At 34.9% G+C, this 72089-nt stretch overlaps 4 protein-coding genes across 5 annotated transcripts; 2 read left to right on the top strand and 2 right to left on the bottom strand.

The window, feature by feature from the left end:
- The first annotated feature begins 27991 nt into the window (after nucleotides 1-27991).
- LOC145004891 (DUF21 domain-containing protein At4g33700-like) lies at nucleotides 27992-30825 on the top strand. 2 transcript variants are annotated; one of them, XM_078963912.1, is made up of 11 exons: nucleotides 27992-28421; nucleotides 28628-28794; nucleotides 28890-28973; nucleotides 29065-29178; nucleotides 29249-29335; nucleotides 29403-29542; nucleotides 29622-29709; nucleotides 29818-29891; nucleotides 29989-30116; nucleotides 30311-30564; nucleotides 30645-30825. In XM_078963912.1, exons 1-11 carry the CDS (start codon nucleotides 28244-28246, stop codon nucleotides 30687-30689), a joined length of 1359 nt encoding a protein of 452 aa, XP_078820038.1. In that variant the 5' UTR covers nucleotides 27992-28243; the 3' UTR covers nucleotides 30690-30825. The 2 variants fall into 2 exon arrangements, with proteins under 2 accessions (XP_078820038.1, XP_078820039.1); XM_078963913.1 differs by having other exon boundaries at nucleotides 27996-28421; nucleotides 28718-28794.
- Nucleotides 30826-44919: 14094 nt separating this feature from the next.
- LOC145005250 (DUF21 domain-containing protein At2g14520-like) lies at nucleotides 44920-47620 on the top strand. The gene is made up of 11 exons (XM_078964314.1): nucleotides 44920-45250; nucleotides 45541-45617; nucleotides 45707-45790; nucleotides 45891-46004; nucleotides 46075-46161; nucleotides 46234-46373; nucleotides 46453-46540; nucleotides 46636-46709; nucleotides 46803-46930; nucleotides 47125-47378; nucleotides 47459-47620. The coding sequence occupies exons 1-11, from the start codon at nucleotides 45073-45075 to the stop codon at nucleotides 47501-47503; spliced, it is 1269 nt and encodes a 422-aa protein (XP_078820440.1). The 5' UTR covers nucleotides 44920-45072; the 3' UTR covers nucleotides 47504-47620.
- Nucleotides 47621-48607: 987 nt separating this feature from the next.
- Nucleotides 48608-50224, bottom strand: LOC145003904 (G patch domain protein). Its single transcript, XM_078962809.1, has 4 exons — nucleotides 50097-50224; nucleotides 49551-49719; nucleotides 49210-49450; nucleotides 48608-49012 (listed from the first exon to the last, which is right to left on the bottom strand). Exons 2-4 carry the CDS (start codon nucleotides 49717-49719, stop codon nucleotides 48709-48711), a joined length of 714 nt encoding a protein of 237 aa, XP_078818935.1. The 5' UTR covers nucleotides 50097-50224; the 3' UTR covers nucleotides 48608-48708.
- Nucleotides 50225-54365: 4141 nt separating this feature from the next.
- On the bottom strand, nucleotides 54366-55238 carry LOC145007278 (uncharacterized). Its single transcript, XM_078966245.1, has 3 exons — nucleotides 55198-55238; nucleotides 54633-55080; nucleotides 54366-54539 (listed from the first exon to the last, which is right to left on the bottom strand). The coding sequence occupies exons 1-3, from the start codon at nucleotides 55236-55238 to the stop codon at nucleotides 54366-54368; spliced, it is 663 nt and encodes a 220-aa protein (XP_078822371.1).
- Between the last annotated feature and the right edge of the window lie 16851 nt (nucleotides 55239-72089).

Raw genomic sequence — 72089 nt, 5'->3', positions numbered from 1 at the left:
ATATAAGCGTTTAAACAATACTTATCAACCACTATGTACATACAGGGGACAAACATAAAACACCAGAGGGCAGGACCATTTTGGCGTATAACATTTCTGAAATCCAACAACCCTATGCAGCCCTTTAAACCAGATTCCCCGTACCGCAAGTAGTTAAAAAGATATTATAACGACACTTATATAAGTCATAATAATAGCTCAAATATTTATTATAAGTTCATAATGACAATATTAATTGTAAATATAAGTTATATTATAATAGGGTAAACATAACTTACTTACAACGGGATTTTAGCTAGGATTCGGGCTCTGCAGGGGGAGAACTTCATCGCTGAATCCTTCTAAGAAAGATTCGTGCAGCGCTTCAGCGCTCACCTTACTATACTAAAAACTACAGAAAGAGAAGTCGAATAACGAGGGACCGAAATGCTCGGGGGATAAGGAGAGAAAGACTCTTGAATCAAGAGAATGGTGCAAGAAATATGAGAGCCCAAGGCTCTTATTTATACTAATTGGATATTCAAAAACTACCCTCCATAATTATTTAATGAGCTTTTAGTTATATAAACAACTAAACACTTCTCTATAATACTATTTTAAATGGATTTAATGATATTTGTACTAAACTAATGTCGAAAGAACTCAACATTAGTCTTATAATGACCGCATTGTCGTTACCTTTCTAATGATATATACATATGTATATATATATATATATGTGTGTGTGTGTGTGTGTGTATATATGATTTATATTTTATTTTAATACGTAAATATGCTATTATAATTTGTAACTTGTTCATACGAACTCCGTTTTTGACGTTATTTATATCCACGCATAGGTGGAGACGTACTCTACGACTTTCGTTTAGACTCTGTCGGTTAATTTTGACTTTATTTTTAAAGTTATATTTTTAACAGACCGGGACAGGATTGGTGCGTTAAAATTTCATAACTTCTTCATCTGATGTCCATTTTCGTCTGTCTTTTTTATCATTACGCTACTAATAATGAGATCTTCGACTCTCATTTAGGTTGTGTCGGCTAAAAACCACTTCATCTAATACTCGAACTTCGGTCTGTACATCGCTAAGCCGAAACTTCTAAAAACCATAACTTCCTCATACGAAGTCAGATTTGGGTGTTCTTTTTATGGACGCTCTCAGGTTAACATATTCTACGACTAATATTTAGATTACTAAGGCTAACAGTCGCTCTGTCAGAAATTCATTTTTTTACGTCTCCCGGTGTCGTGGCGGTTTTGTCGTAACACTTCGACGAGCCATAACTTCTTGTTATAACTCGGATTTCGGTGTTCTTTATATTTACGGAACCCTTGAGACATATTCTACAACTTGTTTAAGATTATTTATTCTAATTAATCTTTTGTCGAAAAGTCGTTTTCGACCCCTATTATCTCTAAATTGACTAGCCTGGATCTACGGGCGTTATAATTATCTCCCCCTTAGGATGATTACGTCCCGGAATCATCAATGAAACAGGGCTCGTATAATGTCTCCATTCGTCATATCTTCATCCTAGGTAATAATTATAACTTCTATGTTCCTTCGAGTCTATCTCCTAGACTTATTGACTGCAAGCAGTACTCGATCGTGCACCTGCTCTCTATCTCAGATTAGACTCCAAATTATGACCTATCATCATGTGATGCACGTTTAGACTCAGGTCTCTTAGAGTCAAATTCCATAATGGAATATACTTTCCTTCATGTTCTATTGTGATAGAATCACATTTTAACATGTAGCATTTCTAGCTACTAACTTCTTTAACAATGAGTGCGATACTTATATTAATCACTTTGATTATCTCTCACTTCAATCTTCTGGCTTAAGTCAGATGCTACATCAAACTTGGTTCTCTGAACGACGTAACATACTCATCGTAGCCGGACTCAATTCGACATGACCACTAGGGTCGGAATAACAACAATCTTCTTAGTCATTAATGAAACGATAGTAACGACGTATTTGAATAAAACAGTATCAATTACTAGCTTCTTGGTAACCTTGTGACTTTCCCTGATCGAAGCATGAATTATGTGCTTTTGGTAGTATATGCATCTACTACCTTTTACACCGACTCATACTCGTCCCAAGTATTGTCTCGTAGTCCCCAAGTCCTAAAACCATGAAACAATTTAGCACATACGAGTGTGTCCAAATAATCATAAAAATTTCCCTAGTCTCTACTAGGACTTATTCTATGCATGTCTTCAATCATCAATTATGCTTCAACTCGATTGGTGATGGACATACCAGATGATAGGAAAACTTTAGGAATTACATCAATCATTCTATCATCCCACCAATCCAATGTGTACATTCAGATGTACCCTACTTCTATAGACTACTGCAATTTTATTAGACGTATTCTAAAGGCAAGATACCTCTCTTATTATATCTTCTGATAGGTATTATTCAGTATCATAAGCCGTCTCTTTTCCTCTATTTTCTCAGTTTATCATGGTTCGCATCACTTCCTGAACTTCTGCCATTGTGATAGGTTTGGGTGCAGACCCAACGACCGATGCATGACCCATCACATTCTTAGGCTTAGGTTGTCATCTTCCTCTTGTTTTGTACACCCAAGCAGACGTTCGGTGTACCGAGACAAGAATTTAAGATAGGAAAGATCTTATTTACGATAAACGTATAAATCTCCTTATTACTCTGAAACGTTACATGCTAGTTCTAATATCGTAATCATGTGCTTAGAATCCTGAACACATAAGGTTTCCAGATCCGGTTGGCAACAGACCATAGATCCGAACAAATAACAACATATAATGCATTTTTATAGCTATAACTTAAATCATTTAGCTAATAAAACACTTTAGGCATTTTCCTAAAATAAACTAGTGCTCGTGTCTGAATTATAGCAGACACTCATCTCACAATCGTCGCTTAGCATTCTAAGTTTAAGTCTAGAAATAAATCCTTATTCCTAGTTCACTTAAACTAATGCTCTGATACCAACTGTGACATCCCCATTTTCACGGCCAGAAAAGACCAATTTTGTTTATGCTTTATAAAAATCAGAGTACCTCTTTTAATAAAAATGTTGCGGAATTTGTCCCGGTAAAACATGATAAATACGTTATCAAAGCATTCCGAAGAAAAGTATTTTTAATTCGTTTTAAAACATTTGGGATGTCATCGGCAATACATAAACATAATTTACATTTATTTACACTAGTGATCTACATCTCTTTAATCTCTCAGTGTAATGTGACTTCATCTTGACACCTGTAATATATAAATAAACTAAGTGGGTTAGGTTGGGAAACCTGGTGAGTACATATGGTTTTCAACCCACAATAATATAATTATTATGTTTAAACAATCAAACAATCGATCTAATTACCCATCCCCATTATCTTCTTTACTCTTAAGGATCTATCATAAAAGTCATCTATCCCGCATTCGTTCATTCTGAAGTCCTTTGCTTACAGAGTTATATGACTGACACTAAATCCATACCTGCCAATGCTCGTTAGTAAAGCACCAATTCCATAGCTGCTAGGTACTAAATTCATATCTACTAGTGTTTATCTAATAGGTACTAAGTCCATAGCTACCAATTCCTAACAGGTACTAAGTCCATAGCTACCAGTGTTTGTCCAATAGGCACTAAGTCCGTAGTTGCCGATGTTATTTGTTAGGCACTAAGTCTATAGCTGTCAGTGTTTACTCACATCATCTTTTATCTCTCATCATTCATCTACCCATCTCATACCCAACATACTTGTATATTTAAAATACGTATACAATTCAAATCATTTAAAACGTGTATAAAAAAATGTTCATCCAGCATAAACAACAAGTATTCAGATAATATGCACACATAGCACGTAGTTTATATAAAATACTTCATATATATGTGTAAGATGAAAGTAACTATGCACTCACCTGAGAAGGTGGTGACTCGGTACTCGGACAACGCTTCGTTTACTTTAAAATAATTTCCTTCGACGAAACCTAGTATTATTACCACTAGATTTTAGTCTAATATTTACCGTGACTAATTATTAGTCTTATTATTATTATTATATAAGCGTTTAAACAATACTTTCCAACCACTATGTACATACAGGGGGCAGACATAGAACACCGGAGGGCAAGACCATTTTGGCGTATAGCACTTATGAAATCCAACAACCCTATGCGGCCCTTTAAACCAGATTCTCCGTACCGCGAGTAGTTAAAAAGATATTATAACGACACATATATAGGTCATAATAATAGCTAAAATATTTATTATAACTTCATAATAACAATATTAATTGTAAATATAAGTTATATTAAAATAGGGTAAACATAACTTACTTACAAGGGGATTTTAGTTAGGAGTCGGGCTCTGCAGGGGCAGAACTTCGTCGCTGAATCTTTCTAAGAAAGATTCGTGCAGCGCTTCAGCGCTCACCTTACTATACTAAAAACTACAGAAAGAGAAGTCTAATAACGATGGACCGAAATGCTCAGGGGATAAGGAGAGAAATACTCTTGAATCAAGAGAATGGTGCAAGAAATATAAGAGCCCAAGGCTCTTATTTATACTAATTGAATTTTCAAAAACTACCCTCCATAATTACTTAATGACCTTTTAGTTATATAAACAACTAAACACCCCTCTATAATACTATTTTAAATGGATTTAATGATATTTGTACTAAACTAATGTCGAAAGAGCTCAACATTAGTCTTATAATGACCGCATCGTCGTTACCTTTCTAATGATATATACATATGTATATATATGTGTACGTATATATGATTTATATTTTACTTTAATACGTAAATATGTTATTATAATTTGTAACTTGTTCATACGAACTCCGTTTTTTATGTTATTTATATCCACGCGTAGGTGGGGACGTACTCTACAACTTTCGTTTAGACTCTGTCGGCTAATTTTAACTTTATTTTTAAAGTTATATTTTTAACAGACCGGGACATGATTGGTTCGTTAAAATCTCATAACTTCTTTATCCGATGTCCATTTTTGATTCTCGTTTAGGTTGTGTCGGCTAAAAACCGCTTGATGTAATACTCGAACTTCGGGCAGTACACCGCTAAGCCGAAACTTCGAAAAATCATATCTTCCTCATACGAAGTCAGATTTGGGTGTTCTTTTTATGGACGCTCTCAAGTTAACATATTCTACGACTTTCATTTAGGTTACTAAGGCTAACAATCGCTCTGTCATAAATTCATTTTTTTACGTCTCCCGGTATCGTGCCGGTTTTGTCGTAACACTTCGACGGGCCATAACTTCTTGTTATAACTCGGATTTCGGTGTTCTTTATATGTACGGAACCCTTGAGACATATTCTACAACTTGTTTAATATTATTTATTCTAAATAACTTTTGTCGAAAAGTCGTTTTCGACCCCTATTATCTCTAAATTGACTAGCTCGGATCTACGGGTGTTACAGTGGACTTGACCCGTTTAGTTGTTCGTTGATAGTGTCATGTAGTTGTTTTCTCCTCCATTTACTTAATCTCATACTTAATCTTCCTCCTCATGGCGCTTGACTGCATCTCGGTTAAGGTCTATTACTATTGAGTAGATACAAACTCTCGAATCTCTGTCTTGAGTATACTGCATCTATGCCTTCTTTAAAGTGGCATAATCAAGGCAGAAAAAAGCTCTTTCTGTAAACATCTTAGCGATCTCTGTTACCGATTCCGATGTCTGCTTAAGCGTTAGGTACTCTAGTGCCACGCACTCCTACTCCACAAGAGGAACATACTTCACTCGAAACATATCCAGAAACTACTCCCAAGTCATTGCGGGTCACTCTCCATGCGAAAATTCCCGGGTCAAGAACTCCCACCAATTGTTTGTACCCCAAAAAGAAGATTTCATGCAAATTTCACCTTCTAGCCCTCAGGACATGAACATGTGAAGAAACATCCCTCCACGTCAGAAATCCATTTCGAAGCGATGATCGAGTCACTGTTGCCTCTAAACTCCAGAGGCTTCGTATAACTGAACTCACGGTAATGCATCACTCTGCCTTCGTAAGATCGTACAATGGTGACATTTGTTGTAGCTGCGACAGTAGCTACCTGCGTGACGGAGGCATAGCATCAGTCAAACTCCTCGATCAATGCGGTCTTGTCCAAACCAGAAAACTTCAAAATCGCCTCAGCCACTCTAGCAGAAATGATCCCACAAATTTCCTCCCCACTTAGGCATGTTCTCCCAGTGTTGTCATCTCCTAATCTTGAACCATCAATAGCCGTCATACTGAAAATATACCAAGAAAATATCAAATATTAAAACATAGTGCTCAACACATCAGACTACAATCCTATTAGTTCCTTATTAGCCTCTAGGTTCAACCTGAATCTCATATGAATCATGTGCTTTTAGTAGTGTTAGCCTATACTACCTTCCATACCAATTTGTAGTCGATTCATAATTCATTCCAAGGTCTTAAGGCACTAAGCTAGACCACTCATAGACGCGCTAACACCGAATTCTCCTATGAGCTATACCTAACTCCGTAGGCACTCTTTATAGGATTATCCTCGCTCCCGCACCACTGCTTGCTTTTGTGCATGCTTTTTGTACACAATACGGGGTCATATAGGTTGGTAAATGAGTAACTATGCCTTAAGTCCACTACCAAACAAGGAATAGGATGTAAGGATAATTTGATCATTCGGAGGCTATTTAATACTAAATATATACAACTAATCTACATACACATAGCAATCACACAATCAAGTAACATATAGCAAGCAATTCCTTATATCATAACGCATCACCGCAATCAGGCATTTTTATCCAACGATTCCTATAAGAACCCTAAATTTTCCACTAGCATGCTTTCTAATAGTTCATATATCAACAAAATCAAAAACTCAATGTATATAAAAAGTATGGGTATTTTAGGAACCATTTTCTTGTTTGGGCTCTGGTTGATTGTACACACTACATCTTCCAGTAAAACCAAAGTTAAGTCTAGGTATATGTTCATGATCCCAATCCAACAATCAAACAAGAACATGATAAGAGACCAAGCCCATGTCCCCAACTCAACCCTTTTATTATAAAATTTTTTTCAAAAATATTTTTGTGAAAATTCTAGGATCCTAGTTTGAGTCTGGATTCACACTAGTGTTCCTACAATTCTCTCAAAACCAAGCTCTGATAGCAACTTGTAACGCCACATTTTCACAACCAAATTTTATTTATTTATATTAAGGTAAAACTTCCCAATTATAAATCCATTATTAAGAAAAATGTTTATTACAAAATACATTTATTGAAAATCCGAGTAATATATGAAACTCAAAATCCTCAATGTTGTTACTGAGTGTATATAGTCCCACCTTCGCCTTCTCACGATCACCGATAAAACCTGAAAAACATAAATGACTTGCTAAGAACAAAGCTTAGTTAGTTTCCCAAAAATATCATATACAATAAACACACAAGCATGCATAATGGCCCACAATCATTGGATTGGAATGCCCATGCCCAATCAGTCATTAGACTGGAATGCCAACATCTAATGGGTCCAATAAGTCATCAGACTGGAATACCCAGGGTTTGTTGGACTATCGCCTCTACCCAACCACTCTTCCCGAGCATATGTGCCTACGGCTTACAGCCGGCCCACACTAGGTATCTTGGCCTACAATACAAAGTAGGACCGTCACAACCCACTACCACCGTATGTCGACATATAAACACATAACGATCAAGTAGGCACATAATTTATGTAAACATCAATCAGACAACTCACTACCACCTACTAGTCCTATCACAGTACACTATCTCACTACCAACTAACCTCCATGAAATGCGTAACCATAAGTAACCAGAGCTGAAATAGCCACCCGAACAGATGATCCTACTCTAGAGCCACAACCAAACAAGGAACAGGAAAGAAAGCCTAGACCAAGAGTTCTCAGGCTATCCTACAAGACTACATACAGCTCCTAATGCACTCCACTAGATGATAACCAATCTACTAATACTCTAATTAGCATATTAATACAACAACATTTTATCATATAAGGATATATATATATATATATATATATATATAAAGAGAGAGATCTAGAAGATTACTATAGCACAACAACATACTATACATAAGGATATACATCCCACAATCCAAGGAATACATAATAATATATACTCTGAGGTGAGATAGACACCAGAGCAGATGATCATACTCTAGAGCCACAACCAAACAACGTACATGCAAGAAAGTCTAGATCAAGAGTCCTCAGTATATCCTACGTGACTACATATGATCCCTATATCATTCCTCTACTAATAGATAACCAAAACTAGTGGGTCTGCATTAGTGCCTTCCACCCATGGTACAATGAGGCAAAACTCACCTGAATCAAAGAACTCTGAAACACTACGATACGATCCCTTTGTCTGCACTTCTTGCACCCGCGAATCCACTAACACCAGAACCAGATAGAATCGTAACCAACAACCCAAAAATCCTCAAGTTTGACCCAAACTCAAACTTGGTAAAAAAGTCAACGGTCAACGGAAGTCAATGAAAGTCAAAGTCCAAGGTTTCTGAGTATTCCCAGTGTATGCGACCTAATCCCACTCCTTCATTAAGCAATTTTTACCTTAAGGTCTTTTTGTAGAGCTTAGATCTAGACTCAAAACATCGACTTAAGTCATAAAGTTTCCACCTTTATGACTTTCCATGGCTAGAAAAGGCCCAAAAGCTAAAACCCTAACCTATTAATACATAATAACTCTTACATAGAAGGGATGGAAGGACCAAGATCACATTTTTATGGTTCCTAATAGCTCCATAATGGATCAAGTTTCCAAATTTATCCATTAGGATGGTCCAAACAACCAAAATCTAGTCTTTAGGTCTCAAAAGGACCAAAAGTGCATCTTCCTCAACTTAATCCATTAAGTCTAAGTCTCCAACATTCAGATCTGAATCAATATGATGTTTAGATGGATATAGTTTCCAACTTTATCTATAACAAGGTCTCAAACTTTCAAAATCTAAACTTTATACACTAAAGTCACCAAAAGCTCATAACACACAAAACTAGCTAGATCTAATAAATGCGTCATCAAGATTCAAGATTTATACCTCCATAAGAAAGATCAAGGTGAACAAGGTTTGGATCTACAAGCTCCAATGCAACCAATGCTTCTCCAATGAGCTCAATCTTCTCCAAGATGCACCAAGAACACTTCAAAGCACTCAAAAACTCAAGGATATATGAAAAAGAGTTAGGGTTTCGAAATTAGGGTTAAAGAGGATGGAGGCTGAAGGTAATAAGGTTTGGAATGAGTTAATGTCTTTAAATAGGGTTCAAGACCCAAATATTAGGGTATGCATTAGGCTTGTGTATGCCCAACGTACTCCTAGTACACCCAACATACTAGGTTGATCCACCATGATCATCCTTGCCTAGTATGCCCGGCGTACACCATTCTGCCAAACCGAAATTTATTCTGTTATTTTAACCCGCCTTTGTTAATAAAATTTAATTTTTATTAAATTTTCTGTCAACTTCTTGGGTTAAGTAAATAAAAATCGGAATTTATTTATGCTCTTATCAACATTATTTATGCTCTTATCAACATTATCTCGGGGCTAATTAAATATTCTAAACTCAAAACAGTCAAAGTTTGGGTCCAAGAACGAGTTTTTCCAAGTCGAAGCATAACATCCGGGCCAAACACCCCTTCGAGAGGAGTGTACAGCCGCAAACTCGAGTTTACGACTGAACACCCCCACCCCACCCCTTGCTTGTAAACTCACCCTTATATAAAGGATGAGTAGCCTTCATTCCACCCTTTACACACTCTAAGGACCTTCTCTTTACTCTCTATCTCTCTCTCTTTCTACAATTTTCGAAATTACTCAAGAATCCATCAAGAATGTAAGTGATTCTTCACTTTGATTGTGTTTTAATCCCTTTTCTAGTGATGAATCCATGTTTCATCTCATGAATTTCATCTTGTTCTAGATTTTCTCTCTCACCAAGAACACACACTTGTGTTTGGTGGCTAAAAACCTCATTCCAAGCCTCTTACAGTAAGTAACTACCATCTATGCTTGATATCTACTAGCAACCATTGGTTTTTCATCTAAAAATCGACCCAAATCATGAACACGAAATGAGTTTACGGCCGTAAACCCATGTGTACATCCGTACACCCTTCAATGGCCGTAAACTCCATTTTTGGTCGATTATTGGCCTTTAAACCCTACTTTAAGCTATGCACAAGGCTTAGAACATTTCCAAGAGGCTAGAAAGGACCTTGAAACACCGAAAATCACACCTCTCACCAAGTGTTTACGACCGTAAACCCATGAGTCGTAAACCCATGGACAGCAAACACATGGGCCGTAAACTCATGGGCCGTAAACCTTGTTGGACCGCAAACCCATGACCGTACACCCCTGATTACGACTGCAAACTCCCCATCTTCAATCACATGTGATTCTAACACTTAGTTTCAAGTGTTTCCTAGTCCCTAAGGTGATTTCCTTCCATAACAAATAGTGTTATGTCCTCATCTAATACATATATGTGCAATTATATGTTAAATATGATCTGTTTGTGTCCAAAGCATTGTCTGACACCCAACAACTCCTATTGATTAACACTCGAATCCCACGTCAAACAGTGAGTTCATACCCCTATGCTTTTATAGTTTTTAAAATGTTTTCAGGGGGGATACAAGCCTCACATAAAGGTTTTCACAAATTAAAAACTGATGCAATTACAACAGTCTTACATCAAACTTTTAGATAATTTATCCCTTTTGTATTATGCGGAGCCTAAGGGATGCTTTCTAAACATAATTGCATAGTTTTTAGAACAATTCATGAACATAACATACCAGTCAAACTATAATAGGTATAGTTTGGAAAATTCATTACCGGTTTTACAGATTTGAACACATAAACCATGACAGATTTAGTTTATCCATTATTATCTATAGATAACAAGAGTATCTTACTAAATAATTATTTTGTGTATAATTATTTATACTCTACACTGTGTACCAACGATTTTGAACTCGAGAATAACTGAACCACACGTAAACTAGTTAATACAGGATTGTGAGACCTGTCTTCGTTATGCCCTTAGGGGTACCAGTAAATCCTCACCATTAGTATAACGAGAGTCTCCTGGAGGGGGAGCGTGAAGTTTGTAAATAGATCTATTCAAGACCGAAAATCCCACACCTGAACTGTTAGCTACAGTTAGGCGGGCACGCCTGGGGTGACAAATTTTGTAACCGTACGACACCTGAAGAAACCTCAAGGAGGTCATCAGTCATATTAGCATGGTTATACGAACTCATAATAGTATCAACTACCCTTTTTTTTACGAAATTCTTTCTTCAATAGTTTTATTTTAATTAATAAAGCTACCTATCTACTTACTGGAGGGTATTCTAGGGACACAACCTTTGGTTTTATTTAAGTAATAAAACTACTATACATACTGGTGGTAGCCAGGGTTTTCGAACAGAACATACAATACATACTTCAACAAACATGTTAGAAAATATTGGATTTTCTTGGAACACATGCATACATATTTCAGAACTTGATAACAATGGTTTTCGATACAAACTACATTTTACTTATAATGAAAAGAAACCATTTATACAAATTCAGTGACTAGTTTTTAATACAAAAACATGCTAATGAACTCACCAGCTTTATGCTGATACATTTTCAAAACCGCTTGTATTCTCAAAACAACGATAGACAGGTACATTCGCCAGCTTTTGGAGAAGACGTAGCATTTTGGAGTCTCGTATTTATCTTTTGTTACTTTTGATGTATACAAACTATGTTTTCAAACAGATGTAGGTATTCTTATTGTAATGTAATGGTGTGTTTACTTTGATTGCTATGATATGATTGTTGTGATACTATGCATGACGTCGCCCACCCCTGGATGTTTCCGCCGTTGATTCTGACGGTTTGGGGGTGTGACAACCATGTACGCCCAACGTACTCTCCTTAACCCAAAACCTTCCTAACTTCTAATGGTTATAACGTATTCGTTCCAACGCCGTTTGTGATGATATTTACATCTATGGAAAGGTATTGAAGTGCCCCACAATATTATCTAGATATCTTAGACTAAGAACTTCTCGAACAAAAATCCATATTTCATGCAAGAACCTGGCCTATGACTTTTCCCTTTCTACCCTTCAGCCTAAAACACAGTTCAAAGGTTTAGATCTCACAACCATCATTGACTCCTTCCAAAAGGTCTAAACATTACCTCAAGAGGTATAAACAAGCCAAGCCAAACCTGAGTTTGGACAGGCTTGGCTCGAGCTCGTTTAAGTTATGAGGGACTCAAGCTCAAGCTAACTCGATTCGAGCTTTATTGCACCGAGCTCGACTCGAGCTTGTAAAAAATTTTATTGGATCAACTCAGGCTTGAGATTGGATCATTTTTAGTATGATAATCCTAAATAAGCTTAGGCTTGGTTAAAGCTCGTTTACTAATAGCCTACATCCCTAATTACTCAAAGTTTTTTTTTTTTTTTTTTTTTTTTAAATTTTAATATATAAAAGTAATAATAATGTATATTATATATAGGCTCTTTTAGTCTCGTTTAAGCTCGCGAGCTAACTGATTGAAGCTCAAATCGAGCTTGTTTAAACGATCCTCATATTTAGGCTTGAGCTTTCCTTAGGCTCTTTTAATTTAATCTTGAGTCGAGCTTTTAATGAGCCAATCCCGAGAAGCTCGACACACTTACACCTCTAATTACCTCCTTAAGGCCCAAAGCCTTTACAAAATCGACTTCTGGGCCACAAACCTGAAATAAGAAATGACAAGAACAGGATGTTACAATGCTCCCACACTTAAATTAGATTTCATCCTCGAAATCAGCTCTTGCTTCCACTTCATGATGCAACCCCTCACATCAACCAAGCTGTCCGAAAATATGCATATTTGATCGAATTAAAACCTTCTCGACCAAACATCGTCATGCTAATCCCATATATATGTGCACCATCACAATGAATACCAACTGGTCGCATACTAAACTGGGCCATGCTCCTACTCGGCTCCGACAACCCTGTTTAGCTATCTACTGCCAACACTTGGGATCACCCCGATCCACTAACCAAAAACAACACTCGGGATTACCCCAATCTATTAACCAACAAGAAATCGGACTTATCCATGATCCATTAATCAACAACAACACTTAGATTTACCCCTAATCCACTAATCAACAACAACACTCGGTCTTACCCCATATCCACTAACCAATAAAAACATTCACATCCTAACAAGATGACATCGATCCTAATAAGACTTAGCTGGCCCTATCAGGCCTTTGGGCCATAACTCAAACTTCCAAGCCCCAATCATACAAGAACAGACAAGGAATCCCTTATCACATTCGTCAACTTGGGCTCCTAACACCCTAAAGTCTAAAGCACAAGCACGACCTACATATGCTAGCATAACTAAAATTAATACGACTCGAAGGGAAATCCAACAACTAACAAAGGTCTTGATGCAAAATCAGAAGATTCAACAGTTGCGCGGAAGTCTTGAACTTGGTGAAATCCGACCCAGAACCGAACCTTGGCACAAGGTCTTCTTGCTGCGAGGTTCCACTCTTACCCACTTGAAATTGCTATAATCCGACAACTTTACAATCCTTCGATACTCGGACTAACCTGAACTCTACCACTTGATATCAACAACTGATATCCAAATACACAGGAGAATTTGAATTCACACAACATTTGCAAATTCCAATACACATAAGACTGAGGACAAATAAAATTAATCCATTCATAACAGGAAATCAATTAAACAGAGATAATAAATAAGATTATTCCCTTCAACTAATCATCCAAGATTACAACTGAATTTCAAAACATAAACATAAAATACAGATGAATACCAACACTGTAGCAATCGACTAAATGGAGGAACTAATAACACAAACCTCGGTCTCCGGGACTTCGGCTGCCCCACGACGACCATTGTGTAACTACCAAGCTAAGGGTGTAGGGTCCAGTACCTCACCAAAAAATGAGAAATAGATAATGAGCTCTTATGTGGCCTTCCTGGCTGCAATGCAAACAAGCCCGCAAATTCTGCCTTCAATCCCTACCAAAATGACCCTCCTAGCCACACCTGCGACATATAAACGATCGAATCCTTCCATCATGAAACTTCTTGCACCTACCACACTCGGAACTCCTGCCCTCAGATGAACCTGAACCCGGGTCGGCGGACTTGAACTTTTTAGTTGTTGGTTGATACTGTCATGTAATTGTTCCCTCATCTATTTGTTGAATCTATAATTTAATCTCCCTTCTCCTGGAACTTAACTGCATCTCAGTTAAGGTATGGTACTGCTAAATAGATACAAACCCTTGAATCTCTGTCATGGGCATACTCAAGTATCACAACATCTACGCCTGCTATGAAGTAGCATACTCAGGGTAGAAAAGAGGTCTCTTTGTAAACATCTTTGTGATCTCCATCACTGACTCCAACGTCTGCGTGTGCGACAGGTACACTTATGTCAATCACTCCCGCTCCACAAGAGGAACATACTTTGCTTGGAACATATCCAGAAACTGTTGCCAAGTCAATGCAGCTCTCCTTGCGTGCGAAAATACCTGGGTCACAAACTCCCAACAGTCGTTCGCACCTCAACTAAGAAGATTCAGTGTAAATTTCACTTTCTATCCCTCAGGACATGAACATGTGAAGAAACATCCCTCCCCTTCAGGAGTTCAACTTGAATCGATGATTGGGTCTTATCGCCTCTTAACTTCGGAGGCTTCATATAACTGGACTCTCGGTACTGTGTCGCCCCGCCTCGCTGAGATCCTGTAATGGTGACGGCTGTTGTGGCTGCGGTAGCAGCTACCTGCATGTCGCGCGACATAATGCCAGTCAAACTCCTCGATCAACACGGTCTTGACCAACCCAAACAACTCCATAATCTCCTCCATGATCGCCTCAGCCACCCTAGTAGCAATGATCTCGCGGATCTCCACCTCACTAGGACCTGCACTCCCGGTGTTGTCAGCTCTTGATCCTAAACCTTCAATAGCCGCCATACTGAAAATGTACCAAGGAATGATCAAACATCAAAACATAGTACTCAACAAACTAGTCCACAGTCCTATTAGTTCCTTAGTAGCCTCAATGTTACTCCGGAATCTCATACATATCCTGTGCTTTCAGTAGTATAGCCCCATACTACCTTCTACACCTATCCGTAGTCGATTCATAATTCATCCTAAGGTCCTAAGGCACTAAACTAGACCACTCCTAGGAGCACTCACACTGAATTATCCTACGAGCTACAACTAACTTCTTAGGCACTCTTTTTAGGATTATCCTCGCTCCCGTACTAATGGTTTCTTTTCTGTATGCTTGTTGTACACAATACAGGGTCAGACAGGCTGTCAAATAATTGACTTTTCCCTAAGTCCACAACCAAACAATGAATAGGAAGTAAGGCAAAAGTTGATCAATATGAGTGTATTTAATCCCGACTATATACAACTAAGTAACATACACGTAGAAATCACACAATCAAGTAACATATAACAAGCAACTCCCTAGATCATAACGTGTCACCGAAATCAGGCACTTTTATCCAACGGTTCCTATATGAACCCTAGAGTTTCGACTAGCATGCTTTCTACCAGTTCACATATCAACAAAATCAAAAACTTAGCTCATATAAAAAGTATGGGTATTTTGGGAACCATTGTCCTGTTTGGGATTTAGCTGACTGTACAAACCGCATCTTCCAGTAAAACCAAAGTTAAGTCAAGGTCGACGTTCCATTATCTCTTGGTTCCTTAGTCAAGGAAACCGCTCCTTCATTATCGTAGAAAAGTTTCATTGGCTCCTGAGTGGTTGGGACAACTACAAGGTCACCGATAAAGTTCCTCAGCCAAGCCGCTTGTTTGATGCTTCGCTTGCAACTATGTACTCTGATTCACATGTTGAATCAGCCACCGTGTCTTGATTGGAACTCTTCCAAGTTACCCTTACACCATTTAGAGTGAACACCCAGCCTGACGGAGAACGGAAGTTAACTCTATCCATCTGAAAGTTGGTGTCACTGTATCCACTTACTCTCAATGTATCACTACCACCAAGGACTAGAAACATGTGCTTCGTCCTCCGCAAATACTTGAGAATATTTTAAACCGATGTCCAATGAGCTTTACCTGTATTTCCCTGATAACGATTGACCATGCTCAAGGAAAAAGACACATCAAGGAGAGTACATGTCATAATGTACATGATCGACCCTACAGCTAAAGCGTAAGGTACCCGACTCATATCAGCTATATGTACATCTGAACTAGGGCTTTGAATCTTACTCAATTTGGAATTGCTCTGTATATGTAGCTCTCCTTTCATGGAATTTTCCTTACTAAACCTCTTTAGTACTTTATCAAAGTATGTAATTTGACTAAGTCCGATTAGTCTCTTCTTTCTATCTCTCTAGATTCTTATCCAGAGAATATAGGCAACTTCTCTAAGGTCTTTCATGGCAAAAACTTTCCAAGCCAAGACTTATCTTCTTACAAAGTTGGAATGTCATTTCCCATGAGCAGTAGGTCGTCGACATACAAAACCAGAAAATTCACTGCACTCCCACTAGCCTTGATATACACACAGGACTTATCTTCACTCCTATAGATACCAAACTCTTTGAATTTACAATGGAATCAAATATTCTAGCTACGAGATGATTGTTTCAATCCATATATGTATTTCTCAATCTTACATACTCTATTTAGATACTTTGCATCTAAAAAACCCTATGACTGACTCATGTAAACATATTTAGCCAACTTCTCGTTAAGGAAAGTGGTTTTGACATCCATTTTCCAAATTTCATAGTCATGAAATGCAGTTATGGCGAGCATTATCCGAATAGATTTTATCTTGGCCACTGGTGAGAAGGTTTCATCATAGTCAACCCCTAGGGTTTGAGTAAAGCCCTTTGCAAACAATCGAGCCTTGAAAGTGTGTACCTTTCCATCTATATCGGTCTTCTTCTTGAAGACCACTTGAACCCAACTGTCTTTCGACCTAGTACATTATTAACCAAATTCCAAACTTGGTTGTCATACATGGGCTTGATCTCACTGTCCATTGCCTCTTCCCATTTAGCAGCCTCATGGCTTGCCATTGCTTCCTTGTAGCTAGTTGGCTCCTCCAAATCTATCAATATCCTATCACTAACAAACATATCACCGTCTGTAGTAATATGGAAGCCATAGAACCCAGGTGACATGCTAACTCTACTGGAACGCCTAAGAGGTAATGACTTGTCTATCGGCTCAACATGAACTTCTCCCTCTAGTTGAGTGTAAGTATCATCTAAGGTTCCTTCACTGGTTGACTCCTGAATTTCTTCAAGGTCAATGGTACTCCCATTATCCTCTTTGAATATGAGCTCTCTTTTTTTTTTCTCTCTCTCTCTCTCCCTCTCTCTTTCTCTCTCTCTCTCTCTCTCTCTCTCTCTCTCTCTCTTTTTCTCTCTCTCTCTATCTCTCTCTCTCTCTCTCTCTCTCTCTCTCTCTCTCTCTCCCCTTCTCTCTCTCTATCAACTCCCTTCGTGCTAGAAAGACCATATTCTCACTAGGTGTGCAGAACAAATACCAAAATACTGCTTTGAATAACTAATGAAAATACAATTCTCACTTCTAGGTGCTAGCTTGTCATGAGTCTCTCATCTAACAAAAGCTTTATAACCCTAAAGTTTGATATGTGCTAACAAGGGAACTTTCCCAGTCCACATCTTGTGAGGAGTTTTGGCAACCTTCTTTGTAGGGACAAGACTGAGGATGTGGGAGACTGTCTCCAAGGCATACCCCCTTGAAGTTAATAGGAAGAGAAGCTAGAAAGACCATATTCTCACTAGGTCTGTAGAACAAATATCCAAAAGACTGCTTTGGGTAACCAATGAAAATACACTTCTCACTTCTAGGTGCTAGCTTGTCATGAGTCTTTCATCTAACGAAAGCTTTATAACCCCGGAGTTTGATATGTGCTAATAAGGGAACTTTCCCTGTCCACATCTTGTGAGGAGTTTTGGCAACCTTCTTTGTATGGACAAGATTGAGGATGTGGGAGGCTGTCTCCAATGCATACCCCCTTGAAGTTAATAGGAAGAGAAGCATGACTCATCATGGAACGAACCATGTCTAACAAGGTTCGATTATGCCTCTCAAACACAACATTCTATTGTAGTGTCCTAGGAGGAGTCAATTATGAAACTATTCCGAATTCCTTTAGATAGTCGTTAAACTCGATACTAAGATACTCTCCGCCTCTATCGGATCTAAGCATCTTTATATTCCTACCCAATTGATTCTCAACTTCTTATTTAAACTTTTGAACTTTTCAAAGGTTTATGACTTATTATTGGTTAAGTAGAGATAACCATGTCTGCTATAATAATCAGTGAAAGTCACATAGAATCGATTAGCATCCCTTGTGGATGATCTGAATGGTCCACACACATCTGTATGTATGAGATCCAACAAACCTTCACCTCTCTCACTAGATCCAGTGACAGGTGATTTTTTCATCTTTCCCAAAAGACAAGATTCGCATGTATCATCTAACCTTAGGTCAAATGATTCCAACACTCCATCCTTTTGGAGTTGGGCGATGCGTTTCTTGTTAATGTGTCCAAGGCAACAATGACACAAACATGCTTTATCTACACCATTAGACAAATCAATATGAAACACAATATTGCCTAAATTATCAACACACATCACAGTTTCATACACACCATCATAAGGTAAAGCTTCAAAAACACAAACACCATTTTTATAAGTAGAAATAGAACCATTCAAATCATTAAATGAACATCTAAACCCTTGTCTGAACAATGCATGAAAAAAAGATAATGTTTCATGTCATTTATGACGATTAGAAACAATTTATTAAATCTAAACTAACACCATTACTAAGCACTAGACCATAAACTCCAATCTTGGTAATACGAGAAGATCGTGTATTCCCCATGATCAAGTTCATTCTACCGTTCTCCACCTACTCACTTCTTCTTAGCCCCTGCAAATCAGAACAACTGTGAATTCCACATCCTGTATCAAGGATCCAAGAACGAGAACATGATGAGTTATTAGATGAAATAGTGTATACACTTGCAGAAGTTGGCTTCACTTTTCCATCTTTGATATCTTGTAGATACTTCCTACAACTTCTTTTCCAATTGTCATTGCAGTAAAAGCAAATACCCTCTTTGGGATCAGAAGAGGGTGGATGATCAGAACTGGACTTTCCTTTAGGGCCACTACTAGACGAACCTGCATGATACTTTCCCTTCCAATTTTGCTCGGGAGGACCTTTCCTCTTCTTACCCTTTGCTTATCCAATGGCTAGGATAGGAGCACTAACATGAGTGGAGGCTAAATCTTTTCCCTTCATACCTACTTCAACTGTCTGGAGAAGGTTGCACAATTGAGCCAAGGTGGTCCAAGAGTTGTTCAACTGATAGGTTAGAATGAACTGATCATAACAACTAGGTAAGGATTTTAGGACTATATTAATAGGCAACTCCTCATCAAAATGCACATTCAGCCTAACAATACGCTTCACATAACGTTGCATTATTTGCACATGACCACAAACAAATTCTCCCTCATTCGTCTTGCACGTCATAAGGGACTTGACCACTTCGTACTTTTCTTGACGAGCTCGCTTATGCTAATTTTCCATAAGGTCTTTGTTCATCTCGTATGGCCAGTAATCCTTATAAAAACTTTGTAGCTTAGGGATCATGGTGGCTACCATTATGCAAACAATTTTTGTTGGATCATCGTGGTGCTTTTGGTAGGAGGTGTATTCTTCAGGAGTAGCTTTGCCTTCTTTGACTTTAATGAGTTACTGTTTGAGAACATACTCTTTGTTCTCAAATCGAAGGGTCATCTTAATGTTTCACATCCAGTGATTATAATTGGAACCATCCAATATGACTTTGGAGCAGATAGAGAGCAAGGAGATTTATGGTGGTTGGAGGATAAGGAAGCAGAAGCATCGGTTGGAGTAGACATCTGTAAAAGAAAGGTAGTTTTAGTTAGATAAGAATAATCATTAATATAGAAACCCAAAACAAAATATTAAGGCTAGGATCCAACTATATAATTCACAACTTAGAAAAGAGATGGCATAATATAACTGTAAATTTTATAAAGTTAGGTAAATGACGATTTACCAATTCCACCAATAGTAAACAAAATTAAGGTAAGTGAAATTCCTAAGTCTTTTGAGATTCATAAAACTATTCAATGGCATGTTTAAGCTCATATTATGCTCTTCTATTTATGACTGTGATACCGAGGATCATAAACAAGATGTGAATAACCAGACAAATATGCTCGATAACCTAGTGTTATTTATCATCCCAATTGATGTGTTGGTAAACCACACACACTCCATTAACAATGATAATTTATGAGATACTCATTACAACTCTTTGTTAGTCTCTATTAGTGTGTTGATTAACCACACATGCACTACTAATAACTTATAAAGTGTAATGTGCAATTTCATGGGTTAACATACCAATTCACATTTTTCCTAAAGTAACTAGATTGAGATTTTAATAAAAGAATGTTCTAGTATTTTTAATATCATTATACTCTTAATGAGAATTAATGTCATATCAAGTCCGTTCTGATAACGACCCTCCATAAATCAAGTAAGTGGTGGGTGAGAGTGGACACTCATTCAACTACTATTTTATAGGCAGTTTCCTTATATCCCTTTATAGATTGACTTCGTGAATGAGACATACTAGCGACTTGATTGACTTAATCTTATACATATAATATATTGATAATTAATATATATATATATATATATATATATATATATATATATATATACACACACACGCACACACACACACATACAATGTGTATTTTAAACTTTTCAAAATACTAGGTTTAGTTTAAATTTCGAAAATTAATAAACAATTAATTTAAGTTTTTTTTTTAAAAAAACAAAGATTTAGTATTTATCCATTAATTAACAATTAGTTAAATATATTAAATCAATTAGGGTTTAACTAGTTAAATTAATCAAATAATTTAATTGTAATCCTTACCCTCTAAATTTTTTAAAATTATGGGTATAGGATTTATCCATTTTTATAATTATCCTTTTTAATCAAATTAAACTAACAATTATCAAAAATAGTAAACCCCAACCATATAATAATTTTCGAAAACTTGGGGTGGAAGGTTAGGGTTTCAAAACCCTAACCCTAATTTTGAAATCCAAAAGGGTGGGCTAGGGTTTCGAAAAACCCTAACTGTAGTCGGAATTCTTAGCCTTTTAGGGTTTAATTTCTATAAACCTTAATTTGATAAAATTCAACAATTATAGCAATTTAATTGAAAACAAACCAAATGCTCTGATACCATTGATGAGATTTAGGTAAAACAAATAATCTTAAAACACTTAAGTTCACATGTAACCTAAAAGGATCTACGTTTTCACTATTGAACCTATAATTACGAACATCAAATAAGAAACCCTAAGAACTCTAGGTAGTTTTCGAAAAACATAAATTAGGGTTTAGGATTACATACCTTAATTTTTATTATAGTGAATAACAATGATTATCCAAAAGTAGATATCTTGAAAGCTAGCACATAAATGTCGTGCATCCAATGGAATCACACAAACTAACAAGGAGGAAAATCTATAGAGAGAGGAGAGAGGAGGGAACATTTCGTCCAACCCTTCTTAGGAATCAAGTGGCTGAATATAAAGGCATAGGGTCCTTTATATAGTGGTACAAGGATGCACTCGATAACCCTAATTGGAATATAATAATAATATTTCAAATTGGTAATCTTCCAACTCCTTATTTATCCACATGAGATGTTCTAGATATCTTATAATATCTCTTAAGAAACCATCCACCCTATACCATGAAGCCTTTGGAGCCTTTTGCTCAATTATTGAACAATTACATTTTAATTATTAATTAAATAATATTGTTTCTAATTAATATATTATTTCATAATACATTAATAAATTTTTTATATTAATTTATTAATCACATAATAAATTAATCTCTCTCTCAAAGTCATCATGTCCAATTGTTAACTTTGAGGGCAACCAAAAGGGCTATGCTAATATCGATTCAAGTTTATATCAATTATAGTTATGAACTTAAACACTTGATCCAAATTTTCATGTTAAGGAATGTTAAGGAAGAGATGAATAATAATGCCCCTATGTTTCTACTATTCAGTACGTTGAACACGTATAACAGAAAGATGTATTAATACAAACAAAAACTTGCAAAATCACCTAACGGGGTGCCTAGAATTAATTACTTAAAACAACTTTTTTACATAACGTATTAGTTTATCTATACCAAAACAATGTTCAAAAAATGTGTTTTGATTAGATTATGCGGCTAAAATGCAAAAAGCTAATGTTAACAAATTCAACTTACACATTTTACCAACAAACCGTCCTTATACATATTATTGTCATATTTGTTTTTTTTTTTTCACGTATAACAATTTCTTTTTTATCACTTGGAATAATATTTTTGACAATAAATTTTATCGGCAGGGAAAAAATGAAATACTTGTTCATTGTTCTTTCCTTCGCCTTTTCTTCCCCCTTAATCTCATTCGAGTTTTTATTTTATTTTATTTTATTTTATTTTTTTAATTTTGATTCCACGTACGATCAAATAAATCAAAGGCTTAACTAATAGTAACAAATCAATATCAAAGACATTTATTCAAAACAAATATCGTTAATGGGAAATGGTACTAATAGTTCACAAGAGCTATAACCAATCAAAATTTTAAGGTCAAAAGCACAATAGCATACCAAGTAGGCCACATAGCAATTTAGAGGATATTTGTGATTGTTTTTTAAAATAACTTATTGATTTATTTGTTCATTGAAAAGCTAAAAAATCAAAAACAATGTTTGGTAAACTCAAGAACACTTTTCTATTAGTTTCAAAAAACATGTAAAATTTGATTTTTTAAATTATTTTTGTCTTTTTAACCAAAATAACTTCAAAAAATATTTTTTAACCAAACATTTTTTAAATTATTGACTTATTGATTTTTTTCACTATAAAAACCAAGTCAAACATTTTTTAAAAAACCCACCCACAACTATAACTTTTATTTAAAATCCCTTTTAGAATTCAAATAGCACTCACAAACACCCCCTAAAATGAAAAGCAATTTTTATTATCTACTTTCTTAAAAACCAATCATGAGCACGGTAGCATCGATTCAAAAAAAACAATCAAGCAAATAGGTGTACAAAGAAAATGAAAATCACTAATCAAATAAAAAAAATTACCAACAGAAAACAAAATATCTAATTAGAATTCAAAAAATAGTGATTTCACTAATTAGTTAATTAGCACCCACAATAGTTAATTAGAATTCAAAACAAGAAAACTATAAAAGCATGATTTTCAAATAAGAAATAAAAAATTACCTCATACTTAGTGGTCCTTGTCGTCCTAATATTTCCATATCAGAAACACCATTAATCAAAACTAAGAACTAGAAGAACTTGAATTCCGCTTTCCACATACTCATTTCTCAAAGACTAGAAATCTTTATGAAAATTTATGAACGCAACTAAAAATCTAAAAGACTCAAATGATTGTTTTTTAACTATTAGAAACGTGAATAACTGAATCCTGAATGTCAGTCGAGTGATCATAGGCAATGCCAACGTTGATTTTCCAGATTGCAACAACTAACGAGTAACAAGACTCCTCTTCTGAATTACTTAAGAATTAGGCGTTGATTTATTTTTTATTATTTATTTATTTATTTATCGCGTTTCTTTCCAAGTGATGTCTCTTTCCCTTGTTGAAGTATAGGGCGAAACATTTAGCCCAAGTAAAAGGTGTACACATAAGAGATGGAATAAATGTTTTGATCGGTGAGCCGTAGCCCAAGTCACCCATGGCTTGGGTCTACCTTAAGTGAATACGATATACATATCATGTTGTATAGGCACATCATCGTCATTTACTCACAATCTTTACTTAGATCATTTATGAGCCTCTTTCCACGTTGTAATAAATTATTTTTTTATTTAAATTGTCCTATATGATAAATTTATTTTTGTATTGTTTTCTACATAAACAAAATCGACAACTTAAGGCTAATGGAAGTCCTAGCACTCGCTAGGGGGCTCGTTATGTGAAGCTTGTTACGAACGTAACGAGAGGAGAGGGAGAAAGAAGGTGGCTATGATTAATGGAACTTTTTTTTCTTCAAAATAATAACTATTAAATATAACATATTATTTAAATGTTATCACTTCTTACCTTCTTTTAACAACTTGGATGCTATTCTTTCTATCCAACGTTGCTTCAAAAAATCTTTAAGTAACAATAGCATATTACCACTTCCAATGTATATTGTATGCGGTTATAAATTTATCAACTTTGATGTATCTTACTTTTTGAACTTTTGGTTGTTACAGAAAGAAAAAAGCACCCAACTATGTTACGACACTTGGCATGGTCTATTTATTTAAAATTTTGGAATAAGTGGTTTATTTTATTGTTTTTATTTTTATTTTTATGTGGGGGTATAGAAGCATAGAGCAAAATATATTGTTTTGATGGTAAAATAATAATTAAACACATGATAAATTGGTGATTAAGATTTAAAACTCAATGAAAAATAAAATTAAAAATATTGATGGCTATAATTAATAACAAGAAACTATTAGTTGATTATAAACTTAATTTCAAAAACAAGAGCTAAGATATGAACTTCTAATGGACATTGATACAATCAATAAAGCATCTAATGCCATTAAGGGAACCTTTTCTTTTTAGAAGCATAAAGTATATGTCACATGAGAAAGTGGTTTGCTTCAATCACCATCACCATTATAGAATATATGGATTGGAATTATCTTTTTTCCATTGGATTTCACATTTACAAAATGGGTTACATTTTGTTTTTTTGAGATAATAGCGTATAATATAAAGTTACAAACTCAATGTCAATGGATTTGTTTATCTTTTAAATGTGGTCAACTAAATATAACGACTAAATAAGTAATTGCATTTCAAAATGAAGCAATCTAAGTTTATAACCAATTTAAATCTCACACGTATAATCTCAACAAAGAAATGAATGATAGAAATGATTAGGGTTTCTACCTTTAAGATGTTAAGTATGGACACCATTTTTGAAAATAACGTTTCTAAGGGGCTATTTGGTATGCTTTTTACTAGGTCCGGAAGGGCTGTCAAATCGGACAGTCGTGTCGTGTTTTTTGTCTGACACGACACGATACGACAAGATTTTGTATAACACGAACACGACACGACACGATGTCGTGTTCTTTTTCATTAACACGAAAACGAACAAATTAAAACACGACAACACAACACGACACGAAAAATATAATATTACATAACTATTAGTGTATTTCGTTCATACTTAAAGATATATAACACAACAAAAACGACAAACATGAAAAACACAACAACCACGTGCTTAATCGTGTCAATTTATGAACACGAACCCGACACGAGACGACATCGTGTTTTTTAATCTTGACACGAAAACGATACGAACGCGAATTCGAATTTTGATTTCGTCTCGATTTCGTTTCGTTTTGTGTATTTTTGTCGTGTCGTGTCATAAATTGACACCCCTAGATCCAGTAGGACGTTGTGTTGGTTCAGTCAAATAGACTATTTGATACCACAATTAGAAATTACTGATTTGTTCTTTTAACGGATCTAATAAAAAGGTCGGGTATGACCCAATCATGTATTGATTTAATCGACAACTATCAAACAACTCTAAATCATTTTAGGTTAGGTGTATATGAATTGAAAATGTCTTTAACCATAATTTTAGGATGCTAACAATAAAAATGACACAACTTCCGCTTTCATACATACATGTAATTGTGATGATTACAGTAATACCTTAACTCTTCAAATACAATTGCATAGTATATTAGATGCATAATTTAGAAATTTTAATAATTGTATTTAGGTGTTTAAGAGGTAAATTCTTGTGTAGCTGGCTTTATTTTAACGTTAAGACGTTTTAAAGATGATTATTATAGAGATTTAAAGTTTAAATATTATAATTGAATGTTATTTGGTAGACTACCATAAATATCTAAATGGATCTCCGGTTAGGATTCTACTTGCTTAAACTTATAAACATGATTTATTGGGAATATTTTCGAATAGGAAAGTTTTGTTAAATACGTGGCAAACATGATTAAACAAAAAACATTATTGTATTTATATCTTCCAATTGCATTTCTAAATGTTAACTTTTAAGCGAAGAGAGGGCTGGAGAGCATAATTATCTCGATGTGCCTTTCTTTTGTGGCCATATTATGAGATATTTGAGGACAACTCACCTATAACTCTAACACCTCTAGCTTTCATGTCCTTTTTTGAGGACTTCTATATGTAGTCACTTTCAATATTTGAAGAGATGACATGTTTTGAAAACTTCCTTTTATGGTCATCCTCAACTAAAGAGATGGCATTAAATCATGCGAATGATAGGAAAGTCCAATGTTCTCCTTGTATGTACTCAACACCACTCGATGCAAAACATAAACACCTTGCAAATTCATTTATTGCTTTGGTGTTTTTCTTCTTGGTATGATTGTAACTCGAGCACAAACAACCTACAATTGTTTATAATACAACATAAAAAAGTACATAAATTAGACCACCATATAACAAGCTAAAAAACAAAAATGCACAAAACAAACAAACTGTTGTTCTCTTGGTGATCATTTGTGCAAATAATAAATTTCCCCAATGACAGATGTAACCATATGTCCATATCCATTCATCCGAATAATAGTATATGCAACTTAGACAAACATATGAAATAACACAAACCATGTACAAGATTCATTAGACATTTTCACATTAACTCACACTACAAATTGTTCAATATGCTTTCTCAAATAATTCCATATTGCTATGCATTGCCAATTCGTTTGATCGACTATGATAACATTTAAATCAAAACTTAGATACAATCTAAAAAAAAAACTAATATGAAAAGTCAAATTTCACAATGCGAGATTGCATTGAGAAGTTGCATTTTTAGATTAAATTTTATCATATTTAGTACAATGGAAACACTAAAGTTCTAAAAGTCTTGTTCGCTGTAATATTTGCAACCACTTCGAAATTGTGTGATATGGTTGCAGGGCCGGTCCTGAAAAATGAAATATTCTTAAAGGTCCAGGACGAACAAGAAAAAAATGACCTTTATTTTTATTATAATTTTGTATTTCTAAATAAAAATATATAATGAAAAAAATTGAACCCTATCTAGCTGCCTACTTTGCCCCCTCTAAGCCCCATATATGGTTGCAAAAGTTTCCAAAATGTATTTATCGTTAAAAAAAAAACGAAAAAGTAGTGTTGTAAGACAATTTTTGTGACTTTTATATATCAAAGTATCTCATGCTATAAAATTCGTGATCACTATATACAAAATCAAAAAAATAATGATTTACTGAAAATTCATAAAATATTTGTCGATAACTAAAAAGTTAACATTTAACTAACTGGAAAGTATAAAATATAAAATGATATATAAAAATATGTTTATTATAATTAATAATGGATATATATGGTTTCATGAAAGAATTAAAAAAAACCTTTATAAAATAGTAATTAAAAAACTATTTAAATTGCTTTTTAAAAGTTTAGTTTATTTTATTTTTTATTTATAACGTCCTAAAAAAATAAACGTTATACATACGATTGCATAGTTCAATCTATTTTTGTCAATGCGTGAAAATTGTGGAGGGAATGACACGTAACCATGTAAACGGTCATGCTCTCGCCTAGTCATAGCTGCCCGTACCCCTGCCCGAATTTCCCAACATCTAACGCCATTCTCACCGTATTCCACAATTCCCTCCACTCTCTCTCTCTCTCTCTCTCGCAGCAAGTCGGTTTCACGATTTCACTATATATACACACACATTCCTCATCATCGAGAATCGAAGCTTGAAACTGTCGTATTGTGCTAAAAAGGAAGAGTTTACTTCAATTTTGGATTCTCCTCGAAGCTAGCTGAAGCAGAGGATAGTGGATATATAGTTGAGGATAATAGAAGAACGAAATCTATTGTGTTGATATATGGCGGTGGAGTATGAGTGTTGCGAGTATCAGTTCTTCTTGCACATAGGGATCATTGCGTTTTTGGTTTTGTTTGCTGGTTTGATGTCTGGACTTACTTTGGGGCTAATGTCTTTGAGTCTCGTTGATCTTGAAGTTCTTGCCAAATCTGGTACTCCGAAAGATCGTAAATATGCAGGTATTTGTTTAAATAGTTTCCTTACTTGTTTCTGTTTCTGGTTTGATTTTGATGCCTATATTTTGGCTCAAGCTCTTCTAGATTCATAGATTCCTTTGTTTAATTGTTTAATCTACTACTCCTTCCACTATTTCTAACAGTTCTCAGTTTTTGATGATTTCGAAAGTTGTTATGACATCTCATCTTGTAATTTTGAGCTCTCATAGTCATTACAAGACATGAAGATTGCTGGATATTACAATACCTAAACTTATTAGGGTTTTTTTTTGCTATCCGATTACTTTATGTTGCAACAGAGAAGATATTACCAGTGGTCAGAAAACAGCATTTACTACTTTGCACTCTTCTGATTTGCAATGCTGCTGCAATGGAGGTACATTGAAGACATTATCGATTCAAATAAGTTGATTCACATTTACATTCATAGTCATAACTTTTCAAATTTGGATCGATTGTTATCTTGTTTAGGCACTTCCTATTTTTCTCGATTCTCTAGTGACAGCTTGGGGTGCTATCCTCATTTCAGTGACATTAATACTTCTGTTTGGTGAGGTAAGTATTCAGTAATCAACTAATCATCTAAACTCTAAATCAATAATCTCTCGAGAAAACTAACTAGTAAGTATACATATATCATACACAGATCATACCTCAATCTGTTTGTACTAGATATGGACTTGCTATTGGCGCATCTGTAGCTCCATTTGTTCGTGTTCTTGTTTGGGTCTGCTTTCCTGTTGCGTATCCAATAAGCAAGGTGATATACTATTATACTCATACACACTTCTATTTCACTCTGCTAATATTCATAAAATATTTCAAATCAGCTTCTAGACTATCTCTTGGGTCATGAACACGTTGCTCTTTTCCGAAGAGCCGAGTTAAAGACACTTGTCAATTTACATGGTAACGAGGTATGTCAAATACAGTATAATATGTTATGTTATGAAAAGTGTTTTAATTTTGTGATGATGTAAACAGGCTGGAAAGGGAGGTGAATTGACACATGATGAGACAACAATAATTGCAGGAGCGCTTGAACTCACAGAAAAGACAGCAAGTGATGCAATGACTCCTATATCTGAAACTTTTTCAGTTGATATAAATGCCAAACTTGATAGGTTTCTTGATTTTTTTCATTATTTTAAGATCTTTATGAATTATAATTATACATCTTTTTTATTATTATTGCAAAAACAGGGATTTAATGAATATAATCCTGGAAAAAGGGCATAGCAGAGTACCTATCTATTACGAACAACCTACCAACATAATTGGACTTGTTCTGGTAACGTATAAAATTTTAAATTCTATTCCGCAATATTTACAATATGAAATATTCATTTAATTTATTAAATAATAATATATATTCAAATTTATGGTTATGATTTGTTAGGTCAAAAATTTGTTGACCATCCATCCGGAAGATGAAGTACCTATAAAAAGCGTCGCAATACGCCGGATTCCAAAGTACATTGTTATTTTCATATTTATCTGACATTTTAGTATTTTACCAATTGCTTATCTATTTATATAATATTTTAATTAAATAGTTGGTTTCTTTTAGGGTTCCGGAAACTCTTCCATTGTATGATATCTTAAATGAGTTTCAAAAAGGTCATAGTCATATGGCAGTTGTTGTGAGACAATGTAGCAAGACCTCAGAGAAGGTGGGCCCCACAAGTCCTTTGCCTGGTAAGCCTTCCAATTTAGGGATACACAAATAAATGATGTTTGTCTGAATAAAGTGATATATACATAAGGTCTTATTCATTTCTAGACTAAATTAACCGTGTGAACGAGTCTAAATGACCATATTACCCTTACAACAATTTTGACAATATTTATTAGCTTTAACGTATTGAGTTATTGCAACCTAAAAATTATAGATGCGAAGAAGGAAGTGCGGATAGACGTTGATCGAGAGAATAGCTTGAGGGCAAAAAGGTCATTTCAGAAATGGAAGAGTTTCCCGAACAATGGGAACAATTCTAATAGAGGTGGGTATAGGAGTAAGAAGTGGAGTAAAGATATGTATTCAGATATTTTGGAGATAGAAGGAAAACCACTTCCGAAACTTCCTGAAGAAGAAGAAGCTGTTGGGATAATAACAATGGAAGATGTCATCGAAGAATTACTTCAGGTAAATTTAAACAATTTTTTTTTCTAAATTATCATTTTCTTTTTATTTATGTTATTATTATTTTTTTTGGTGAAATGCAGGAGGAGATATTTGATGAAACTGATCATCATTTTGAGGACTCATAACATTTGTTTTGGTTGAAGTTGTCACATAGATGTTGTTTTAGTTTAAACACGGCTAAACTTGAAAATGTACATAAACAATCTTGTTTTTATTTATTTATATTTTAATGTCAATGGAATCTTTTTGATTTGGGGTTTATTTGATGAACTAGACGAATACCTGCATTTTGAGCAAAATACAACACTATATTTGAAATCTTTACAATATATTTTTTTTAAATATTATATGTTGCTGTTAGTTTTTAGTATACAATAAATCTTATAATAAGTTGGTTTAAACATTATTTGTTTTAAATTATATGATAATGTAGATATGTTTTAAAATTGTATAATCCTAATTGTGTTAATAGTTGTTATGGTTTAAAGATATTTATAGTTGTTATGATTAATTAATTTTGAAAAGTTTATTTGTTTAAGATCTTAATTTATATCATTGTAATTATTTAACACATCAAATATTGTTTTTGTTTTTAAATGTAATTATTTAACTATTGTTGTTGTACGTTATTTAAAATAATTTATTTGGAAACTCTTAATTATTTAAATTTGGTTTCATAAATTTAATATTTTTAAAACTTTTTTGATAAATATTGTTAGTTTATTTGATTGTAATTATTTAAAACAACAAATTTTTTTTTGTTTTTAAGGATAACATTATAATTTTTTTTATATAATATTACTTTTAACTATTTTTATTGTATGTTATTGTTAAACTAATCATTTGAAAATTCTTAATGATTAAAAAATAGTTTGATGGTTGTTAAAATTAGTTTAGGGTTATAATTTAGATTTCACACTATAAGTTATAACTTTTAACTATTTATAAAGCAGTATCTTGATTTTTTTTTCTAGTTTAACTGAAGTTTTGATTTAGGTTGATGATTTTAAATTATATTGAAATTAATAATTTAACTATTTTGCATAAAATCATAAATTATACAAAAGTTTTGATTTTAAAATAACAATTACTCGTATACGACAACATATCTTAACTAATAAGTTGACTATTATATTTTAAAAAGTTAAAGTCATAATTTTATAAATAGAAGTAAAATATAATATTTTAATATTGTAGTTTAGTTAATTTATTATTAGAATTTAGTTTTTGTATTAATTTAACATTATTAACCAATTTATAATGATTATTAGAAAGAAATTGAAAAATCATAGATGTTTCAAATGCATGTGGTGCAATTAAAAATGCCTATTTTATAAGTATACTAGGCGAATGTCCGTGCGTTGCGCAGAAACATCTATATAGTTGACATCTTTACAAATATATGTTTTTTAAATATAATAATAACGATGTAGTTAAATTTAATAAAATAATTTGTATAGTAAGTTGATATAATATATTAATTATTTTGAATTATATGATAATATATACATCTATTAAAACTACATAATTTCAATCGTTTGAATGATTTCTAGCAGTAGGTTAGTTATGAATAAAATTAAATATAAAATATGGTTTAATGTTATTTATAGTTATTATTATTGTTAATTACTTTTTTAAATATAGTTGCTTAACTTTTTAATTTTTATCATTGTAATTATTTAAATCATCAAATATTGTTTTTTGTTTTTTAAGGTAACAATATAATAATTTATACAGAGTTATTTATTATAATGATTAAAACAACTTTGAATTGAAAATTTACTAAAAATACATTTGAATTTGAAGTTAGAAACATTTTTCTAAAAGTGCACGGTAAGTTTATTTATTTATTTATTTATTTGGTCTATGCATTTAATATAATAAAAAAAGTTCCAATAAATTTATAATATATTAACCATTTATAATAAAAAATAAAAGAAATATAATAAACAAAAATGAGCTATTTTGGTTATTTTGTAATATTCGGTTGTTATTTTAGTACCCAAAATAAATCCACAATCTAAAATAATAATTTGGATATGGTCACATCAATCCAAAATACTTGTATCAAAACTATATAGTTGAGTTCAAATTCTTCAATATGGATTAAAATGGAAAGCTTGTAGTTGAATAGGTTGTGGAAAAAACTAAAAGCTTACTTAGTATTCCAGAATTTAACAAAAAAATAGGAAAAAATATATTGAAAATGGTGTCATGATAAGAAAAAGGAAGAAAATGGTGACTAGAGTGGAATCCATGACAAGAAAAGGGAAAGCATGGAGTGGTTATTGCTAAATGCTAACCAATGTGTAAACAAGAATATTGGTAAAAGCTCTAAAAAAATAGATAAAGGAATCAGAATCCAAACTGTTAAGTTGTTTCATTAAAGATATCATTAGAACAAAATCTTCAAATAAAGATATCGGTGCCTGTACCAATTATGCCACTTGAAAACTTTACATCTTATAAAGATGTCTTATATGCTCAAACTATTGAATACCCTTTAGATTAAATGTGGCTACATAGAACCTACTTTGTTTTTAGACCAAATAAACCCATGATCATTTTAATTACCTTACGATTTAGCAAATAACTTTTGCAATACTCATCAATTTTACATAAGGTTCATAACGAACCGAACGAACACGAACAAGAACTTGTTTATATTTGTTCATTTTAGTTAGCCGAACAAGTGAACAAACACGAACGGATAAACGAACAAGTTTTCTTGTTTATGTTTGTTCGTTTAACAAATTACCATGTTCATGTTCGTTCGTTTATATTCGTAAACATGCTAAAGAACATAAACGAACAATGATAATGAAACACAAATTAATATATATATATATATATATATATATATATATATATATATATATTTACTATATTATTAAACATATTGCCTATTTCTTGAAAATTAAGAGGTATAACTCTTATAACACCATGTACAATCCTATTAAGCTTAGAATCCAAGCGTGTAAGCTATGTATCATCTTAACTTACAGTCTTAAGTTCTTCTACTATGTATAGATACTGGAAAACCCTAATATCGTCCATCAGCCGTCGTTTCTCGCAGATCTCACCCGTCTCCCTCCTTACGCTCTTCAATCTTTGGCAGCCTCCGCTACCACCACCCTCCTACCGTTACCTTCACTGACGTCGGCTGCCCGCTTCTACCTTATGTCGAGACGAGAAACCCTAACTCTATCTCGCTGCCACCATCGCACACCATTGACTGGAAATCCTAACCCGAAAGTGGCTCCACCATCGCCACCAGACATCTCACACTATAAATCGGATCGAGGTGGGTTATTCAAGAGTTTCATTATGTTCTTACTCTATTTTTTTTCCCTTGATGGATTTGCTGAATGTTTCATACAGGACTTTGTTCAGATTATTTCTTTGCTTTTGGATGATGTTAGTCGATCCTGATTCTGTGAATCATTATAACCAGGTGTGTTTGGGTAGTCTATTAGAATTATACTCAATTTTTTTATGTCAATTTCATGAATCAAATGCGATGTATATATGGTTCGTGATCATATGGAAATTGGATGATTTTCTTAATTCTCACATTCTTCTTTTTCAACGTATTTTGTGTAATTTGGTTTATGGTGGCAACGAAACATCCATCTATGTCAAAGTTGAAAGCAAAAGTGCGTAATGTGTATCTCTTGTCTAATTCTCTCAATCTTTATTATTATTATTTTTTAAATCTGCATCCACATTAAATGTTGCAGGTAAGAGTACCAAGATTGAAAGGTGAAAAAATGGGCTCTTTGCTACAAGATCACCACATCCACGCCTAACTGGTCTTACAGTAGCAAAAGTAAGTTAAATCGTGTAATTTGTGTTTAATAATCATTACAAGATATTAAAAACATTGATTCTCAAAAGTTTTTTTATTTATGTTTTTGAGGTAAAATATATCACCACATTGTGTCAATTCCATTATGCATATGCACAAAACCCCTAAACTAAAGTAGGAATAAAACCTATTTTTAATAGTTTTTATGAAATGGCTACATAAATTTATGATTTTTTTTTGCATGGAGACAACTTTTGTGGCATAATTGGGTTAAGGCTGAAGTTGCAAGACATGCAAGGTTACTGGTGGTTTCTTGATGTTGATTGTTTTTTTAATAATCATTAATATGACAAAAAAATAACATGAATATTGTTTGAGCATGATGTCTTGACTTGATTTTGTGGTGGTATGTGCAAAAGCATGATGGAGGTAACCATTATAAATAAATATAATATGCAAAATCTCATAAGGCTTGGATTTATTTATTAAAATGTTGTAATGTGGTTATTTGTCAATTGCAGCCTTCGAGTCAGTCCTCCGTAACCACCACATTCAAGGTAATAAAAATTAAGCAAAATGGTGTGCCTTTTTCATCTTGGAACCCAAGGAAACCTCAACCAAATCAGTTACGGTATAAGGTTTTATATATAATTCTCTATCTTTTTCTCATCTATTATGTTTTTTATTGATTTTTTGTTCAGGATGTTAAAAAATCGACGCATCCACATACATGCATCAACAACAGTCAACACAAGCGTCTGCTCTCTCTCTCTCTCTCTCTCTCTCTCTCTCTCTCTCTCTTGATCATGAAACCTGAAACATTTTTGTTGATTTGGTGACTGACATCCTCTTATTTCATTTCATTTGGATTCTGTTTTGATTTCCTAAGTTTATGATAGATGAGAAATTTCAAACACCTCGTTAAGTACCTTAGAAGATAAAATTTCAACTTCTGATATTTTTCCCACGATCATAATGCAAGTTTGCATCTAAGCATGACTTTAAGGTGTTGTTTGTTTTTTTTAAGTCAAAATGTCTGCAGTCTGCGGACCACATCTGCAAGCCTCTGCGGCAGAAGAGGTGGACCAAATATCTGCAGTCTGCAATAAGAAAACTGTTTGTTTTTAACGTCAGCAAGCCGTTAAAATAAATTGAATTTTTAAACTTAATTTCATGTTATAAACATTAAAAATATATTTTAACAAAAAAATGAAAGAAAAAAAAACTGCACGATGGCCATGTTTTTTTTTTTTTTTTTGTTTTTGGTTTAGGTTAAAATGAGATCTGAAGACCTTTGAAGACAGTGGCCCATGTCTGCGCCAGGAAGACCTCGCGCAGACATTTTCTGATTTGCGCACTTCCAAAAAACAAACAATCTGCGATGGCATATGTCTGCGCGTTGTCTGCGCGACGCAGACAAAAGTGGTTGCGCAGATCTTCACACAAAAAACAAACAGCCCCTAACTCATTTTTCCTGAAAATCCTTAATGATCAGAACAATACAATGACAACTTTTTATTTGGATTCTGTTTTGATTTCCTAAGTTTATGATAGATGAGAAATCAGTGATTCCTAGGACTTGACAAGGTAAAAATAACTTTTTATTTACAAATTTGTATGATTCTTGACTATTCATATAATTTCTTTTGAATTATACTGAAAGATTTGCCTTGAGATTGATCTAAGTCAGCCTTGGCCATGCTCCGGTCACAGTCTTACCTCTCATGATCACTTTCGCTGCTTTTGCACAAGTAGTTGTTTATTTCTTCCTGCATTTCAGGTTATTACTGGATCACAATCGGCCTTAACCATCCACAACCACCCCTATTACCCTCTCTACTCATAAAGGTAATACATAAGTACTTCTTTCCTTATCTTTAGTATTTTTTTTCTTCTATATCATATTTATAACCGTATACCTGGTTGTGCCAAATTTACCCTTTCATTTTAGTATCTTTGAATGTTAATACTAATGGACTTTTTGTTTTTTTAATTAGCTTTGACAGGGTTATTCAAGAGTTGAAATCAGATGCGATACGCAATCCTGTGGTCAGGCTGTTTCAGTTATGGTCATTGATTTGTTTCCTTTTTAGCTGTTTTCTAGATTCGAGAACCTTAAATTTGGTATTTTCTTCCCAGGTTAATATAAAAAGATATGGTAATTTTTTTATAGGCTTACAAAACATGCACTCCAAGTTTTTGACCAAATGTATCATAGAAACTATGACCTAACTTTGCTATACTCATCTCTCGACCCGGTATAATTTATCTTTCCCATTTTCTGTTGGTTTTCCAAACTATTTTGGTTGTTTTTAATTTGTTTTAGTAGTTCTAAATTTTGGAACTTTAGTCAACGGAATGCCAGTTACTTGTTTTGGGATTTCACAGTGAACCGGGTAGAAACAAAGATTTGAAAAGATTAACCTTTTGTATTTATTTCATTTCACCAGATTTGGAAACAAGATCTACAAAAAACTAGCTTTTATTTGTGTTCTTTTTCAATTTCACCATATTTGGATTCAATAATAAAATTAGGGATGAAAACAATATGCACCTTTAATTTTTATTATTATTTGATTTGTATGAGCTTGATTAATTAAACAAAAACTTATTTCTTGATGAACTAAAACATATTTCTTGATGTTACTTGTAGAATCTTGATCATGATAGGATAAGAAAGAAAAGGATAAAAGGTTATATATGAAAGGTGAGTATTTTTGTTTTATGCGTTGAAAATTTTGAAATATTAAACACCAATGTGTTATTTTGTGTATTTAAATCATTTTGTAGAATATTCAAATAGAATTTTGATGGAATTTTGTAGGGGAATGAGGAGTTAGGGCCAATACAAGTGAGGTGGATGTGGGTACTTTGAGATCTATATGTTTGAGTATAGATCTTCATTGGCATGAGATTTGGTTTTAATCTTTCTCCTCAAAAGTCATATTTTTCTTATTAATGCAATGTGTTTTGAGAACTATACCAAATTATAGAAATCTATCAATTTTTGATTTGGATATCATTAATCTCACTATAACAATTTATGCTATGTTGCAAAACGTATTAATTATTGCAATTTGTCGATTCTAAATATAAGTGAAAGAAGGAAAACATAACATAATTTTGTTGCTTTTTTTACAAACACACTTTTTAAAATTAAAAAAAAAAAACTAATAAAAGTTGTCTATAAATAAAAATGGTTTTTTACTAAAATATTAGTTTGAATTCGGTCTCTAAAATAAGCAAATTACTGTAAATATCTCTAGACATTTAACATATCTTAGTCCCAAACTACACAATTACTTTTCTTTTTACTCTTTGTTTAGCTTTAATATGTGTAATTGGCACTACCCACAATTCACTTTTTCCCCTTATGTTGGGCCAAACAATAATCTTATTGTCACTTAAGATTTGGTTTCCAAGATTAATTTTTTTATACAATTTCTTTAAACTCATCCATTTTTATAATTAGCATTTAACTTAAGTTATCATTTTTCCTTACTTTATTATCATCTAAAAGTTGTTATGGATTCTAGATGAGGCCTTTCAATGAGAGAAACATCTGTAAACCCGACTTCATACCATGTTAGAACTTCTCATAAACGTTAACGATAATTGCTATCAATGAACATAGAAAATATGGTAAAAGTTTTTTTTAGCCAAACGACTTACTTTCATTTTTAATCCAAAAATAAGCATACTTCAATTATTAAACCGAAGATTTCATTAATAGGGTTTTCATTACCTTCGTATCAAAGTTAGATGCCCAATCATACATGTTTACAAATAGATTTCATTGATAGGGTTTTCATTACCTTCGTATCAAAGTTAGATGCCCAATCATACATGTTTACAAATAGAAATAATTGTTGAAAGAAACTATTCGCACCCGTCGCTTGGCGCGGGTAAACGGCTAGTATATATATATATATATATATATATATATATATATATATATATATATATATATATATATATTCGTGAACGTTCATTTATGTTCGTTTGTTTAATTTTATTTATGTTCATATACGTTCAGTTCTTTTTATTACATTACTATATTATATGTTCATTTGCGTTCATATATATATATATATATATATATATATATATATATATATATATATATATATATATATATATGAACGTAAACGAACATATAATATAGTAATGTAATAAAAAGAACTGAACGTATATGAACATAAATAAACTTAAACAAACGAACATAGGTGAACGTTCACGAATATAAATTAATGAACGGGACCATTGTTAATGTTCATTCGTTAAACTAAACGAATGAGAATTTGTGTTTATGTTCATTTATTTATTAAATAAACGAACATAAACAAACTTCATGTTGTACGGTCCGCGAATGTTCGGTTCGTTTACATCCCTTATTCTACCAATATTCATCAATTTTATCATTACAATAAACCAGTTTTTTTTTTTTGGCTTAACCCATTATGTCATTCAGTCGAGATTAATGGAAAACATCAACTCCCATTAGTAATCAACTATACACAAACATAATTTTAACAATCCATAAAAGCATATCCAATAGATGTAACAAATTTAACAGATTACTTATGTTGTTTACCTATTTTCTTCTCCATTTTCTTCTTTTTATCTTTAGATATGTGTTTCCTTGAATAATCTCTTTTCTCCATTTTCTCCCTTCTTTTAGAACAATCTGAATTCGAAGACAATTTTGCCCTCATATTATTAGGCTTTTCTGGTCAAAGAAGAGTTTGATTGCCCCACCATTTATTATATCCAATGTCATCATTATGACTCATTAAATCCTCCATTTGGACTCTTCATGGAGATATGACACTCTTTCATCCATCCTGGACCCCATTACACCCCTACCATGCTTCGCCCTATCAACACCAAACAAGTGAGACCTTATACCCTATCTGAGAATTAATAAAAAAATAATGTCAAAATGTCAATAAAAATAGTACATAGTTATATTTGATACCCTGTTTGTTAATTAGGACAATATATGATAAAACAGGTTGTACTGGGTTTGACATGCTTAATCTCATGTATTTAATCATATGTGATTATATGTATTTAATCACATATGATTTATTTGGACAAAATTTGTTTTCACATTTTTTATTCAATAGATGTTCTCATATATTTAATCATATGTGATTATTTATATTTAATCTTTAACAATTTATATACACGATTCATTTTTTTTCTAGATAAATCATATGTGATTAGATGTATTTAATCACATATGATTAAATTTGACAAATAACAATTATCGAATCGAGAACGCAATGACGAATCTTGTCCACATAAATCATATGTGATTTTATGTCTTTAATCAAATATGATTTATATAGACAATATTTATTTTTGCGGTTTTGATTCATAATTGGTCTCGTGTATTTAGTTACATGTAATTATATGTATTTAATCACATATGATTAAGGTGGACAATATTTGTTTTCGCATCCTTGGGTTAATAGTTGTTCTCGTGTATATAATCAAATATCATTATATATATATATATATATATATATATATATATATATATATATATATATATATATATATATAATCACATATGATTTATATAACAATATTTGTTTTTACTAATAAAATCATATCTGATGAGATACATATAATCACATGTGATTAAATGTATTTAATCACATATGATTACAACAGACAGAGAATAATTATTGAATCGAGAATGCAAAAATGAATGTTGTCCAAATAAATCATATATAATTGGATATATATAATCACATGTGATTATATGTATTTAATCATATATGATTACATTGACAATATTTATTGTCGTGTTTTTGATTTAATAATTGGTCTCGTCTTTTAATCATGTGTGATTGTATGTATTTTATCATATATGATTTATATGCACACCATGGTTGTCAAAATCTCGATCATGATCATAGGATTGTACGATCATATGATCCTAGGTATGAAAAACAAGTCGGATCATAACCAGATCGTATTTATGGTAGGATGGGAGGTAGGACCGTAAGATCGTAGGTAGGATCATAGGATCGGGGTCTGATCCGATCCTACATTCCCTTGATTTTTTTTTCAAATGAAATTTCCTTTACCATTTTATGTTGTTTACCCTTTACCAATTTATCATTTAACATTTTGTATTGTGACTTATAACTAAGATTTTATAACTTTTGAATGAAAAAATGAATGTTTGAAATATTTTTCATATTTTTAAATTATAAATTAAAATTATGTTTAAATTTGTAAGATCTTAGGATCCCGATTCCGATCTTGCAAACCAAAAAATGATCATATGCAGGATCCCGATCTTGACAACCTTAGTGCACACAATTTGTTTTGTGTTATTGATTCAATCGTTGTTCTTATGCATTTAATCAGTGTGATTATGTGTATTTAATCACATATGATTTACACGGACACAATTTGTTTTTGTGTTTTCGATTCAATTTTTTTTCAACTATTTAATCATATATCATTATATGTATTTTTTAAAACATTTCAAATATTAACCTACATATTTTAACAATGTATTACTTATTTATAGTTAATATATATATTAAAAAAATAATTTTAATGTATTAATTTAGACAGAAATACAACAAATAAAGTCAATTTATCAACGAACACTCGCATACATTTTAACTTGTGAGAATAAGTATACATTTTTAAATATGTCACACTATCCTAATAAAATTTTATTACTTTATTTTATAATATAGATTAATAGTTAAACATAATGGTATACGTGACAGAAAAAAATACAAAAATACTTTGTATACATTTTAACTATTATGTCAATTTTTTGAGAATATATATACATTTATAATATTTCACACGTATGCTAATAAATGTGAAATAATAAGTCTTAAAAGTAATATTAGATTCCCCAAATACTGGTTATGAACAATAGATATGAGAAACCCTTTAAAGTAGCTATATTTTAATGAAATAAACCCGTGTTACTATTTTAATGAAATAAACCCAACGATTGTAACTTTAAACCCAAATTAAGTCCATGAACTAGTCTAAGGTTTTAAGTCCATATAAAAGATAAACCTAATTGTAACATAATTTGAATGAAAAGAATTCAACGAGTTATACCTCATCAGTTGAATGCCTTTCATAAACATTTCCATCTCAGACCACCACTTTTCTGCCGGCGACATCTTTCTCCATCTCCCACCACCACTTCCTTCCTATGTGGCATTAAATTTTTAAATTTCTTCGCTTATCGGCACTCTAGTCGCATCATTCACGCATTCCAATCATCTATTTTCGCTTAGCCGATGAAAATCAACAGTCCGACAAAGCTTCTATCTCCAACGAGTATGACTTAATACGAATCTCCAGCTTCTATCTCCGACGAGTATGACTTAACACGAATCTCGAATTAATGATGTTGCTTCAGTGGCAATAATTTTGCTTAAGAATATTAATACATATCCATGGCATCAAGGTTCAAATGATCAAACGTACAAAGTTACATATCAAAATTTAGTACCGAGAGTTGTTGATCTCATATCCGGTGAGTAAATCGGAAAACAAAAGATGTTACCTCCTGATGAGTTAATAAACATCGGCGGAACTACTTAGGTTACATATAGTGTAGCTTCGTAGAATGTTGTTGTGAGAAAATTCATAAATTCGTGGATGCTTTCAACATTTTTTCTCATTTGCATGAAAGTGTGAGGTTCACTGAGCCCTTAATCGTTCGTTCCTGCTTTTTTCTACTCTTCTCTCAAACAGAGGGGGGCGGAGGGAGATGGCGGTAATTCCAGAGTCGAGTCGGAGGAGGTGGTTTCCGATGGTGGGACGCGGAGGTCCGGTGGTTCCAACGGAGTTCTGATTGTTCCGACGGTCTTACAATGGTTCCGACGAAGATCTAGTGGTCATTTGGTCCAGATCTAACTTAAGGTAAGATAAAGAGAAAGAGAGAGAAAGTGTGTGTATAAGAGAGAGAGAATATGTGTGTACGAATATGTCATTTTGATAGCAGATTTTACAAAAAAAAAAATGGATATAATTTTTTTATTAAACATGAACTATAAAAGGTTTAATCATTTAAATTAGTAATACAAATTTGTTCTCAATTGTTCTCAAATTAAAAAATATTAGGGATTTGAATATATATATATATATATATATATATATATATATATATATATATATATATATATATATATATATATATATATATATATATATATATATATATATGGAAAATATCAATAGAGAACCATTATTATTTAAGGAATCAAGGAACCAATCAAAAGCGTCGGAATTTAAAGCGATTAACGACAAAAGGAAAGGTTGCAAATTTTTATAATGGACGCACATGTACCGGATTATAACAAAATCTACTTCCTTTTTTTCATATAAAATTTTTTTATGCCAAGTTTTTTATCGAAAAACAAATCCGAATATATCGTTGTTCACGATTTTTCGTCCTCTTTGTATAGAGATCAATGATAATATATAGAAAATAAACTTTTTTTTTTCGAAAAAACCCACTTAATTTTCTTATTTTTTTCAATATTTAAGATTTTTTTTTTTTTATAAAAAAACTAATTATACCAAAAATATTATTTTTTTGTACTCTATTAATACACATCAAATCGATTAAAAAAAATCTCGAACAGTGTAAATTTACATTGTAAATTTAAACTGTAAGTATTTCAATTTTTAACATGCACAATATGAAAAATCTCGAAAAGTTCAGATTCACATTGTGAATCTGAATTACTATTATGCATACTGTGAATCTGAAAAGGTTCACAAAAAAACTCGTTCAATGTAGATTCACATTGTGAAGCTAAATTGTAAATATTTCAAATTTTAACATTCACAATGTGAAAAAGCTCCGATCAGTTCAGATTCATACTGTGAATCTGATTTATTATTATATACACTGTGAATTTGACGAGGTTCACAATGTGAATCTGAACATGTTTATAATATGAATTTGAACAAATTCACAATGTGAATCTAAACTGAAATATCGTTTTTTTTTTTTTTTTTTTTTTTTTTTTTTTTTTTTTAAATATGAATATGAATATGAATCTATGTTTAAAAGGTACAAAAAATATGAACTTTGATATATTTATTAATTTTTTTTCTATAAAAATAGACCTTAACTTTTTTCATTAAAGAAAATGAAGTGAGTTTTTTTTTGAAAAAAAAAATCGTTTTTTATATATCATCATGCATCTCTATGGAAAAAAAACGAAAAATCGTAAACAATGGTATACTCGGGTTGTTTTTTTTTTTTTTTTTTTTTTTTTTTTTTTTTTGAGATAAAAAACATGGCCTAAAAAAATTTTAAATGAAAAAAATTGCAGTTTTTTTTTTTGGAAATAGTGGATTTTTTGGTATAATCCGGTGTGTGTGCGTCCAATGTAAAAGTGTACATCTAATTTCTTGGCCGTTGATCATTATGATTTCCGATGCTTACGATTGGTTCATTGGTTAATTATGGTTTTCTATTAAACATTAATATATATATATATATATATATATATATATATATATATATATATATATATATATATATATATATATATATATATAAAAGGTTAAGTTCAAGTAAGACGGCCTAATTTTGTGAGATCGTAAGACGCATTTTTTTATTTTTTTTAGTTAATTTAAGTTCCAAAAATAATATTTAAAAAAAGAATTTTTTGATTTTTCCATTTATTTTGCATTTTAAAATTATTTTTAGAATATGTACAGTGTAATATTCTATTTAGAATATTTCACGTATTTTTCAAAAAAAAAATGGATTTTTATTTATTTTTATTTTTTTTAGTTAATTCAAGTTCCGAAAATAATATTTAAAAAAAGAATTTTTAGATTTTTCCATTTATTTTGCATTTTAAAATTATTTTTTAGAATATGTCACTGTAATATTCAATTTAGAATATTTCACGTATTTTTTAAAAAAAAATGAGATTTTTTTTTATTTTTTTATTTTATTTTTTATTTTTTTTAGTTAATTCAAGTTTCGAAAATAATATTTAAAAAAAGAATTGTTGGATTTTTCCATTTATTTTGCATTTTAAAATTATTTTTATATTTGATTTTACGGTGTCACAAAATTAGAATGGTCTCAAATTAAACTGAATATATATATATATATATATATATATATATATATATATATATATATATATATATATATATATATATATATATATATATATATATATATCGTACTGTACTTTTTACTTTAAATTTCGTTATCACTTTATAGAAATTCAAAAAATAACGACTTCTTGAACATCTTACCATTTTTTTATTATCTTCTCAAAAACAATCTAGAAGTATTCCTAAGAGTTCACATTAACATCTACTTTCTGACTTTCTACAATATAAAACGTCTGAATGTATTTTTGTGAGATGCCTAGCCTAACAATTGTGGAGGGAGTGACACGTAACAATGATGCTGGCGTGTCACCGTTGTCACAGCTGCCCGTACTCCTGCCCGCATTTCCCGAAATCCAGCACCATAGTTCTCTAACGGAATAATCTTTCAACTTTTTTCATTTCTCTGTAAAGTGGAAAAATCGGAAATCGTAGGTTGTAGCCATCATATATACTTGAAAGGTGGTTTAGTTTCCTCTCCTCGAAGTTAGATCAGCAGAAGATATATAGAGTTGAGAATACTAGAAGAAAGAAATCTATTGTGTTCATATATGGCGGTGGAGTATGAATGTTGCGAATATCAGTTCTTCTTGCACATAGGGATCATTGCGTTTTTAGTTTTGTTTGCTGGTTTGATGTCTGGACTTACTTTGGGGCTAATGTCTTTAAGTCTCGTTGATCTTGAAGTTCTTGCCAAATCTGGTACTCCAAAAGATCGTAAATATGCTGGTATATATTTCCATTTAATTAATCACCTTCATGTTGATGTTCATGTCTATGTTGGCTCAAGTTCCCCTTCCAAATTTTCGCGATACTTCTCAGATTGTGATGATTAAGCAAATTGTGATGACATCCGACATCTCATCTTGTAATTTTGAGCTCTGGTAGTCAATAGTCAGACATGGAGATTGCTCAATATTACAATACCTAAATGTATTAGGGTTTTTTTTGCTAATTCCGCTCAAACTTTACGTTTAGTTTTCTGTATGCTAATTACTTCTCACTTTTTATCGCAACAGAGAAGATATTACCAGTGGTCAAAAACCAGCATTTACTACTTTGCACCCTTCTGATTTGCAATGCTGCTGCAATGGAGGTATATCGAACACATTCCAGATTCAAATAAGTTGATTCACATTCATATTCATAGCTTTTCATATTTGAATCGATTGTTGTCCTGTTTAGGCACTTCCTATTTTTCTCGATGCTCTGATTACAGCTTGGGGTGCTATCCTCATTTCAGTGACATTAATACTTCTGTTTGGTGAGGTGAGTATTCAGTAATCTAACTAATCAACTAATCATCTAAACTCTAAATCAATAATCTCTCGAGAAAACTAACTAGTAAGTATACATATATCATACACAGATCATACCTCAATCTGTTTGTACTAGATATGGACTTGCTATTGGCGCATCTGTAGCTCCATTTGTTCGTGTTCTTGTTTGGGTCTGCTTTCCTGTTGCGTATCCAATAAGCAAGGTGATATACTATTATACTCATACACACTTCTATTTCACTCTGCTAATATTCATAAAATATTTCAAATCAGCTTCTAGACTATCTCTTGGGTCATGAACACGTTGCTCTTTTCCGAAGAGCCGAGTTAAAGACACTTGTCAATTTACATGGTAACGAGGTATGTCAAATACAGTATAATTTGTTCTGTTATGTTATGTAAAGTGTTTTAATTTTGCGATGATGTAAACAGGCTGGAAAGGGAGGTGAATTGACACATGACGAGACAACAATAATCGCTGGAGCGCTTGAACTCACAGAAAAGACAGCAAGTGATGCAATGACTCCTATATCTGAAACTTTTTCAGTTGATATAAATGCCAAACTTGATAGGTTTCTTGATTTTTTTCATTATTTTAAGATCTTTATGAATTATAATTATACATCTTTTTTATTATTATTGCAAAAACAGGGATTTAATGAATATAATCCTGGAAAAAGGGCATAGCAGAGTACCTATCTATTACGAACAACCTACCAACATAATTGGACTTGTTCTGGTAACGTATAAATTATTAAATTCTATTCCGCAATATTTACAATATGAAATATTCATTTATTTTATATATTCACATTTATGGTTATGATTTGTTAGGTCAAAAATTTGTTGACCATCCATCCGGAAGATGAAGTACCTATAAAAAGTGTCGCAATACGCAGGATTCCAAAGTACATTGTTATTTTTATATTTATCTGACATTTTAGTATTTTACAAATTGTTTATTTATGTAATATTTTAATTAAATATTTGGTTTCTATTAGGGTTCTGGAAACTCTTCCATTGTATGACATATTGAATGAGTTCCAAAAAGGTCACAGTCACATGGCGGTTGTTGTGAAACAATGTAACAAGACCTCAGAGCCGGTGGGCCCCACAAGTCCATTGCCAGGTATGCTTTCCAATTTAGGGATACACAAATAAATGATGTTTGTCTGAATAAAGTGATATATACATAAGGTCTTATTCATTTCTAGACTAAATTAACCGTGTGAACGAGTCTAAATGACCATATTACCCTTACAACAATTTTGACAATATTTATTAGCTTTAACGTATTGAGTTATTGCAACCTAAAAATTATAGATGCGAAGAAGGAAGTGCGGATAGACGTTGATCGAGAGAATAGCTTGAGGGCAAAAAGGTCATTTCAGAAATGGAAGAGTTTCCCGAACAATGGGAACAATTCTAATAGAGGTGGGTATAGGAGTAAGAAGTGGAGTAAAGATATGTATTCAGATATTTTGGAGATAGAAGGAAAACCACTTCCGAAACTTCCTGAAGAAGAAGAAGCTGTTGGGATAATAACAATGGAAGATGTCATCGAAGAATTACTTCAGGTAAATTTAAACAATTTTTTTTTCTAAATTATCATTTTCTTTTTATTTATGTTATTATTTTTTTTTTTGGTGAAATGCAGGAGGAGATATTTGATGAAACTGATCATCATTTTGAGGACTCATAACATTTGTTTTGGTTGAAGTCGGATGTTGTTTTAGTTTAAACACTGGTTAAACTTGAAAATGTACATAAACTATCTTGTTTTTTGTTTATTTTTTTAATGTCAGAGAAATCTTTTTGACGTGATTGAGTTTCTTTTTGGGGTTTATTTGATATTTTTATTATTTATATCTCTCCTTATTAAAGTTGGTAACATATGTTTATAAATGAGAAAACTTGATAACATTAATAATTAGAATCATCAATTTATTGTAATGATTAAAGCAAGTCTGAATTGAAAACTTACTAAAAGTAAAAGAAATATAATAAACAAAAATGAGCTGTTTTGGTTATTTTGTAATATTTTGTTGTTATTTTAGCAAGCAAAATGAATCCAAAATCGAAAATAATAATCCGGTTATGATCAAGTTCAATAAAAAAAAAATACTCATATCCAAAGTTCAGTACGAATTGAAACCATACAGTTCAAATTATTCAATATCTATATGTATTAAAATGGAAACCTTATAGTTGAATAGGTTGTGAAAACAACTAAAAGTTTACTTAGTACTCAAGAAAGTTAACAAACAGAAAAATATTTTGAAAATGATGAAAACCACTAGATTGGAATCCATGATAAGAAAAGGAAAAGCATTAAGTGGCATTTTGGTTAATGCTAACCAGTGTGTAAACAAGAATATCGGCAAAAGCTCTAAAAAAAGCAGACGAAGGAATCAGAATCCAGACTGTTTAGTTGTGTCATTAAAGATATGATTAGAACAAAATCTACAAATAAAGATATGAATGCTTGTACTAATTATGCCATTTCAAAACTTTACATCTTATAAGGATGTCTTATATGCTTAAAGTGACTTAATACCCTTTATCAAGATGTCTTATATGCTTTAAAGTGACTGAATACCCGCCCTTTAGATTAAATGTTGCTACATAAAACCTCTTTTCTAGACCAAATAAACCCCATTAAATGACTACCATTTCACCTTTACAATTTAGCAAATAACTTTCACAATACTCATCAATTGTACCAATATCCATCCATTTTATCAATACATTAAACCAAGTTTTTTTGGTTTTTGTTGGCTTAACCCATTAAGTCATTCAATCAAGATTAACGAAAAACATCAACTCCCATTAGTAACCAACTGTACACAAACACAATTTTCACAATCCATCAAAGCATATCCAATAGATGTAACAAAATTTAACAGATTACTTATGATGTTTACTTCTTTTCTTCTCCCTTTTCTTCTTTTTGTCTTTAGACTTTTCTTTCGCTCTGTGTTTTTTCCTTGAACAATCTCTTTTCACCCTTTTCTCCCTTCTTTCAGAGCAATCTGAATCAGAAGACGATTTTGCCCTCAGACTATGAGGCCTTTTTGGGCCAATAACACCCCGATTATCCCACCATTCATTATATCCAATGTCATCTAGATCTTTCCCTTTCGACTCTTCAGGAAGATATGGCCCTGTTTCATCCATCCTGGACCCCACTGCACCCCTACCCCGCTTCGCCCTGTCATCACCAAACAAGTGAGACCCCTATACCCTATCTGAAAATCAATATATTAAAAAAAAATGTCAAAATGTGGACACAATTACCCTTGATACCCCGTTTGTTACCTAGGACAGAGTACATGACAAAACAGGTTGTACTGTGTTCTCATCTGACTGATGTACCCAAAAAGGTGAAATAGAAGAAAGAGAGAGTACCTTGAGTGCAAGAATTCTTCAATCTCTTTGTCCTTTAATTCATCTTCACTTGGACTTTTGCTTGATGAACACAAAGAACTATGCTTTCTTTCATAATCATCAAATCTTACATTTGCATTCTTTTGAGATTCATGAATCGCATTATTTGCACGTTTTTGCTCATATTTTCTAACTCTATCATCCATTTCTTTCTCCTTTTGACGTGCTTTCCACATCTCATTTACTTCCACAGCTCGATTAGCTTCAAGAATTTAATATCATAATTCGTAAATTACACATAGCAATCGCATTCTATTGCAATAGAATTAAATTTATATGGGAAGTGCTAATTGATAAATTACCTTGTTGTACACCAAGAACAGTTGCAGTGAGAAAACGTGAATTTGGTCGACCCCTTACATTGGGAGGATGAAGATATGCATCTATTCCATCTCTTGCAGCTTGTCTCCTTAATTCTGCTGCTTCTTTCATCAGAATTGCAGCAATTCTGTTTTCTGTTTCAAGATCCATCTAAAATAGAAATGTACGTTTGAAATTAAAACAATAACTTCAATTACGTTCAAATATGGATTAAAGCCTCAACATCGACACAGAAACACTACCTCTGGACTTGAATACTCGACGAAAAAGTACAGATGCAATATGGATTTTTAAACTTTTCAATGAAAACCTAGGATTATGTTGGTGTCAAATTCACAACAAAGTTCGTATCAAGTTTGCGTTCGAAAAGTACTAAATGTTAAATAGAATATCGATAGTTATTTCTTAACTAAAAATTTGTAATTTTACTTGATCAAATCAAAAGGGTTTTGTAAACCCTAGCTACTAAAATCTTCAATACTATATGCAATAAAGCTTCGATATATATATCTAGAGAAAAAGATTACCTCAAATAATGGAGCTAATATAACGTTGGCGTTGGCCGGAAGAGACGGGGACGATGGTGGTTTCCCGATCGTGAAAATTGCAGAGTTGGAAGAGTTCGAAAGGGGAGATTTGACAGGGATTTAATGGCGATGGGTATTTAGGTCTTTTGCTTTTAAATGCGCGTGTAGTTCATATTTTAACTTATAGTTACAAAACTAGTCCCTAAGGTATTCAGTAATCTATATATTTGTTCTTATGAATTTATTTCTTGCAACGCTGATCCAAATATCAACGATTTTGCAAGAAAATAGTATTTCCTTCGCCGACTTTATATTGAGTTCATCAATACGATCATTTATATGTCATTTTAAGTTTACATAACATATTTTATTTTAAGTCTATAAATAAATTAAGAATTCATAAAGATAGAATAATCTTAAAATAAAGTCGAACGGTTGTAATGACAAATCTCAAAAGATGGATATTTGTATGACTTTGGTTGATGAATTGATGTCAAGCCCTTTGAATCGTAAACGAAATAGTTTATGTAGCGAAATTTCCTTCATAGAAAAAATTCAGTTTGCTATTGATCAAGATTTGTATCTTGATATAAAATGAAGTGTGAATGATCTTAGGAAAATAATTAATTGGATGAGAGATTGGGAGATAATAATACTCGTTTCCAAAAATGTTTTATCACTCTATGTGTTAACTCGAGAGCTATATATTTATGTAGAAAACATTGTGTTTGTCTAATGGGTATACAAGAAACTATCTTCTTGACTCATGTGAATGTTTGGATAGTCTGTATTTTGTGGGGGATAATGATTTTGTTGAAATAAGCATCGATGTGTCAAACTTGTCATTAATTCTTATGCAGGGTAAGTTGTAAACATTTGTATTGTGTTGGGTATATTGTGTAATTCTTGTGCAGGTTATCGGGTTTACACGCGGGTTAGTGGATAGCTCCATGGAGCTGTATACCCGAGATATATAGTGTAGTCTGTGTATGTAGTTCTCATTCATTCAGCAGATATTTTCGTGTGATTCTCTCTTTCTTCTCTCTGAAATTAGGGTTTTCTTCTTGTGTGCACATACTTAGATCTAAGAAGATCTGCTCGTAAAAGTCTTCGTATAGTTTATGTAAACTATGAGTGTGAGTGTCTTTTGTAGAGAGTTTTCAGTTGTAAGCAAATGTTTGATCGAACTGGTTTATAGTGAATAAACTGTTCAAGTTGGGAATCGTTGGTGTTTTTTACTTTCTTTACAGATTTAGAGGGTAATTAGGTTTACAGTTTGTCCATACTAGGTTACCGGTAAAAATGACTATTTCTAAACGGTAATAACAACCATATTGGTCTAATGCGCATAAAAAAAACCTTAGGAGGGTAATTAAGTTTCCAGTTTGTCCGTATTAGGTCATTAAAGTTTTTTTGTGCGCATTAGATCAATATAGTTGTTATTACCGTTTAGAAATAATCATTTTTACTTGTTAAACAGGAACAAACCGCTAAAAATAACTATTTCTAAACGATAATAACAACCATATTGGTTTAATACGCAAAAAAAAAAAAAAAAAAAAAAAAAAAAAAAAAAAAACATTAATGATCTAATACGAACAAACTGAAAACCTAATTAACCTCCTAAGTCATTATCCCGTTTTGTGGGGTAATTTATACTTTGGTTTTGCATGTTTAACTAACTACAAGGGGTAGATTAAGGGAATTATATGCATTTAAGACCCGTTGATTTAACGTGTAGGGAGTATTTTGTCGTTTTAAAATGGGTATAAGTTAATAATAAAGTTAGTGTTACCCTTATTGACATGTATGTTCCTCGTGATTGTATTTTTTTCATTCTTAAATGGGTGTAAGTTAATAATAAGTTTAATATTACCCTTAGGCAGCATTTGGTATACAGACTAAATTGAATAGGACTGGACATAGACAAATTATTTGTGAGACGTTTGGTAGCAGAAAGATGGATCAGAGCATGATGTTAAAATGACTAAATTGCCCGCACAATTAACATAATTTTATCAGTGGTAGAAATTTATAACCACAAAAGATATCAATATTATTGAAGAACATTCTTCAAGATTCCATGTACTTGTATTATAAAATTCAAGCTGTAGTTACAAACACAAAAAGCAAATGGGTAATCGATAATTTGAAAAAAAAAAAAACATTTGATGAAAATTATATGTTGTGTGGGTATGATTTAAAATTATATATATTGAGAGAAAGTAAATTGATAATTGATGAAGTTACTTAATTCCAGTAATAGTGTTGACGACAAAGGTAAAAAGGTTTAATTATAAGTTAAAATGGATTATTGTCTCTGCAACAGTGGAGTGTACATTTCAAAAAAAAAAAAAATTGTAATGTGTGGAAAGAATAGGGATATATACAGTAAAGTCTCAATATTTTCATCGATTTGACAAGAAAGTTCTAAACTTTATTTTTTGACAGTAAAGTCCAAATTACCGGCAATTTTTGACACTTTTACCCTTTTTTCCCGGTTAGCCGGTAATTAGGACTTTTTTATCAACAAAATAAAGTTTAGGACTTTCTTGTCAAATCGTCAATTAGAACTTTACTGTAAAAAAATATGGTTTAGGACTTTTTTGTCAAATCGTTGAAAATATTGGGACTTTAGTGTATATATAATTTTTTTGTTAGAAATTTAATGGTATGATACTCTTTAAGCATAAGAGTTATTGAAACATTCTCTAATCAGCTAGATCCTATTGAAATCCTTTACTTTTGTTTCATGTTAAATCGTTTTTTTAATCTCAACAAACCGATATTGAAAAAATTGAGATAATCAAGAAAGAAAGAAAGAATAAGGGTTGTGTTGGTTTTTTGCAGTCTAAAAAATAGAGAAATAAGAAACCGAAAAAAACAAAATTACCCTTCTTTCTCTTCTCCACATTCACACCCTTTTAACTAGACATGTGTTGTTTGTGTTTGTATAAATCCAGGGCAATTTCGTTTTTTTAGGTTTCTAATTTCTCTATTTTTTAGACCGCAAAAATCCAACATAACCATAGTTCTTTCTTTCTTTCTTGACTATTTCAATTTTTTTCAGTGTCGGTTTGTTGAGATTAAAAAATAATATAACAAGAAACAAACGTAAAGGATTTCAATAAAATCTCGCTGATTAGAGAATGTTTTAATAACTCTTATGCTTAAAGAGTATCATAAAATTAAATTTCTAACCAAAAAAAAAATTATATATACACTAAAGTCCCATTATTTTTAACGATTTTACAAAAAAGTCATAAACTTTATTTTTTTGACAGTAAAGTCATAATTGACGATTTGACAAGAAAGTCCTAAACTTTATTTTGTTGACAAAAAAGTCATAATTACCGGCTAACCGGGGAAAAAAGGTAAAAGTGTCAAAAACTGCCGGTAATTTGAACTTTAATGTCAAAAAAATAAAATTTAGGACTTTCTTGTCAAATCGATGAAAATATTGTGATTTTACTGTATATATCCCGAGAAAATATTATAAAATAATAGGTATTTTCAGATTATGTAAACTCGTTGCAAAAAAATGGAGTATAAAGTTGTTGAGCGTGAAGAAATATGAGATAAAAGATGTGAGGGTTTATTAGTAAAATGTGTTTTGTTCCACTCAGTTCTATCTTTTTGGGTGGTATTAAAATCTAACAAAATAGTTGCATTTAACTTGATCAATAATTAATTTTGTTTTTTGTCCCATTCATGCCAAACACCATTTCAAAAACCCTTGTTATTTCTTTAGTGTCATGTACCAAACAATATCTTATTGACATGTACGTTCCTCATGATTGTATTTTTTTCATTGTTAAATTGCTATAATTTGAAATAAGGTAAATTTTACCCTTATTGACACGGATGTTCCTTATGATTTTTACAACTGATAAGTACTAGAAGGAGTTGTTGAAAACATTAGATGAGTTTATTTAAGGGATAATGACTTAAAAAGGTAACGAAGTTTCAAAAGTGTATAAAAAAGACCATTGTTGTTTTTTTTTTTGTACACAAAATACCATTTTACCGGCTATTGTAGGTTATCCGGTTTCCAAATGTTCAAAAAATACCATTGTTGTTTTTTTAGTACAAAAAATACCATTAATGTTACTATTTGTACACAGAATACCAACAAAATACACATGTGATCAACTAAAACATTGTGGTAACCAGATACTTCAGGTAAATAGGATGAGATGAGCGTAATCAGCAAGTGCTTGTTTAATTTTTGTTAAAATTGTTGGAAAAGATCTTACTTCCACCGTATGATCAGCCGAACAAGATTACAGGTGATGCTTCGGCTGATAAATTTTTCTTCAAATCAGTGATGAGAAGTGCGTAATCAGCAAGTGATTGTTCGACTGTTAGATAGGCTAAAGTAGAAGCATTCTTGTATGCCTCTTTCTGGCTTCCATATGGCATCGATTCACCATAATATCGATGCTAGATCAAATCACACAGCTTTTGATAAAATTGTATTATTAAAGGTCTGCAAGTGAACAAATTAATGTAGAGTAGAGTGATTAGGGCTTTTACTTCGGGGAAGATGACCATGGCACCAAAACGAGGGGCGAGTTCCCAAACGAAGTCGGTGTTGGCAGCGAACCATTCGATGTCGCCTTCGTTGCCGCAATAAAGGAAGATTGGGCCCAAACGACTAGGGCCCGGGCCCACCCAGTGATCGGAGTTGATGAGATAACGTTGTTGGAACTTGGGAAGATCATTGAAACTGAAATGATCAAGAGTCTGATCAAAGTATCGTGTCTCGTAAGTGTACATCGGCTGAACAAGAATTTTTGGGTTTTGAGAAGCCGTGGGGATTTGCCGAGAAACGGAGGTGGCCGGTGAGATTCCGGCGTTGATGAAAGTAGGCTGATGATTAGGAGGAAAAATAAGAAAAAGGGTTTTGTCATGGTGGTGGAGGGTGGCGATAAACAACAGTAGTGGCCGAAGAGAAGTGGAGGGTTCTTTATAAAAAAAGTAGCTAAATTTCCATTACATTCAAAGAAGGAAAAATGACTTAAAAAGGTAATGAAGTTTAAAAAATGTACAAAAAAGACCATTGTTTTTTTTTTTTTTTATACACAAAATACCATTTTACTGGCTATTGTAGGTTACCCACAATGTATTATTTGAACACATGTGTACTTTATTGGTATTTTGTATATAAAAAATATACTTTAATGGTATTTTAAGTACTAAAAATAAAATAATGGTATTTTTTTGTACATTTTTGAAACTTCATTACCTTTTTAAATCATTATCTCTTTATTTAATTTAGAGACCTTACATTTTGACATTTATTATTATTATTATTATTATTATTATTATTATTAAATAAAAGACCTAACATTTACTTATTCATTGTTATTAAGGTTAATAGGTTAATAAAATTTTAACTTTGTTCATATTAGGTCCTTAAGTTTAAATATATATATATATATATATATATATATATATATATATATATATATATATATATATATATATATATATATATTACACGATTATGGTTGTATATAACCATTTATAAAATATAATAAAATTTTAATTTTGTCAATATTAGGTCCATAAGGATTTTTTTATACATATTACACCAACATGATTGTTATAAACGTTTAAAGATTTAAGGATGAGTAATAAGGTTTTAATTTTGTCTTTATTAGGTCCTTCTTTTTAATATTTTTATCATTTTATCTAACTCTTTCACAATTTATACTAGTATCTAGTTAAATGTTTCATCATTTCATCTTCTTATTTTAGTCGCCCATTCATTATAACCACGGTCTCAATTGAAAAGTTACATAACATTTTTGTCATTTTTATAAAAAAAAAAGCAAAAAAAAAAGAAAAAGAAAAAGAAACTAACAATAATCAAAGTCTTAATGATTAAGGTTATGTTTATTACGTCACAGCTAGCTGATAAGCTACTTTATTTTTCGAGGTTTTTTAAGTTGTCATTTTTGGCAAGCTAAAAAGTAGCTTAAAAGCTAGCATTTTAATAAGTTACTTAGACTAGTTTTGTAAAAGTTTTTTTTAATTTCCAAATATACCCCTTAACTAATTAAGAAAACATATTTTTCAAATGCCTTTTTATGTCATTATATAAATTTCAGATAACTTATAAGCCAGTGGCAGAGCCATGGTCAAAGTAAAAAAGTATCCCCGATAAGTAATGGCATCGCCAACAGGGTTTCTCTGATACTTCATTTCTCGAACTACCTTAAGAACTTAGTAACGTGCACTCTACCTTCCACATGTCAAACTTGAAAAAGTGCCTATCCGATGAGACTCTTGTTATCCCACTCGACAAGATCGAGATCAATGAGAGCCTCAACTTTGTTGAAGAACCAGTAGAAGTCATGGACTGAGAGGTCAAGCAAACTTGAAACGACCCAAAAACACGACCCAAAAATTTTCGTTTTTCCATATAATCAAAACCATAATATAAGTATCATAACATAAAACATACGCGATGTATCCCCAAAACATAATAAAATATTGTGCGGAAAACTGTATCATACTACATCAATCCAAAACATCAAGAGACATCCCCAGGATAAAGCTATGCTGTGGTGTGTGCGATGCTGTCACCCCGAGCTCTTCCCTTTGCTTGCGGAAGTACCTGAAACCAAAACTGAAACTGTAAGCACGAAGCTTAGTGAGCTCCCCCAAAATACCACATACCATACAATAACATATAAACACATATTGGGCCTTGCCCACTGTATCGGGCCGAAGCCCGGAAACTGCATCGGACTGACGTCCGGAACTGACTGGGACCTTGTCCCCTGCATCGGACCGAAGTCCGGAACTAACTGCATCGGACCGAAGTCCGGAACTGACTGGGACCTTGTCCCCTGCATCGGACCGAAGTCCGGAACTAACTGCATCGGACCGAAGTCCGGAACTAACTGGGACCTTGTCCCCTGCATCGGACCGAAGTCCGGAACTAACTGCATCGGACCGAAGTCCGGAACTGACTGAACATGGCATAGCATAACACATCAACTAGCATAACACATATACGACATGCTACATAGGGCCGTGGCCCGGAACACATAATACTTAACACATAAAACATAGCACACAAATCCTGTTCGAACCATGAAGGCATCGAACATACTAACTGCTGCATCGGACCTAAATCCGGAAACTACTACTAACTGAACGGGCCAGCATTGTGGCCTTAGACCCGTTCCTACTGGAAGGAAACTCACCTCGTAAGCTGGCTGCTGAGTGTGTGGCTCGGAAAGCTAACGGCGGCTGCTCCTGAATCTCCTCGGCTACTAACCATAAACACACTCAATCAAATACTAAACACTGCGCTTGGGGTAAAATGACTCTTTTACCCTTGGTCAAAGTCAACTCTCCTTTGGGCTGACTCGCCGAGTTGGGCCACCCAACTCGCCGAGTCCTACTCTCATTTTTCCCTTACTCACTGCTACTCGTCGAGTCTGGCATCGACTCGACGAGTACCCTCTTGATCTAAGAACTCAGACAATCTTCATCCGACTCGCCGAGTCGTATGAACAGACTCGACGAGTTGTTCTTGATCCCCAAGAAGATTGCCTTGGACTCGCCGAGTTGTATGAACAACTCGCCGAGTCCCTCCATCACTGAGTCTACTCTCAACTCGCTGAGTCCACTCCCTAACTCATCTCGTCCACTCGACACTGATTAAACTGAAGGACTCGGGACTCGCGACCCGACTCGTCGAGTCGTTCTTCCGACTCGCCGAGTCGCCGCCATGCAACAGATCTCTACTTGATTTTGTTTGAATCCAATGCATACAATTGATAGATCTGAGTCCAATAAGCTATTTTACCACGTAAAGTTTCCAACTTTACGTGCACAACCTCATGAATAAGGGAAATAAAGCTAAAAGATACATAAAATGGGTAGATCTATGGTTATCATGCAATATAACTCCAAAAAGACAGTAGATCTGGGCTCTACAACACCCCAACATTCAGATCCATAGATATTCCGACTTAATAAGACATTCATGCAAGTGCAAGGCTTGGAACAAGCATCAACTAGCTCTTAGGAGAGCTCTAATGGAAGTTTAAAGCATATAACAAGATGGAACTCCGAAAATACCTCTATTAGCTCTGATTTGGCCTTGGATCTTTGCACTACAACACTTCTCCTTGCTTCTTCCTTCTTCTCCTTCTTCACACCTTCACAAAATGGCACCAAAACACATATAAGCTCTTCAATGGAGGTTTGGGGCTCTAACACTGTGTTCTCAGGGTGAGGGAGGCGAGAATGGGGGCTATAAGGTGGTATAAATAGTGGGCAAACCCGGGGATTTAGGGTTTCACCCAGACGGACGGACTCGCCGAGTCCGGGATATGGACTCGCCGAGTCCCCAGCTTCCGCGTGCACAAAATACGCGACCCAACTCGGCGAGTCAGGCTAGAACTCGCCGAGTCCCTCTTGAAAACTTAGACAATTAATAATTAATTAACATACCGGGAACGGGTCGTTACAATTCTCCCCCACTTGTCTCAGACTTCGTCCTCGAAGTCTGCTACGACTGGATCTGCAAATAACTCCGGGTAGTGCGCTCTCATCTTCTCCTCAGCCTCCCACGTCCATTCAGACCCCTTCCGGTGCCGCCACTGCACCTTTACTAGCTGAATTACCTTGTTCCTCAAGGTCTTGGTCTTCCGTTCCAGAACCGCGACCGGCTTCTCGATATAATTTAGGCCGCTATCAACCTGAATGTCCTCTAAGGGAACGACTGCTGTCTCATCCACCAAACACTTCCTCAACTGCGACACGTGGAAGGTGTTGTGTATCAGACTTAGCTCCTCAGGAAGATCTAACCGATAAGCAACCCGACCCACCCGGGCCAAAACCCTGAAAGGACCAATGAATCTGGGGCCCAATTTGCCCCTCTTCCGGAACCTGATGACACCTTTCCAAGGTGAGACTTTCAGAAGAACCATATCTCCCACCTGGAACTCCAAGTCTGAACGCCTCCTGTCGGCGTAGCTCTTCTGCCGACTCTGCGCAGTCTGCAGCCTACTACGGACCTGCTGGATCAACTCCGTCGTCTTGAGCACCACTTCGGTGCTCCCTATGACTCGCTGACTGACCTCACCCCAACAAATCGGGGTCCTGCACTTCCTGCCATATAACATCTCAAAAGGAGGTCGATCAATGCTCGCATGATAACTGTTGTTATACGAGAATTCCGCTAACGGAAGATACGTATCCCAACTGCCCCCAAAATCTAGAACATATGCCCTAAGCATGTCCTCGAGAGTCTGAATCGTCCTCTCGCTCTGCCCGTCAGTCTGAGGATGAAAAGCGGTGCTGAAATGGAGACGAGTACCCATCTCGTCGTGGAATCGCTTCCAGAATCTGGACGTGAAACGAACATCTCGGTCCGACACCACCGATACCGGCACTCCATGACGTGCCACAATCTCTCGCACATAGATATCGGCTAACTTCTCCGCCGATATACTCTCCCGAATCGGAATAAAATGGGCACTCTTCGTCAACCGATCCACTACTACCCATATCGAGTCCACTCCACGTGCGGTCCTGGGAAGTTTGGTGATAAAATCCATGGTGATATCCTCCCATTTCCACACGGGAATGTCCAACGGCTGCATCTTGCCGTGAGGTCTCTGGTGCTCCTCCTTGAATTTCCGGCAGGTCAAACATCTCTCCACATACCAAGCGACATCTCGCTTCATGCAGGGCCACCAATAATCAGGTCGAAGATCTCGATACATCTTCGTCGCCCCTGGGTGGATAGAAAACCGAGACTTATGAGCCTCGTCCATCAATACTTGCCGTACCCCACCCCAGTACGGTACCCATATCCTACCATGAAGTGTCAACAAACCACGACTGTCGTAATCAAATGAAGCTACTCGGCCCACTATCCTTTCACACTTCTGCCTCTCCTCCTTGAGATCCTCCATCTGAGCCTCCTTGATCCGCTCCAACAACGGAGTGATCACTGTCATCCTCATGCACAGATCTCTGATAGGGGCCGTCGACACCTTGCGGCTCAGGGCGTCGGCCACCACATTGGCCTTCCCTGGATGATAAAGGATCTCACAGTCATAGTCCTTCAGCACGTCTAACCATCTCCTCTGTCTCATGTTCAAACTCGGCTGATCCATAAGATATCGCAAACTCTTGTGATCCGTGTAAATAGTACAGCGGACCCCATAAAGGTAATGTCTCCAAATCTTGAGGGCAAACACAACTGCCCCCAACTCCAAATCGTGAGTAGGATAATTAGCCTCGTGAGGCTTCAACTGTCTCGAGGCATAAGCTACCACATGGCCTCGCTGCATTAATACTGCTCCCATGCCTGTGATCGAAGCATCACAATAGACTACGAAGTCCTCTACTCCCTCTGGCAAGGTAAGGATCGGGGCCTCGCACAATCTCTACCTGAGAGTCTCGAACGCCGCCTGCTGCTCAGGCCCCCAACGAAAAACCACCGACTTCTTGGTTAGTCGGGTGAGCGGCACTGCTATCTTGGAGAAGTCCTGAATAAATCTCCGATAATACCCTGCCAACCCCAGGAAGCTCCGAATCTCAGATGGAGACCTCGGGACCTCCCACTGCATCACGGCCTCAATCTTGGCCGGATCTACCAAAATACCCTTCTGGTTGACGAGGTGACCAAGAAACTGCACCTCGCGCAACCAGAACTCACACTTGGAGAACTTTGCGAATAGTCTCTCCCTCCTCAAAGTCTCCAACACCTCCCGCAGGTGCTCCTCATGCTGCCCCTGGGTCTTGGAATACACCAAGATGTCATCTATAAACACTATCACTGACCGATCTAGCATCGGTCTGCACACGCGGTTCATGAGGTCCATGAACGCGGCTGGGGCATTGGTGAGCCCAAATGGCATCACCACGAACTCATAATGACCATACCGGGTCCTGAAAGCAGTCTTCTGTACATCCTCATCTCTAACCCTCATCTGATGATAACCGGAGCGTAGATCGATCTTGGAGAACCAAGACGCTCCCTGAAGCTGATCAAACAAGTCATCTATCCTCGGAAGTGGGTAACGGTTCTTTACCGTTACTTTGTTCAACTCCCGATAATCAATGCACATACGATGCGACCCATCCTTCTTCCTCACAAATAAGATCGGCGCTCCCCAAGGCGAACTGCTCGGCCGAATGAAACCCTTGTCTAACAGCTCCTGAAGCTGTGTAGACAACTCCTGCATCTCAGGTGGAGCAAGTCGATACGGTGCTTTGGCTATCGGGGCCGCACCAGGAACTAGGTCGATCCTGAACTCAACCTGCCTCTCTGGAGGTATCCCCGGCAAATCCTCGGGGAATACATCCGGGTAGTCACGAACAACAGGAACATCATCAATCGCCGACTTGCCCTTCTCCCAGGCATCCAAGACGTAAGCTACAAAACCGGCGCAACCCTGCTGAACATAGCGCCTCGCCCTCGCGGCGGAACAGAAGATCGGTCCTCGCTGGGGCCTCTCGCCCTGAATCACTATCTCTCCCCCGCTGGGGGTGCGAACCCTCACTAGTTGTAGCTCACAATCAATCACCGCCCCATTGGGGCTCAGCCAATCCATGCCCACAATAACTTTATTCCCACGCAGGGGAATAGGAACTAGGTCCACTGAAAACTGCTCATCAAATATCTGAAGGGAACACCCTCTATGTACTCTGCCGACCCTCACGGTCCTATCATCTGCTATCTCAACCTCTAGTGGGCAATCCAGTTCCTCGGGAGCTCTGCTAAGTCTCTTGCTAAGCGCAAGCGATACGAATGATCGGGTAGCCCCCGAATCGAACAATACCAAAGCAGGGATGCCGTTCACCGAGAACGACCCTAAATAAAACATATCATCAAGTAATATTCAAGCAATATAATAACAAGAGATGAAGGAAAGATTCATACCCGTCACCACATCAGGAGTCGCTCGCGCCTCCTCTGCTGTCATCTGAAATGCCCTGCTCTTCGCCACCGGCGCATCAGCTCGGCCCTGGCCATCCGTAATCCTCAGGGTGGCAGGGGCAGGTGCAACCACCTTCCCTGCTGCAGCTAAACTGGGACACTGGGACCTTTTGTGTCCCCTCTGATTGCACTGAAAGCAAATCAGATCTGATGCTGAAACCGCAGTAGCAGGGGCCGTACAATCCCTGCTCATATGCCCAATCCGACCGCACTTGTAGCAGCCGGAACTCCCTGCCTTGCACGCCCCCTCGTGCATCCTCCCACACTTGCCACACCGACCGTGGCTCTACTGACTCCTGGACCTGTGATCTGAAACCTTGGGCTTTTTGCCCGCACTACCTGAACCCGAAACCGCCTCCGGTTTCCTCTTCCTCTCCATCTCGAGATCAATCTCCCTCTCCCTGGCTCTAGCAATCATGTCGTCTAGCGTTTTACAACTGGACCGGCTCACAAACATGCGGATATCACTCCGCAACATCTCATGATAATGGGCCTTCTTCATCTCCTCATCGGCTGCATACTGAGGAACAAGAAGAGCCCTCTCCCTGAACTTGGCGGTGATCTCCGCCACTGACTCGGTAGTCTGAGTAAGATCCTGGAACTCCCTGGCTAGCTGCTGCACCTCAATGACCGGTGCAAACTCTGCCCTGAACCTGGTAGAGAAATCAGTCCAGGTCATAGCATCCAACGCCGCATCATCCCCGATGGCGTGTCCGACCTCCTCCCACCAATCCCGTGCCCTGTACTTCAGTAGGCAGGACGCCAATCTGACCTTGTCCCCCTCGGGACACCTGCTAGTGCAGAAGGCGTTGGCCACATCCGCCAACCATCTAGTACTCGCTATGGGGTCCCGTGCCCCATGATAGTCTGGAGCTCCGCACGCCCTGAACTCCCTGAATGTAAGAGTGCGCGAACCCATCACGGCCGCCATCTCAGCCCGAAAAGTACTCAATCGCTCATCCATCAGCTCTAAAATACCCTCCTTGATCGAACCGAAGATCACAGGAGTCTGCTCTAGTATGATGCGGGTAACCTCAGAAGAAAGGAACTCCCTAGTCTGCTCATCCATCTGTCCGACCTCCGGGTCTGATCCCGATCCTGATCCCCCTCCGGCATCTGAACTGCCGGCTGCTGGCCTCGGACGCAAAACTACCATTCTGAAACATATCATAACAACATCAGAACGCTGAAATATTTCAAGGGATCATGATACGACTACTAGCTTCGTGGTCTTGTCTTGGCCTTCCTTGATTCGAGTACGGATCCTCTGCTTTCAGTAGTATGGGCCCCTACTACCTTCCACATCTATCCGTACTTTCCTCAAGAACTGCCTTGACTTCCCCAAGTCACTTCTACTACTGCCATTCTCTGCTATTCTCATCCTAGGCTTGCCCTAGGGAAACTTCAAGCTCGACACAACTGGTCCTCAGCTGCTGAAGGTTTCCTCATAACGCCAATTAGCCATTACCTAAACACCATCACATGTGATGAGGATCAGATAATCCTTCGAGTAAAGGACCCGTCCCTATAATGGTTGGACTCAAACAAGAGCTGCGCAATAGGGCCAGTTCCAGTACTCTGAGATTATTCAATCCTAGTCACATGTGGTGTGACGTGTTCACCTAATGGCTAACTCCTATCACTCGGAACCCCCACTAAGCACAAAGCAAGCAGCATTCAGACACGGAAAACAGACTCAAGCAAGCTATTCTCATAACAAGAAACTGCACTAGCATAAGATGCTAAGCTCCTGCTATCGGGCATAACCTAATCAGGCTATCCTACTGCTGTCTACTCAGTACTAGCATGCAATACTCATAAAGCTGTAACACATAAGCAGGCACATAAGGCATTCTCCTAAATCCTTAGTCCTATACTAGCATGCTGTTCTACTAAAACTGAAATTGAACAAATAACTTGTATGGGTAATTTGGGAGTACTTACTTGAGCTCGGCTGACCGCATGCACACACCTCTATCTTGTTAAAAAAAATTCTTCCTTTCTAAGTACTTTCAAAATTCTTTTTATAAAACGTTTTTATTTTAATAAAATCCTTCATTTCCCTTAGTTTGAGTTCAGATACACCCGAAAGTGTATCCGAATCCCTCAAACCAGGGCCCTGATACTCACTTGAAACGACCCAAAAACACGACCCAAAAATTTTCGTTTTTCCATATAATCAAAACCATAATATAAGTATCATAACATAAAACATACGCGATGTATCCCTAAAACATAATAAAATATTGTGCGGAAAACTGTATCATACTACATCAATCCAAAACATCAAGAGACATCCCCAGGATAATGCTATGCTGTGGTGTGTGCGATGCTGTCACCCCGAGCTCTTCCCTTTGCTTGCGGAAGTACCTAAAACCAAAACTGAAACTGTAAGCACGAAGCTTAGTGAGCTCCCCCAAAATACCACATACCATACAATAACATATAAACACATATTGGGCCTTGCCCACTGCATCGGGCCGAAGCCCGGAAACTGCATCGGACCGACGTCCGGAACTGATTGGGACCTTGTCCCCTGCATCGGACCGAAGTCCGGAACTAACTGCATCGGACCGAAGTCCGAAACTAACTGCATCGGACCGAAGTCCGGAACTAACTGGGACCTTGTCCCCTGCATCGGACCGAAGTCCGGAACTAACTGCATCGGACCGAAGTCCGGAACTGACTGAACATGGCATAGCATAACACATCAACTAGCATAACACATATACGACATGCTACATAGGGCCGTGGCCCGGAACACATAATACTTAACACATAAAACATAGCACACAAATCCTGTTCGAACCACGAAGGCATCGAACATACTAACTGCTGCATCGGACCTAAATCCGGAAACTACTACTAACTGAACGGGCCGGCATTGTGGCCTTAGACCCGTTCCTACTGGAAGGAAACTCACCTCGTAAGCTGGCTGCTGAGTGTGTGGCTCGGAAAGCTAACGGCGGCTGCTCCTGAATCTCCTCGGCTACTAACCATAAACACACTCAATCAAATACTAAACACTGCGCTTGGGGTAAAATGACTCTTTTACCCTTGGTCAAAGTCAACTCTCCTTTGGGCTGACTCGCCGAGTTGGGCCACCCAACTCGCCGAGTCCTACTCTCATTTTTCCCTTACTCACTGCTACTCGTCGAGTCTGGCATCGACTCGACGAGTACCCTCTTGATCCAAGAACTCAAACAATCTTCATCCGACTCGCCGAGTCGTATGAACAGACTCGACGAGTTGTTCTTGATCCCCAAGAAGATTGCCTTGGACTCGCCGAGTTGTATGAACAACTCGCCGAGTCCCTCCATCACTGAGTCTACTCTCAACTCGCTGAGTCCACTCCCTAACTCATCTCGTCCACTCGACACTGATTAAACTGAAGGACTCGGGACTCGCGACCCGACTCGTCGAGTCGTTCTTCCGACTCGCCGAGTCGCCGCCATGCAACAGATCTCTACTTGATTTTGTTTGAATCCAATGCATACAATTGATAGATCTGAGTCCAATAAGCTGTTTTACCACGTAAAGTTTCCAACTTTACGTGCACAACCTCATGAATAAGGGAAATAAAGCTAAAAGATACATAAAATGGGTAGATCTATGGTTATCATGCAATATAACTCCAAAAAGACAGTAGATCTGGGCTCTACAACACCCCAACATTCAGATCCATAGATATTCCGACTTAATAAGACATTCATGCAAGTGCAAGGCTTGGAACAAGCATCAACTAGCTCTTAGGAGAGCTCTAATGGAATTTTAAAGCATATAACAAGATGGAACTCCGAAAATACCTCTATTAGCTCTGATTTGGCCTTGGATCTTTGCACTACAACACTTCTCCTTGCTTCTTCCTTCTTCTCCTTCTTCACACCTTCACAAAATGGCACCAAAACACATATAAGCTCTTCAATGGAGGTTTGGGGCTCTAACACTGTGTTCTCAGGGTGAGGGAGGCGAGAATGGGGGCTATAAGGTGGTATAAATAGTGGGCAAACCCGGGGATTTAGGGTTTCACCCAGACGGACGGACTCGCCGAGTCCGGGATATGGACTCGCCGAGTCCCCGGCTTCCGCGTGCACAAAATACGCGACCCAACTCGGCGATTCAGGCTAGAACTCGCCGAGTCCCTCTTGAAAACTTAGACAATTAATAATTAATTAACATACCGGGAACGGGTCGTTACAAAACGAAGCAAAGTCGTATCCCGATAGTGAAGGTTCGCTGGAATGCCAAGCGGGGAACTGAATTCACTTGGGAGTGTGAGGATCAAATGAAACTAAAATATCCTCATCTTTTTACTTAGTTATTTGTAATTGCTTAAACTCTAATTACGGGAAGAAATTCTCGTTAACGGGGGATCGATGTGACAACCCAAAATTTCTATCTTAGAAAGCCATTCAATTCAATCGACAGTCAGACTCGAATTTGCTACCTTTTGGCGTTGTAAGAGGTCTGTTTGAGTGTTCAAAGCCTAGTACATTCAAGGATTGGGGGTTAGGAAGTATCCACTAGAGTTCATTGTGCATCATTCACACCAGAAAACTCCATCACTTGGAGTTTACGATCGTAAACTAGAGCTTACGGCCGTAAACTCTTGTTTGGCCGTGAACTCCACCCTTAGGTATGATATTCCTTCATTTTTCTTCACTTCTCACACTTACAAGTCGAGAACACTCATTTATCTCTCAAGTATCATCAAAAACACTTCCATTTCTCGTCAAATTGTAAGTGATTCTTCCATTTATAAGTTGATATCTTTCTTAATCTAGTAAAACCCCATTATTTCATCCATGACTTCATCTCTTTTTGGGTTAGATCTTCAAGAACACAAAGAACACTAGTTTCTTTGGGTCGTAATCACCCCTTTTAGCTTCCAAATCATAAGTATCCTTTCCATATACCTGATATTCACTAGAAGCTATTGATTAGCATACAAGAAACAACCTTTTTGGCAAGAACATCAAGAGTTTACGGACATAAACCCTTGCATGGCCTTAAACCCTTCTTGATTTATGTCATAGCCATGAACTACTTCAAGTCTTGGCCATAAACTCTAGCTACTTCCTGTGTTGGTCGTAAACTCTTCAGTCGTGAACACATCTGGGCCGTAAACACACTCTTGTGTGGCCGTGAACACCTTTTGTACAATCATATGTGATTGTAACACTACATTCCAAGTGTTTCCTAGTCCCTAAGGTTGTTCCCTAACATGATTAGTTGCTATATACACTACTTATATACATATATGTGTCAATATATGCTTAATAGGATCCGTTTGTGCTCGAGGCTTCACTTAACACTTAGCATCCTATATCAATTCTTCCTTCCATACCACTTACTACAAGTGAGTTCATACCCCTACAATCAACCTTTTACATGTTTTAAATGCTTTTTTTTTGGGGGGGGGGGGGGTTACAAGTCGAAACACAATAGAATTGTGTTTAGTTTTACATTTAAATTCTTGCAAACATAAAACTTTACTGTTTTCCAACACTGTTAAACTTCATTTTCAAAACCCTTTATGTTAAATTACTTATAAAACCCCTTTTTCTTTCAAAATCATATTCACATGGATATTTAAGTATAAACATACTTTAATGGACTTAGGACTAATGTTAACAACCTTGACTCTCGTTCCTTGTTTGGTTGTGGTCTTAGGGTAGGATTCACTAGTTTGACAGCCGATTAACTTATAATTATACATACTAAATACTTATATGAATATTAAACCTCATTTGCAAGGATATACTTAACTTAATCATTTATGATTAACAAGTGAGTCTTTCAACAAGTCAATTATACAACAAACATGCTATTAAATTATAATATGTATAGTTTAGAGAATTACTATTTACTCTTCTCGCACAATGAAACTTACACGAGTCAGTCCATAGCATGAGTCAGATCATTCATACTATATAAGAACAAAAAAGGAACATTTACATTTACAAACAAGAACATATTCATTTACAAAAGGAACATTTACACTATAACAAGAACAAGATAACAATAATGTGAGATACTATTTCATGGCACAACAATACACTTGCTGTGTCACGTTTTTGTAACCAGAGTCTCTTGGAGGGAGAGCGTGAGTTTGTGTATAGATCTATACATGATTGACCATCCCACACATCCCTGCTAGCTACAGTGGGATCTACAGGTCCACGGGTGAACAAATGTCATACCTTTTCGACGCCTGAAAAATGTCAAGTACTTACACTAGACCGATCAAGGATGGTTACAACCTTATCACATTTTCATCTAAATTAACCAACACGGTTATAAGATGGTAATATAATATTTGAGTATCATTCATTAGTACAAACATTTTATTTACATTACTATAAGAGAACAAGCAACAAACGGTACAGTCTTGGTAGAAGACTACATTTTCATTACAAACAGAAAATAAAGGATTTTCTGGGAAAACAAACAAACCTTTTTATGATACATCCATAAACCATTTTATGAAGTAAATACAACAATAATGACACTAAACTGCTTATGAACTCACCAACTTAAATGCTGATCTTCTCTTTCAAAATAACTTGTATCCTCAAGTCACCAGTAGACAAGTACAGATGACTAGGTTTTGTGAAGGCAGAACTTATTGAAGACTCGCCTTATTCTTTTGATACACATTCATTTTTGGTGTCATTTAACTTTACAAAGAACACACATGTATTAACTATACTATTTAATGTAATGGATGTTGTTTCTTGATTTACTATATTGCATTGTTATGATACTGTACATGACGTCATCCACCCCAGAACGTTTCCACCGTTCCGGTTTTGGGGTGTGACAGCTGAGCAGCAGCATCTCTTACAGTTGTTCAAAGTAGAACATGTTGACCTTATTTGACGGATCTACATATAGATTCACCTTTTTCTTTTTCCAAGTAAAAATCTCTCCATTCTTACTTCCTAATGATCATATTCTTTAACAATTAGCAATGGGGCACGAGTAGGGCAACCCATGCTATTTGCATTGAATACATTTGTTGAGGATTAGAAGCAGCCATTTAAGTTAAGATATTGTGAGCAAAAGTGGTATATAGAAGAACTTTTATCTTGAACACAGAAATGATTGAAATACCAAGGTAATTTCAAATCAATGATAATTTGATCTTGTGGATTCAAAGGATAACCACTCAAGCTCTGATACCATTTGTGAGAACAAGGATGATCTGATGCGCAGGGACAAGGTTTGAAAACTCAAACATTGAATGAATGCTTAAGATCAATGTTTGCTTACTAATAAGTATTCCAATCAAGTCTGAATAAGTACTTCACACAAAGTATTCAAGATATAAATGAAGAGAGAAGATAATGATCAATGTAAAGATATTAAATGAAGAACAATGAGAATGTTTTAAGAGAACTAAAGTGACTTAGTAAAAATGCCAAATTAAGTGAAAGATCCGTTTTTGACTTTGCATTGAAAGCTCCTATAAATAGGAGTGAAGGTTACATTGAATGAACTAGGATACTGACATAGGACTGGACAATAGAAATGTTCCTGACATTCTGATTGTCTAATATTACAAAAAGACTAAGTCCTATGAAATGTCATATCAATACAAAGACAAACTTTATTAAATGCACAAAGGAAAAATATAGTGACTCTAGATCATCACACATTTCGGACATGATGATCATTCCAGAATGTCGTCACTTATGCTTCCCATCTCCTTCTCTTTCGGTCCAGACAGATTCCGGACCACTCTTCACATTCGACTCCGGACCATTCTTTATTTCGGAACACATGCACTTTGGAATTGTAACTTAGGATTGCTAGAGGTTCACTTTCAGGTTCCAACATTAAGAGGTCGGTTGTTGTTAGCTGCAAGTAGTTTGTGCATTTTTTTATTTACTGCCACGCCTCTTCCTTTCAGAGGCACCGCTGCATAAATAAATACTATTCAAAATAAATTTTTATATAGATACAATATGAAATACAATGAATTAGAATAAATCTTAATTACCATTGTTCTGGTGATCACCAAAACCTCCACCGAACGGATGTGGTGGCTCGTCACCAACATCACCTCCATGGCCCATCACAGCAGCCATGAGATGGAGCAATGCAATCCAGAAAAATGACATCCTAAAAAATTATAACACAATATATATATATATATATATATATACACACACACACACATAATATGATATGATTACAACAAATACAAACCTTATTTTATTAGTCAGATGTAAATATTTTTAATCATTCTCGCCCTCAGACACTTCAGTGTCTGCTGACACATCACTATCATAATTAGAATCTTCCTCATCATAATCAGTCTCACAATCAGACACATTATTGATGATACTCGTTGGTGGGTCAACTTCAATATCATCTTCAACAAATTGAGAATTTTGAAAGTACTGGCTAAAGTTGATTGAGAGAGTAAAATTAGAAGAAGCGTTACTAAGAATGACATACATTGAATCATTGTCGACATTTTCAATGGGATCATGGTCAACATCGTTCATCGGTAGATCCTAAATTCTCCTGTGATTAACATTTTCAACAAACTACTGTTGGTTGTCATTTTCGTCACTTCGAGAAGGTTCTTGGATGTAAAATACTTGTTTGACATGCCTAGCAAATATGAGTTGATCATCGTTGCTAAATTCGATGCGTCTTTAGTACGTACACCAAAACTCCATAATTGCTTCAACTCATCCACTAATGGCCTAAGGAACACATACAAGTCCTTCCCAGGTGCTTTGGGGCCGAGAATCAACAAGGTCAACATGAAGGAGGACTCTTTCATGCATAGCAATGGTGGAAGATTGTAAGTGGTGAGTATGAAGGGCCACATACTATGAGGATTACACATGTTACCAAACGAATTAAAACCATCAGCAGCAAGCCCTAAGAGTACGTTTCGGGGTTCCCTTGAGAAGTTAGGATACTTCATATCAAATTTTTTCCATGAAGTACCATCAACGGGATGAAGCATCGTACCATCTTTGGATCGTCTGGTACTATGTCAAATCATATCTTTAGCTGTGTGTCTAAAACAGTAGAAATGTTGTAGTTTGGGGGTCACAGGAAAGTATCGTAATATCTTATGAGCCATCTTCTTGCTCATTGTATTTTCATCAATCCACTGACTCTCATTACAAATTGGACACTTTTGCAACAACTTGTGTTATTTCCAGAAAAGAAAACAATCATTTTTACATACATGTATCGACTCATAACCCAAGCCGATTTTTTGAAGTGTCTTTTTTGCTTCATAATGTGATGGGGGGGGACCCTGTTTCCTTGAGGAAATGCAGTTTGCAATAACTCAAGAAGCTGATCGAATGAACTATCAGTCCATTTGTTGATCACCTTGATATGCATCAGCTTTGCTAAAAAGTCAAGGGACGAAAACAAACATCCAAGATTTAATTTTAATTGGACTTCCTCTAACAACTTTTGAAATTCATCATCGACACCGCTACCATCGGTATCTAGGTTCCCTTCGTCGCGGTTGGTATCATTTTCAATCGCACCCCCATAACATCAACAATAACACCGGCCATCTCGTTACTATGTGATACGTCTTCAACAACCGGATGAACTATATTTTCACCGTGATACTTCCATATAACATAATGTGGACTAAAACCATGTTGAAGGATATGAAATTTCATTATGGCTAGTAGTATAAATTTATTGTCATTACATTTGTTACACGCGCATCTGATTTGGCCTTTGTTATCGACGTGTGGTTTGGACCTCTCGATAAAAGATTCGAGTCCTTGTTGGAACAGGGTAGAGTTACGATTTTCCATAGTAGTCAAGGTTTTATCAATAGACATATTGCAACTGAAACATATGTTAGGTTTTAGTGTTTACTCTATAAGAACCAGAATTAGGATTGAGAATATAGATATTGAAGTGATAAAGTTAATGGATATGATGGATTAAGTAACTAAAAAACCTACTTTTTATTTTAGATAATAAGATTCATTTACTAAGAGTTTTTTTTTTTT

This window comes from Lactuca saligna, chromosome 7 (genome assembly GCF_052625555.1).
Source record: "Lactuca saligna cultivar CGN05327 chromosome 7, ASM5262555v1, whole genome shotgun sequence".
In the NCBI taxonomy this organism is placed as follows: Eukaryota; Viridiplantae; Streptophyta; class Magnoliopsida; order Asterales; family Asteraceae; genus Lactuca; species Lactuca saligna.
The sequence above is the reverse complement of the archived record's forward strand: the minus strand, read 5'-3'. Positions and strand labels throughout refer to the sequence as shown.

What these genes read in the sequence shown, in the direction of transcription:
- LOC145004891 (XM_078963912.1), top strand. Translation starts at nt 28,244, where the DNA reads ATGGCGGTGGAGTATGAGTGTTGCGAGTATCAGTTCTTCTTGCACATA. An exon ending in ATAAATGCCAAACTTGATAG is followed by an intron (nt 29,543 to 29,621) that starts GTTTCTTGATTT and finishes TTGCAAAAACAG; the next exon opens with GGATTTAATGAATATAATCC. An exon ending in TCATCGAAGAATTACTTCAG is followed by an intron (nt 30,565 to 30,644) that starts GTAAATTTAAAC and finishes GGTGAAATGCAG; the next exon opens with GAGGAGATATTTGATGAAAC.
- LOC145005250 (XM_078964314.1), top strand. Translation starts at nt 45,073, where the DNA reads ATGGCGGTGGAGTATGAATGTTGCGAATATCAGTTCTTCTTGCACATA. An exon ending in AAAAGATCGTAAATATGCTG is followed by an intron (nt 45,251 to 45,540) that starts GTATATATTTCC and finishes TTATCGCAACAG; the next exon opens with AGAAGATATTACCAGTGGTC. An exon ending in TCATCGAAGAATTACTTCAG is followed by an intron (nt 47,379 to 47,458) that starts GTAAATTTAAAC and finishes GGTGAAATGCAG; the next exon opens with GAGGAGATATTTGATGAAAC.
- LOC145003904 (XM_078962809.1), bottom strand. Translation starts at nt 49,719, where the DNA reads ATGGATCTTGAAACAGAAAACAGAATTGCTGCAATTCTGATGAAAGAA. An exon ending in TGTTCTTGGTGTACAACAAG is followed by an intron (nt 49,451 to 49,550) that starts GTAATTTATCAA and finishes AAATTCTTGAAG; the next exon opens with CTAATCGAGCTGTGGAAGTA. An exon ending in GAAGAATTCTTGCACTCAAG is followed by an intron (nt 49,013 to 49,209) that starts GTACTCTCTCTT and finishes TGGTGATGACAG; the next exon opens with GGCGAAGCGGGGTAGGGGTG.
- LOC145007278 (XM_078966245.1), bottom strand. Translation starts at nt 55,238, where the DNA reads ATGTGTTCAAATAATACATTGTGGGTAACCTACAATAGCCA. An exon ending in TGGGTAACCTACAATAGCCA is followed by an intron (nt 55,081 to 55,197) that starts GTAAAATGGTAT and finishes ATGGAAATTTAG; the next exon opens with CTACTTTTTTTATAAAGAAC. An exon ending in CCATGGTCATCTTCCCCGAA is followed by an intron (nt 54,540 to 54,632) that starts GTAAAAGCCCTA and finishes GATTTGATCTAG; the next exon opens with CATCGATATTATGGTGAATC.